The sequence below is a fragment of the Panthera leo genome, chromosome D1 (genome assembly GCF_018350215.1).
Source record: "Panthera leo isolate Ple1 chromosome D1, P.leo_Ple1_pat1.1, whole genome shotgun sequence".
Lineage (NCBI taxonomy): Eukaryota > Metazoa > Chordata > Mammalia > Carnivora > Felidae > Panthera > Panthera leo.
In genome coordinates this window covers 56,362,857-56,432,808 of record NC_056688.1, presented here as the reverse complement: position 1 = coordinate 56,432,808, position 69,952 = coordinate 56,362,857, and the positions used below count along the sequence as shown (strand labels likewise).

The 69,952-nt window shown below is 53.3% G+C and overlaps 2 protein-coding genes and 1 long non-coding RNA gene across 3 annotated transcripts in view; 1 reads left to right on the top strand and 2 right to left on the bottom strand.

The window, feature by feature from the left end:
* Nucleotides 1–20,780, bottom strand: part of GDPD5 (glycerophosphodiester phosphodiesterase domain containing 5) — an 86,604-nt gene extending 65,824 nt beyond the window's left edge. Inside the window, exon 1 of the mRNA XM_042905252.1 lies at nt 20,011–20,780. The gene's annotated coding sequence lies outside the window, so the exon portion shown is untranslated. The remainder of the gene's footprint in view (nt 1–20,010) is intronic.
* A 30,110-nt stretch (nt 20,781–50,890) lies between these two features.
* On the bottom strand, nt 50,891–51,840 carry LOC122200698. Its single transcript, XR_006193898.1, has 3 exons — nt 51,812–51,840; nt 51,213–51,273; nt 50,891–51,056 (listed from the first exon to the last, which is right to left on the bottom strand). It is a non-coding gene; the product is annotated as an uncharacterized LOC122200698 (long non-coding RNA).
* A 197-nt stretch (nt 51,841–52,037) lies between these two features.
* SERPINH1 (serpin family H member 1) lies at nt 52,038–61,425 on the top strand. Its single transcript, XM_042906419.1, has 5 exons — nt 52,038–52,197; nt 56,213–56,868; nt 57,285–57,383; nt 57,490–57,722; nt 60,406–61,425. The coding sequence occupies exons 2-5, from the start codon at nt 56,247–56,249 to the stop codon at nt 60,706–60,708; spliced, it is 1,257 nt and encodes a 418-aa protein (XP_042762353.1). The 5' UTR covers nt 52,038–52,197; nt 56,213–56,246; the 3' UTR covers nt 60,709–61,425.
* The last annotated feature ends 8,527 nt before the right edge of the window (nt 61,426–69,952 follow it).

The following is a 69,952-nucleotide window of genomic DNA, read 5'->3' as shown; positions in this document are numbered from 1 at the left end:
CAGGCACAGCAGTAAGGGGCGAAGGACTCAGACCCACAGCTCAAGTGATGCTAGAAGCCAGGGTCCAAACCAGGCCGGCTCACCTCCCAAACCCCCACTCTTCATAGTAGCAAGAGGTGACACAACCCACATGTCCAGTGGCAAATGGATAAACGTGTGGTATGCATGCACCCTGTAATATTATTCAGCCGCTAAAAAGGGAAGGAAACCTTGTCCCATGCTACAACATGGACAAACCATAAGGACATTATGCCGAGTGAAATAAGCCACTTGCAAAAAGACAAACACAGTGTGATCTCACGTATATGAGGTATTTAGAGTAGTCAAATTCCTAGTGGGATGGAGGTTGCCAGGGGCTAGGGGCTGGGGGCTGGGGGCTGGGGGCTGGGGACTGGGGGGCGGGGGCAGAATGGAGAGTGGCAGTTTCCTGGGTATTTCAGTCTTGCTAGTTGAAAAGTTCTGGAGATCTGTTGTGCAACAACGTGAATAAAGTGAACACTACTAAGCTGTACCCTTAAAAGTTATTAAGACTCTGGGGCGCCTGGGTGGTTTAGCTGGTGAAGTGTCCAAGCCTTGATTTTGGTTCAGGTCATGATCTCACGGTTTATGGGTTTGAGCCCCATGTCGGGCTCTGCACTGGCAGCATGGAGCCTGCTTGGGATTCTCTCTCTCTCCTTCTCTGTCTGCCCCTCCCCTGCTCGCTCACTCTCTCTCTCTCTCAAAATAAACTTAAAAAAAAAATTATTAAGATGGTAAATTTTAAGTCATGTGTATTTTAGCACAGTTAAAAAAAAAATCCCCCACTCTTGGGGTAGAGAGGGAGGTTACAAGGGCTTTAGGGAGGGGAGTCCAGGCAGGCTCCACAGAAGTGGGGGGCTTTGAGTTGGGCAGGATTTGGGTAAGTGCAGATGGTTCTGGGGCACTACAGGCTCGCACCTTGGGCCCCTGCTTCCCTCCTTCTCTCCTACGACCTGGCTGACTCCGTCCCCCAGCCCACAACAGCCCTTCAGATCTGCACACCAAAGCAGTGCCCAAAGGGGAGCAGGCACTGGAAGAAAGAAGGGATTTCTTAAATACCTACTATGTGCTCCCAGCCCACTTGCTTCATGACCCCTATCCTTCTGGGACACGGTCTTCCCATCTGTACAACCGAAGGGTGACCCAGGATTCCTCCCAGTTCTCACACTGGCAATAATCTCTGAGGGGAGAGGGAGGTGGGAGGCACCAAGGACCTGCAGAGAGGGGGACCAGGACACTCACTGTTCAAAAGTCCAGGAATCTGGTGCTGTGGCCTCGTGATCCTGCCCCAAGCAGCTTCTGTCCACTTCACAGAAGGGGAATCTGAGCCCCAATGGGATCTGGTTTTGTTCCAACTCAACAAACAGGTGCCTGCACCTACTCTGTTTGTGACAGGATCACAATTCCTCTTCCCAATCCAGTCCTGGAGTAACATAAAGGAAAGCACAATTCGCGGCACCTGGGCGGCTCAGTCAGTTAAGCATCTGACTTCAGCTCAGACTATGGTCTCACAGTTCATGAGTTCGAGCCCCGCGACGGGGCTCTGTGCTGACAGCTCAGAGCCTGGAGCCTGCTTGGGATTCTGTGTCTCCGTTTCTCTCTGCCCCTTCCCTGCTTGTGCTCTGTCTCTCTTTCTCTCTCTCTCTCTCTCAAAAATAATCATTAAAATAAAAATGAAAAAAAAAAAAGTAAAGCACAATTCATTGCACCAAGACAAGTCCTCCATGCCTAGGGCTTTCTCCAGGAATTGAGACTCTCACCTCTCCCCCGACTCAGGAATCTTTTGCCCCCAGAAGGAACGAGGTGGGACAGTCCTTGGTTCCAATCTCAGCTCTGCCAAGTACTAGCTGGACATCATCCCTATGATGTCCATGAGGACACCTCCCAGCTGCACCCCTCTGAGGGTTGATGAGGCACAGGCACAAACACAGAGCCCAGCAGGGTCTGGCATACAGTAGGCACTCAGTAAATGGCCACCATCGACAGCTCTCTCCTTGAAGACAAAGCCATTTTCGTGGATCTGTTTGCTCCTCTCAGAGGCCAGTTTGTTTGTTTGAACACTTCCCAGAGAGCTTTTTCCCCCAGGAACACTGGGTGATGCTCCCTAGCCAGCCCCAGGGACGAGACGGAAGGAGCAATGAGCCTCACTGATGGAAAAAAAATCAAATCATCATCACGTGGAAACAAGAGAGAAGTCCTGGGGAAGCCCGTGGTGGCCCCAGCACCCTTCACCCACCTTCTCCCTCCTCCACCCAGGAGGACCCACAATGGCCCCAGATCCCGCTTAATAAGCCCCCTGGGCCAGGCTGGGAGGCCTGATGCGATCGGCTGCTACTTAAATCACACAAAGCCTTCTATTCTTAGCTGAGCAGGGGCCTAGTTCCTTGCCAGCTGCCGGTCAGCTCTGTCAGCCCCGTGGTGCAGGCCTGGGGGGTCAATCGTGACCACAAGGAGGTGTCAGGAGGCCCTTGACCTTCCCGAAGCCTGAGGCCTGTGTGAGGGGGCTGCAGAGCACAGCCCTGAGGCCGGAAAGGAAGGTGAGGCTGGGTTCTCTGCCCTGGGCCACTGGCCTGCACCCCGGGCCACCCTCCTGCAGAGCCCCCAAGCACCCACTATGTGTCACTCGTGCTTTTATTCCCCAGTAGAGTTTTATAGGGCATTTCTCACCGGAGTCTCACAACCCTGAGAGTTAGGTATCCATGACCTCCCTTTTATGGGGACGGGGAGACTGGGGACTCACCCTGGGCCACTGGCAAATATGCAGAATCACACCTCACACCCAGGGCTGCCTGGCTGCAGAGCGTCGCCTGTCCCAACAGGAAGGTCCACCACACCTGCTGACCCAGAAGCTCCTCTGCTGGGGTCATCGGTGTGAGAACACGTCTAAGCTGCACTGACCTTTTCAAGGAGCTGAAGAGAAGTTTTCTTTCTCCTGCTTAGACACCACATCATGCCTCCAAAGTCCTGATTTCTTTGCTCTGGGCTATAATTAGATCCTCCCTGAAAATCGGTGGCCTACTATGTGCCCGGCACCTTCCTGGATGTCCCACCTGCTGGGTGTTTTGATCTGACCTTACGGTAGCCTCGTGAGGTTGGCCTTGTCGTCAGCATTTTACAGACGAGGCCGTGTCACAGATCTAAGGTTGCAGGGCACTGCACGGAGCTGGACAGAAACCGGGGTATGTCAGGCCTTTTTAAGATGGGGGAGAACTGCTGCTTATGTTTACTGGCTCTTCTTTCAATAAACTGCTTATGTTTACGTTCCCGTTCCATGATATCCTTCCCCCTGCCGGCCCCCTCTGCCCTGCCCCCGTGCCAGCCCAAGCAGAGCCAGCATCTGTGATCCCTCTGGGTGCTGGCTGAGTCCAACTGTCTGCCGGGAGCCCCCCTGCTGGGGCCGGGACACCATCTGGGAGCCTCTCAGGAACAAGGGCATTGAGAGGGACCCTCAGAACTCTGGGAGAAGAGATGCTGGGCAGAGCCCAGTCCTGTCCCCCTGAGCCTCATCATGGGCACAGTGGCTGTGACCAAGGATTCTGCGTGACAAGGTGTAGACCCCCCAAGAGCAAGCAACTAAGCCCTGCTGAAATAAAGCAGCATCCACACCACCAGAGATCTGAGTCGTCCCGACTGACACGTCCTGGCACCAACTGGGAAGTGGAAGGGATGGGCGGGGGTGGGGGGAGGGTGACTGTCTTGTTCTGCCCACGGGCCCCAACCACTCCCCTCCCCACCAGCTACCCAAGGACACAGGCCTGTAGGTGGGCAGGCCCTGTTGGACCCCAGCCCTGTGAACAGGACAGGTAAGCTGGGGAGGGGGGAGTTCCTCACATGCGTTCCCCACCCTTCCCTAGAGACCAGGACCCAAAGCCCTGCAGGCGTCTGGGAAGCAGCTGGGGAGGGGGCGGTATCTGATCCAGCCCCCAGCAGACAGGACGGGCGGTGCTGTCTCTCCTCCTATTGGAATGCACGCAGACACTGGAGTGTAAACACAGCCCTGGCCTGCATGTGCTCCTTGTACATAATTCATGGGCTCCTATGGCTTTGGCCTGGATAAAATGTACTCAGCAGGAGAAACCTGCATGGAAAATGGTATGCGGGGCCCAGGGAGCACTTCCAGGAAAGGAATGAGTGGGCCAGAGGCCTGGGAGATTATAGTGGGCAAGTAAACGTTATTTACAAGACTGGTTTACACATGTGTGGGATAAGTTAGTTTCCTACACGCTTTCACAGACTACAGCTCATTGAATCTTCACAAAAGGTCAGTGTGGAAATTACTATGATTCCCATTTTACAGATGAGGAAACTGAGGCTCAGGGGTTAAGTAACTTATCCATTTTCCCAAAGAAGGAAGAAGCAGAACTTCCTACCCTGCACCAAACAGCTTCAGGTACACAACCCTCAACCATAGGCTGGCTCGACTCCCCTTACCCCCCAGTTACAGCCTGGAGCCTCAGAAGAGCCAGCAAGCAATGAGGACACAGAGGCACTTCATCCTGAGCCCAGTGCCCAACTGCTAAAGAAAGACAGCGAGGAGTGAATTCCAGCAGCAGAGCCAGCTTGACCTCTGCCCCGGCCAACGGGCTGCCCCCTGTCCAGGGAGCCACTGGCCCCTGCCCAGCTAGGGCAGCCCAGCGGACCTCGGGCTAGAGGGGAAATGCTCTGGGTCTTGCCCTACACACACATCAAGAATCCCTGAGAGTCCTTCAAGGCTGGAGGGGAAGTGCTAGGTGACCTTGACTGACATGAGCACGAGCCACTCAAGGTCCAGAGAGGGGGAACCACTTGTTCAAGGTCCCGCAGAAGAGTCTGGCCAGTCCACAAACTGGGCACCGCCAGGTGCCAGACACACTGGGATGAATGCGACATGGTCTGGCCCTCCAGATGCTCCCTGTCAGGTGGGCACATACTCTGCTGGTGTTTGGACCCTCATGATCTGCCTCAGGTAGCTTCTCCAGCCCCATCTCCAACAAACCGCCTTTCCTCCCTCTTCCCCCACCACCCTGGCTCCTTACAGCACCCCGAAGACGTAACCCACCCGTTGCCACCTTTATACCTTTGCTCAGGCTCCTGTCTTCCCAGGATGCTTGCCCACCCCCTCACCTCCCACTATAACCTCTGTGCTTCTTTGCAGAGCCTCACTCAAGATCCCCCAGCTGCCCTTGCCCACTCCCTCCCTCCTTGCCTCCTCTGAGCCTCCCCACACTCCTGACCTCCCTGACAACATCTGTTCACTATGCCCAGGGTAACTGTTCCTGGAACTGGCTCACTCACACCCCTCAGGACCTGGGACTAAAGCCCCCGACGAAATGAACTTCACACACCCACCCACCACAAAGACCCTGAACAGTTTAGAAGAACCACTTATTCCTTTTAAGGCTTGTATTTGTCTTTCTTTAAAAACCCTTCGTGGGCACGGGGAAATGAAATGGAAGGTTCTTAGTCAGACGCATCTTGGCATTTCCAAATGCTGGCTCTGTGCCTGGCACACAGTAGATGTCTGAGATATGGTCGCATGGTGGACGAAAGAATAAAAATATCTCCACCTTGCACTTCCTCCCGCTGCCTGAACCTCCGCCATTATTATCAATTCTGTCCTGGGGCTAAACCATGTTCCCTGTGATCCTCTTTCAAAATGCAAACAGCCGTGGGCAAGAAAGAAGCTCTAGCTGGAGGCTTCCGGTACAAAATGAGAAAGTACGGGTTTGCTGATCTGGCTCTTCCCAAAGTGTTCTCTCTAGGCTATTAGTCCCAGACCCTGCTTGGTGACAAAGGAGTTGCATGCTGAAGCAAGCCTGGGAATTGGGAAAGGCTGGCGGCGTACCGCACCACCTGTTGGGAGACTAATTTACATCAACACATTAAAAGCCCTGAGAAGTCCTGTTTCGATTTATGTGACCTAGCATGTCTCGAATTTGTATGCTCATGCGTCCCGGGACCCTTACCCTTGCCGGGAACTAGGGCTCCTCAGAGCAGTTTGGGAAGTGTGGACTGGATGGTGTGAGCAGGTCCACTGCAGGCCGAGGTATGCGCGCTGAAAGGGTGCTTGTGTCTGGCATACAGCCAAGGCCACATTTCCTCGTGCTGACCATTGTACAGAGGCACAGGTCTGGCCTAAGCCATCACCAGTGATCTTTTGTGACAGAAGCAGAAAATGAATGGGGCATCATACAGCTTACAGATGGAGGACAGAGGAGAGGGAACAGGTGACAGGCCAGGCTGGAGACCTGAGTTCCCATTGCAATTCTGTGCTCACTGCTGGCTACTGGGCAGGAGACCTCATCTTGCTGAGCTTTGCTTTAATCATCCACAGAACCGGGCTAAAGCCATTCTCAGGGCTGTTGTAAAGACTCGGTGTGGTAATGCACTCAGAGGCAGATCATAAACTGTAGGTCCCGTACTGGCATTTGCTATGTACACATCATTATTTCCCTGCGTGCACTGCCAGGAGGGTGTGGTCATGTCTTGACTGATCACAAGCCACTGCAGAAGTCCTCCATCAGGACGGACGGACGGACGGATGGATGGAATCCCTAGCAAGACCCAGAATCAACAATGGCTGTTGAATGACTGAATGAATGAACGAACGAACAAACCAATTCCAATAAGTTCGGTTGTCCCATTTCTTAGCCCCTACCCTAACTGGTAGAAGCCGTAAATCAGGAAAGACACATGGCGCGCGAGGGAAGAAAGGTGGTGGACTGCTGGAGGTAGCAGAATGAAGGTCAAGGTGAGAAGAGCCAGAAACCTGCAAAAGCAGACCCTACGGCAGTCAAGCAGGCGCAGCAGCCCAGGGTCACTCGGCTCAGGGCCAGCAGGGTTGAGTGCTCCCAGCACCACAGTGAGTGCTCGCAAGGCCCTTCCCGGAGAGGTTAACCATGTCGGCATTGTGCAGGGAAAGGAAGTGATCAATCCTTTTCACAAGGTTTCCAACCCAAACTATGAAAGGGTTGTTTTTAAAGGGGATGAGGGAGAAGGAAGCTTTAGGGACACAAGCCTTGGCTGCCTGGAAAAACACATTTTTACACAAACTTATCAACATAGTCATGCACAGGACAAACATTTTTAAAGTGCCCGCTGCGTGCCAGGCAAGTGCTGGTAGGCACTTGGGCGGGGGAGGGTATACTCAGGGCCTCATCAGACAGCAGCAGACAGCATCACACGTTGAAGACTGGATAAACGAGGTGTCGGGTCACTTGAGGACAGAAAGGGAAGTGCTGGAGGAAAAAGCCACACACAGGAAGTCTGGAGGACCAAGCTAGATCACCGTGTGACCTCAGGCAAATCACCTTCCTTCTCTGAGTCTCCATTTTCCCATCTATAAAGTGGGGCTGATGATAAATATCACGAAAACTACTATATTGCACCAGGCACTGGGCCAGTGGTCATAGACTTTATCTCACCCAGTGTGCACAGCCAGCAAGACAGCCGTTGCTATTTGTTGTGGGGAATGACTGTCCCTTCCACAGATAAGCAAACTGAGGCTCAGCTGGTTACTCACTTGCTCAAAGGCAGAGAGTTGGTGGGAGCTGGAATTTAAACCTGGGTTTGTCAGATTCCAGAGCTCACCCTCTCCTGCCCTCCCAGACGAGTCCCACGCTGCCTCTCACTGATTGCCATGAGGATTCAGTGACATTGTGGATATCAAAGTGCTTTATAAAGGTAAACTATTAGGTATCCAAAGCCAACAAGAAATGAGTCTTGATTCCTCTGTAAAACCAAACGCTGAAGTTCACAGGGGCATTCAGAACTCAGGGCTCCCGGGCTCCTAACCCCTCTGCCTCCTCCGTTCCTTGGCCAACTTCTTCCCAGAACCCCATCCCAGGCTGCAAACAGCCTTGCTCAGACCACCTGGCTCCCCTGCGCTCCACCCTGCCGAGGACCTAGAGGGCACATGAGGCCTAGAGGGCACATTCTGCCACGGGGGCCCCGCAGAATCAGGAGCTCCAGGCTCCTTCACCACTCCCCGCGGACAGGCTGGGGGGCCTCGGGGCCAGTCTCCTCATCTCTCTGAGCCTCGGGTTCCCCCTACACCATGAGGGATTAAAGCAGACTTCATGTGGGAAAAGATATTCTCCACAGTGGGACTCAAGAAACGTGACTGACCTTTAGCTGGGTGAGTGCAGCAGGGTGGGTAGGAAGAGATTCAGGCTCTCAGAATCCCCGAAGAGGAGGGTACTTACCCCATCCACCAGAAATCCCCCATCTAACCTTGAAATCACTGCCTGCCCTTGGGAGCCCTGGTCGGAGAGTGGACTCGGCTCTTACCACCACCGGCCACCAGCAGGACCCTAATCTGCTGGCTTCCCGGGTTGGCTGGGGCCCAGGTCGGGGAGAGGGAGGAAAATGGTCTTTAGGCAGAACCGCATACATCTTCACCGGAGAGAGCTGAGCCCCAGGCACAGACATCCTCACTGTGGCCCAGAGAGGCTGCTAACTGGCTTCAGGCCACACAGCAAGACAGGCCAAGTGGGTACCAGGACCCAGGCCTTCTAGGCCCAGCTCAGGGCTCTCTCCACTGCCCCAGAGTCATCCCTTTGGGAACATGGATTGAGCACAGAAAGGAAGAGTAGTGTGAACAGTCAGGATGATGCACCCACCCCCACTGCACGGTGGTCAGGAGGCGCTGGCCATTGACAGCTCGGCCCCCAAGCCACAGGGTGAAAACCAACACGCGGCCTCAGTGCAGGTACTGACGGGGCACATTTGTATAGAGCACGGACTCGGGCCTCTGCAGAGCCCTCAACAGGGAGGAGGTTCTAGTTACAGCACAATGGATCTCAGTTGAACACAAGAAAGAACTTCCTGAGGCAGCATTAAAAAGGGACAAAGACAGCAGGATGAGGATGACTGTGGAGTCTCCTCTAAAGCAGAAGATGCGATCTCGTCTGTCACGTCATTTTCGCTTCGAAACAGATCTGGAAGGGAAGTGCTACTGCCCTCATTTTACAGGTGAGCAACTGAGGCTCAGAGAGGTTAAGTGACCTGCCCAGTGTCTTCAAAGTTCTGGTCAAGAGAGGCAGAGCTGGGCTTCAAAGCCAGGACTGACCTGGAAACCTGCACACCTCCCCTCATTGCCACACCCACCTTGGGCCTCTATGCCCGAGCCTCCTCAGACGCCCAGGGGTGTGTTACGGGTGATGCACAGCATTCCGGTCAGGGAGGCGAGGGAGTGCTCAGCGGCGGCCAGCTGCAAAGAAAGGGCTCTGCGTTCTAGGTCTGCCCAGCTGCCCCCAAGACACCATCGCTGGGGGCCTCATGGGTGCTTTCCATGCAATGGACCCCGACAGATTTTCCATCTGACCATGCCTCCAGCACCCTGCTTGGCAGGAACCTCACGCTCTCCCCAGATCCCACACCTGGGCACCCCTTCACAGGGCCTTGTAGTGTTGGCCCAGCACCCCCTGCATCATCTGTCCCAGGCCTGCCTGGCCCCACACTCCTCTCACCTGGTCTACATAGGCTCTCTAGAGCCACCTGAGCTCCGGGTGGTGTGGCTCATTCCGGGTATTAAAGGCTGATGTCAGAGCCACTATTGGCTGCCCAGCTCTAAGGACAGCATGTAAAGTGGCTACCCCAGAGCCACCTGAGCTCACCTGACACCAACCTACCCATAACCTTTGCCTCACTCCACAGATTAGGCTCTCCCTGGCAAGGCCACTCTGGAAGCTACCCACAGCCTGATTTGTGGGATGAGATGTGGACCAAGGCAGGCCTCTTGGGTCCCTGACTTCTCTGCGGCAACAGGGTAGAGGAGAAGCCTGACTCCTCCAGCCACACTCAGCACTTTGCATGTCACGGCCCCAGCCCTGTGAGTACTTACCCCAGTCCACAGATGGGGAAACTGAGGCTTGATAGAACGAGAAGCCATTCCTCCCAGGACATGGTTTGCAGCAGAGGACTGCGGGGGGGGGGGGGGGGGGGGGGCAGATGGCTGACAGGTGAAGGTCCGCAGTGTGGCAAGGCTACACGACACTCTGTTCCTTGTCACTGGAACAGAGTCTAGACTGAGGGTGGTGACAGTCCCTGCCCCATACTGATGGTCCAGCCACACTGTGAGTTCTGGGCTCCCACTATATTATTTGTGATCACGGTAAAGGCTGTCATTTGCTGGCTGCTCCCTGCTCGCCAGGGACTATTCCTGGTACTTCACATTTGTTCGTTCATTTGCTCATCACAACAACCCTCTGAGTACTCTCTGTTATCCCCATTTCATAGATGAGGAAATCAAGGCCCAAGAGACTAGGGGCACATTGTCTAGTTCCCCCGCCTCTATGGCAGAGTCAGGATTTTAGGAGAAAGTCTGGTTTTGGAGCCTGTGTTCTAACCACTACCCCACACTGCCTGACAAAGAGGGACAGAGACACAGGTCGTTCAGGTGATCGGGCTGGAGAAAACTCAGAGCCGGGTCCTCTCAGGACCCGTGGGGATGGAACTGGACACAATGGCAGGCTCGGTGGGCAGGGGCCTGGGCACCAATCTCAGAGGGGTACTAAGGCACTGGAATGCTTTGGTTTGTCTCTGGTGTAGGGGCCAACACCCCCTTCATAAGGGATATGCCCAAGTAACAAGAGATGATCCTTCAACTGAATCCTAAGGCGGGTGGCTACCAGACTCCACGGCTGTTGATTGATGGAGTGAGGAATACGTCCTGTTTGCCACTCTGGGTCCACTCCCCGCCCTGCTGGGGGCCCGGAAGGCTGATCTTAGTGGACTGCCTTGGGCTCCGTGCCACGGGATTCTGGGTAGGTTCACCCAGTGGGAAGCCCCAGTGGGAGACTGGAGGAAGGAAGAGAGAGAGTTGAGGTTTCTTCCCCCTGGGTCTCCTGAGCTGACCGGTTCCCTTTACTGCAGGCCGCGGCCCTGGTCCATATCACTGACCACTTCCTCCCCTTGCAACTTCAGCCCCCTTTAGCCCTGAATGGCTCCCAGGGGCTGTGAGCTCTGGGTGCTGCACACTCCTTTGTTGGTTTGCCACACCCCTATTTATTGCCGGAGCAGTTCATCTTGGGCTGATACTCTCTCTCTGGCTGGGCCAGAGCAGGGGAGATCAAGCACTACCACCACCAATGACCCCCTTTCTGCAGTCTTCTCCCCAAACAGCCCTCGGAATCTCTTCTAAATAACCATGGAACAAATGATTAAAGCAGAGCAGTTTACAGGGGTGCCGTTACTGTTACTCTATACACAGGCCTCCGTTGTCTCGGCCTGGGCCTGGCCCAGCACACGGAGCAGGCTGGAGGCCAGGGCAGGACCAGACCAGGGAAGGAAGGAAGGAGCAGGAGGCAGAGTTCGGCTCTTATGGAGGACAATCGATGACGGTTCCTGAGTGTATACAGCAGGCACTAAGCTTTATACACTAAGCACTTCATTTACTTCTCACAACAGCCCATGAAGTGCATCCTATTCATGCATTTTACAGAAGAGAAAACTGGGGCTCAAAAAGCTGAAATGACTCACCCAGGGTCATACTGCCGGGGAGTGACAAAGACAGGACTCAAATGCAAGCTTTTCCGCCAGCAAAACCCATGCTGGTAACTGCCTTGAAATAATTTCATTGAACTGGCTTCCAACAGAGGCAGCTGACTTAAATGGGGTCAGTTATTGGTGAGGGCCAGACAGAGGCCTTCAATGTCTCCCCCATACCCTCCCCTAGATGGAAGGGAAAAAAAAAATCTGACATTCTTCCGTTCTCCCAGGTGGGACGGGGCCCCAAGCGGGCGGTGCCATCGGGTGTCCAGGTTGGAAAAACAAGCAGATTCAGACAAAGCTTCATTGTGAGGAGGGCTCGATGCTTTGGCCATTAAAACAAATCCCAGCAAAACAAAATGCCTGCTGCCTTATCTTATCTCTTACAGAAGGGGGGCAGGAAAGGGCTCCAAGACAGGGTGTGGATCCCTCCCCATACCAGCCTCCATCTAAGAGACCCGGTCTCCGTGGTTGCAGCAGGAGGAAAGAGCACCACCGGGAGGGGGGGGGGGTAGAGTCCAGAGTCTAGGTGTAGCCCTGCTCTGCCACTGTCTGTGACCTTCTGCTGCACCAGTGCTGACGCTTTCTGTGCATGGCCTCGTGTGGTCTCCACAGCCATTTCAGAGAAAGATGATTGCTATTCCTATTTTCAAATGAGGACACCGAGGCTCAGAGAAGACACCCAGCTAGGCAGCAGAGGAGGGTTGGAACCCAGGCTTCTCAGACTGCAAAGTCTTTCCACTCCCTTGTTTCTCCAGGCAGGGAGGTCCCGGGAAGAGCGGTACCCCAAAGGAGGGAGCAGCCTGGAAGCAATGCGCTCCTTATCATGGGGCTGTGCAGGTATCATCCTGAGGACACTGAAGATGCATCCCACAGAGGGTGGTGGGTGGTTGTCAATCCTGGGGAGCTGACATCACCTAGGAAGCTTTAAAAACTGCTGAGGCCTTGGTTGTCGGCCCAGGCAGGACTATTAAAAGTTCCCTAACGATTCTTGGGGCGCCTGGGTGGCTCAGTCGGTTGAGCGTCCGACTTCGGCTCAGGTCATGATCTCGCGGTCCGTGAGTTCGAGCCCCGTGTCGGGCTCTGTGCTGACAGCTCAGAGCCCGGAGCCTGTTTCGGATTCTGGGTCTCCCTCTCTCTCTGACCCTCCCCAATTCATGCTCTGTCTCTCTCTGTCTCAAAAATAAATAAATGTTAAAAAAAAAATTAAGGGGCACCTGGGTGGTTCAGTCGGGTGAGCGTCTGACTTCGGCTCAGGTCATGATCTCACAGTTTGTGGGTTCGAGCCCCACATCGGGCCCTGTGCTGACAGCTCAGAGCCTGGAGCCTGCTTCGGATTCTGTGTCTCCCTCCCTCTGCCCCTTCCCCACTCATGCTTTCTCTCTCTGTCTCCCAAAAATGAATGTTAAAAAAATTAAAAAAAAAAATTAAAAAAGAAAAGTTCCCTAACGATTCTAGTGTGCAGAAAAATTTGAGAGTCATGGGCCCAGATGTGCCCACTAGAGAGTCTTCTACCCTAAAGGCTCCCTACCCGCCTCTTGGAGAAAGGTTTATTACTCTGAGTCTATTTTACAAGAGGGACACAAAAATGGGCAAAACACAACGGATGAGGTCACGTCCCCAAGGCCCCACAGCCAACCACAAGTGCAGGCAGCAAGGGATCTCTGACTTCAGGGTGTCTCAGAGGCAAACTCCTTCAAGATACTTGGGGATCCTGGCTCTTGTCAGTGGAAGAAAACTTTCTCTTGGAGCCTCTTGGGTGCGAGGATGAGACAAATTCTTCACGGCATTTTTTTTTTTAACCGAGTCCACTTATTTAAAAACCTAAAAGCTACGGGATCAATGCTGGAAGACACCTCTACTGGGTGCGAGCAAGGCCTGGTTGTTCTTTTCTCTAGGAGATTTGGTCCCAGGCCTGGGAAGGGCTGAGACTCTCAGACCTCAGCCCACATTTCCTCCCTACCTGCCTCCCTCGTGCCCTCACAGCACAATGTCACAGATGGTGAGACAGCGTGTGGTTGGGGGGGGGGGGGGGGAGAGGGAAACCTGTGGGGTCCAGCAGACGCACATGTGTGTGTTAAATGATATCTTCACACTCAGCTCTGGGAACACCACCTGCAGGAAGCCTTTCCTGACACCCTCCTCACCCAGCACTGGACAACCCCGCCCCCCTCCCCCCCCCCTCCCGCGCCTTCCCTGCCACATTCTGTCACACGCGGTGTTGTCGCTGCTTCTGAGCCCTCCCCTCCCTACCAGGCCATCCATTCATTACACGAAGCAGCTGCCCTTAGCCTGGGACTCATTCCATAGGCCCTTCCTGAGCACCGGATCTCTGCCAAACTCCGTGCTAGGTGCTGGAGACAGAGCTAATGACAGCTGGCATGCATCGAGTGCTTATTGTGTGCTAGGTATTTTCTGAGTGCTTTGCATGTATAATTCATTTACTCCTCACTACAACCTTATGCACCAGATGCTGTAATTGTCACCATTTTACAGACGGGGAAACTGTGGCCCAGAGAGATTAAATCACTTGCCCAAGTCACATGTCTAATAAGTATGTGCACTCGGCTGTGGTCTCAGCATGACTCTATATCACCATCCCTAAACGTTGATGGGACTGGCCCCACCCCAGGAGGTCACTCTTCACAATCTGGAAGTTTTGTATCTGTGTGCTTACTTGTTTAATGTCTGTTTTCCCCGCCATAGACCAAAATCTCCAATCAAACTACATTTTGGGTTTTTTTGTTTATTTGTTTGAAAATATTTATTTATTTTGAGAGTGAGAGAATGGGAGAGGGTGAAGGGGGAGGGAGAGAGAGGGAGGGAGAGAGGGAGGGAGACAGAGGGAGAGAGGGAGGCAGAGAGAGGGGGGAGGGGGAGGGAGAGAAATGGAGAGAGGGAGGGGGAGAGACGGAGAGGGGAAAGAGAGAGGCGGGGGGAGAGAGGGGGAGAGAGGGGGAGAGAGGGAGAGAGAGGGGGAGAGAGAGAGAGAGAGAGAGAGAGAGAGAGAGAGAGAATCCTGAGCAGGCTCCACGGTGTCAGTGCAGAGCCCAACTTGGGACGCAACCTCACGAACCATGAGATCATGACCTGAGCCAAAATTAACAGTTGGGCGCTCAACCAACTGAGCCACCAGGCGCCCCTCAAACTACATTTCGCATGTGTCTGTACGAGATTGAGAGAGAAACATACACATGGACAACCAGACAGAGAGACAGGAAAACAGAGAGACCAAATGAACACTGCTTCCCTTTAAGAAGGACTCACTCTCTGCCGGGCATCTCCTACCTGGACTCAGACGGCCCCTCCCAATTGGGCCATTCCTGCTGCTGGAGCCTGAGAAGAATCAGGTCCCCAGATACCCTGGTGCTGCCCCGTGCCCGGAACTTAGCTCCGAGCCTTCCGTGTCTGACAGCTGCCTGCTCCCTGGGAAGGTGTGGGAATCTCAGCTCTCTGACAGAGTCCTCCTCAGGCAGCAAAGTGTCCTCCTCCGGCAAGTCCCCCGCCACCTGGCACACCCTCCCGCCTGGCACCACTGGCTGGACCCTTTAATCAGCTTCTTCCCGAGCCACTCCCTCACGGGGCTGCCGAGGGGACAGGCAAGTGGTCTCAGGCCGACAGAGTACCTGCCTGTGTGCCGGGTCTGGCCGGGCACCTCACCCCTCTCATCTCACTGAATCCCCACAACACTATTATTATCAGCCCCACGTTACAGGGAAGGACGCAGAGGTACAAAGGTTGAGCGGCTTGCCCAAGGGGCAGCTTGAACTGCCAACCAGGGGAATGCTGCTTTGTGCCAGGCACTCGGTCAGGAGGGGAGGACCGGGGTGGCCGAGAATCTAGTTCTGACAGGCTGGCGAGGGAAGCAGGCCCACACAACCGCTCTCCACAGACCACAGTCAACGAGTGAGCGTGCGGATCTGCCCAGAAGGAGGCTTAGATTCTGCCTGCTTGGGAGGAGTCGTGGAAGCTTCTAGGAGGAGGCATCTTCAGGCGTGGCTAGAATCCTCACTGCTCTACCCCCATGACCACCACAACAGGAAGAAGGGCCGGCCTCGGCCTACAAAGTTCTGGTGCCCAGTGAGGACTTGCCACCACCTGGGAGGCTGCGAAGGAAGGAGAGAAGGAGGTGCCCTGCCAATGACCCCACTGTGGCTGGGCCAGCCGGGCCCCAGCCCTGCCAACCTGGCCTGGCCCGGTCGGCTCCCAATCACAGGGTCTTCTCTGCCCAGCTAATGACCATGCTGCCAGCAGCTCAGGCCGCCACCCCCTTCAGTGGAGGCAGCAGCTAACTACAGAGCCTGCTGGCCCAGACGGTGGCCAGGCCAAAAATCACAGCTGCCCGTCATACCACATCCTCTGGCCCTGATTACTGTGGTCTCCTCCTCCACCTTCTAGAGTCACAGAGGACACTGCAGAAGGCTGCGGCTCCGGGGGCTCGGACACCACCCCACTCACTACAGACGGGAAAACAGGACCACCGAAGGGGGGCTGATTCACCTCAAGTCGCATAGCCAGGGTCTGGATACCTGGTCCTTCCTTAGCTTTGAGAAGAAAGTTTCTTTCCAGGCTTTTTATATGCAAAGTATGCTCTTGAGGTACTCAGGTAGAGCGGAGGAGACAGGCGGCCTGTTCAGCCACTGATAGGAGCTTGATTCCTCACTCCCCACTGTCTAGCTGTGCGACCTTGAGACCTTGAACAAGACCACGACGTACCTCTCTGAGCCCCAGTTTCTGGGTGATAACAGGAGCTACTTCCCAGAGTTGTGAATGAGAGTATCTACAAAGTACTTGGCACAGCGGTTCAGAAGTACTCAAGGGCATTAGCTACTGTTCATATTACCAGCATAGCGTTATTAAGTGCGTATGCAGGCACATTTCACGGACTGTAAAATGTGATGCCGCGGTAGGTATTATTTATTACTATTACTGTGAAGTGTTACAAATTCAGAGGAGATGTGACCGGAGGGTTAGGTAATCCAGGAATGTTTCTGGGGGGAATTTGTGACCTGAGTTAGGCCTACACAAACGGGGAGGTGAGCAGAGAAGCAGGGAGGTCGGGATGCTGAGAGGAACCCCATAAGCAGAGGGCAGCACGTGACTGGTTTGGGAGACTGTGAGAAACAACAAGCCAGAGGTCTGTGCAGTGGCTGCGGTGGGCAAGGCCTGGAATGCACAACAAAGGGGACTGGTCTGCCTTTTACAGTCAAGAAAGAGCCACAGAGGGTTCTCAGTGAGGACTCCATATGCTTTCTGAAGTGTGAAGTTTGTCGGGCATTCAAGGCCTTGTACCATCTGGCCACCCATCCCTTTTTTTCCCACATGCCTCACTGACCCCACAAACCCCAGTATTACTACTCCAGAGTTCTCCCCACCTCTCTGCCTTCTACACCATCCCATCCACCCTGCTACTAGCCCACCCCATGCTTCATGTTCACGATGAAGCACCCTTCTACCAAGTACCCATCACACCATGTGCTTTACATATATGACCTCACAGTCACCCATAACGTCTCTGGTCTCTGATTTTACCGAGGACGAAACAGAAGCCTGGCAGGATGGTGTCTCACTCGCTGTCTCACAGTAGGTGGCACAGCCAGGATTCAATTTTGAACTGATGTCAAGACCCCTACTCACTATAGCAAACTGCCTCTTGTCCCAGCCCACAGAGCCTTCTGAAGCCTTCTGGGTTACTCCAGCCTCAAAGCCTCTCCCTGCCAGCCCCTAGCACTCATTTGGAATCACAGGCCCACGACTGGATCCTAGCACACCTAGCTTGCTTTTCATTGTTTCCTGCAGGTCTATGTTGCTCCCACCCCCAACAGGAAAAGAGCCATGGTTGATGATAGGTCACTTGCTTCCCATGCTGTCCCCTCCCTCCATATCCAAGACTAAGTCTAATAGCACTGATAGGAACCACCCACCTGCTCTGGTAGGATTCAGAGGTTCAGCTGAGCACAGAGCAATTTCCCTGAGCCTGCCTCCCATTTCATGAGGGGAGCCATAAATTATTCACTGCACCTTTGTGCCTAGGAAGGCCAGACAAGGGGCCAGGGGGAATGAACACCAGCTCCTCCCAACCCCAGAAGCCAACAGCCCTGGGGTGGGGGTGGGAGGTCAGAATCCGGAGCCCCTAGCCAGGGTCTCGAAGCAGATTCCAGAGGGCTGTGGAACAGGGAAGCAGCCAGGGGAGCATGACCCATACAGGAGTCCCAGCTGAGCAAACCCCAGTCTGTGAGCCTGCAACGGTAGCCTACCTTCTAATCTAAGGCAGATCTGAGAATTTTCCTGGTCAAAATTCAAGCTTTCTTTCTTTATAGAGAAGGAAATAGATATCTGGCCAAGCACTATATATTTGCATCTTATTTAATTCTCACAACAACCTTGTAAAAGCGAAATTCCAATTTACAGGGAAGCCAGTGCTCTTGAGTAAAGTGCATGTGGCCCAGAGTAAAGTGCCCAGCGGGAAGCAGAGCAGATTCAGCCCACCTGGTCTGACTTAGCTGTCTGCCTGCGCTGTTTAGTCCACCCAACTGGGAGCTAGTCGTCCCACTGCCTTTTCCATCTGGGTAACTTCCAGAGCACCTGGTATGAATTGACGCTCAGTTCCTGAATTAAACTCCAAGGCCCTGGGCAAGTAAGTGGCTTCAACTCTCTGGGCCTCCGTTTCCCCCACATGGCAGCCATTAGTAACAAGCCCAGTCCTGGCAAACACAGAAATCTCTTTAGCACTTGACAGTTTGCCAGATGTGATGGCCCCATTATCTGAGCAGGTAACACACAGCCTGCCTTGACCCCATTTTACAGGTGAGGCCTGGAGACATGCATGCATCTGAGAGGTCCCAGGTGGCCCCCCAACCCCCATCCTGCCTCACACTCCAGGTTCCAGGTTCTTTCCACCACACCATGAAATGAGATCACAGGTGTGAAATTATCTCATCAAAGGGGAGCTTTGTTTAGATGTAGGGATTATAATGAGAATTTGAATCCCCATGGATGGCAGTTGGGGGGGGATGCCAAGCCCCTCTGTGACCCTCTCTTTCGGTGCCCCCCAACCCCTCCACCCCCAGGGACTGAGCTTCCAGCCTTCATCTGACCTCTCCACCCTCCTCCACCTCTCAGGGGCTTTCCAAGGGGGTTTCCCCAGACACCAGGAAGCTGGGCACAGCAGGGGTTAACTACTCCCAGCCAAGGCCACAGGGCTCAGACCAAGGCCACGTCCCCTCCCCCTCCCCACTCAGAACAAGAACCTACAGAGCTCAGCCAAGCTATCTTTCACAACACCCCTCTTTCTGCATGGCCCCAGGGGGCAACAGAAGGAGCCCCTGCCTGGGAATCCAGACACCTGGGACTGTGCCCCTAGCCCTGGCAGCCCCAGCCTAGAGACCCTAAGCAAGCCCCTCCCCTCCCCTCCCCTTCTGGGCCAGAGGTGTCTGGCAGGTTCCCTTGCCTAGGGGAAGCTGGGGTCAGACCTTCAGTCTGGGCCAAAGGCTATGGGACTACTGGCTCGTCTTGGGCCCCAGCAACCACCACACAGACTCTCAAAGCAGCCTCATAAGTGGTCACCCTGACCTCTCATCAGGGGTGAGAAAACCCCAGCCACCCACCCAGAAGATGCTAACAGGGAGCAGATACCTTGAAAGATCTTTGGGAAGATTTTCTCAAGTGTACTGCTGCCTCAACCACGTACTTACTTTAGCCCCTAGGACAACTGGCACCCCCCCCCCCAGGCCCCCAGCCTCCTGTGTCCCATTACTAATGTGAAGGAGGGGAGCTGGTGAGTGCTGAGAGCACTCACCTCTTCCAGCTCTGATGGGCTCTGACTTGGGGACCTCTAGAGTGAGTTTTCCCAACAAGCAAGCAGCATCTCAGGATGCCATGGTGTCCTAGAGACCCCAGAGCCTGGCACACAGGGGCCAGGGGCCACTGCTCCCTGGTGTGGGGTCCACAGGGAGGGAAGCTGTGGAATTGGGAAGCTTCCCATCTCTACCCTCAACTCTGGGTCACCTTTCCTGGGACGTGACCTGGCCGTGGAGTGGGAGGGAAGGCGGCCAGAGGCAGCCACCTCCCCAGCCTCAGGATCAGCTCTTGGATGCCCCAGTGGCCCTGCTTTGACCCCTCCCCGCCACCTCCTGCCTGGCGGCTGTCCACTTCCTTTCTTCGTTTTCCACTTCTTTCCCTCTCCACCCTAACCCTCCAACCCAGTCTCATCCCCCGGAGTGAAAACATCAGGGTCACTCAACCCCGCTGAGCCTCAGCGTCCCCATCTGTAAGAGCCCATAACAATGCACAACACCTTTTATCTCATGGAATAGTAGTGAGCCTTAAACGAGGGACCATTTGCGCAAGGGTGGGGCGCGGACCCGCACACAATGGGCGCTCAATAAGTGCCCGTTTTCTCCCTTCCAGGCGCCCTCTCCTAGCTCCAGCCCCAGCTAGTGCCCGGTACACGCCCGCAGCTGGCCCCGCGCTGCCCGGTAGGGGTCGAAGGCCGCCCTTGCCTGGCATCCGGGGCTCTCTCACCTGCAGCTCTCGGCTCTCGCCGGCCGCCGGGCAGGGGTGGTGGTGGTGGGGTGGCCTGTGATCCCTTCTTCGGGGCAAACGCTGAGCCCTCGCCTGGGGCGGCAGAAAGGTGACGGCTTCGGCTCGCAGCACCAGCTCGGTCCGGCTCAGTCCAACTGCCCAGCAGGCTTGGGACCCCTCACGGGGTGCTTGGACCCGGCCGGGGTTTTCTGGGCGTTCGCACGGTCCCAAGTCCGAAGCACCGGGCGGAAGGCAGCTGAAGGTTTGGGTCTCGGGAGCCAGAGTCTGGGGGCTTCTGGGCTCCGTTGCACTCGGTCGGGAGGCTGTGGGCACCCGCCTTAAACCGGGTCCGGGGGCTCCGACACACACTACAGAAAGGCAGGGTACAAGCCCGCAACCATAGACCAGTATGGTGGGCCAGGGGCTTCCCGCCCCAGGGCACTGGATCGGGTCGGGAGCTCAGGGTGTCCCTCAGGGCGTCCCAGCCACGACGCCCCGGATCGCGGGGCTGGGAGCGTCCCGGCACAGAACCCCGGGCTGGGGCAGGCGGGGCAGGGCGCAGGCAAGGACGCGCAGAGCCGCGGCGGCCGAAGCCCGGCGGAGAAGTCTTCCCAGGTCCGGACTCGGCTCGCTCTGCAAAATGGGGCGGACCTCGGCGCGTCGGCTGACTCCGGAGCTCGGGGCCGCGGCTCCACTTCCTCCTCTTCCCCGGCTCGCTCGCGGCTCGCTCAGCCCTGCGCGGCAGCCGCAGCCACCCCCGCTGCTGTCATCCCCGCCGCCCACCCCCACAAGAGCTGCAGCCGGAGCCGGAGCCGGAGCCGGAGCCGAGCCCAGCCGAGGCAGCGCCGCCCAGCGCCAGAGCGCCAGCTGGCGCGGCTCCGTCCGAGTGGGGCGGGGTCAGGCGAGGCCACGCCCCCGCCGGGCCTTTGGCAAGGGGCGGGGCGCGCCCCAGAGACCCTCCTCCGGCCCCGCTCAGTCGGACAGCGGGAGCCAATGGGAAGATGGGAAAAGAGCGGAGCTCTGCGGAACGTGTACTCTACCCCGAAGAGGGCGGGGCAGACAGTGGAGACTTTGCGGCTGGGGAGAGGACAATGGAGGGGTGGGGGGTTTTAAAGAGTGGAACGGGGTACAGAGTCGCCTGGGGACCCAGATGGAGGGAGAGGTGATGACTGCTGTGTGTGGGATGGGGGCGCGGAGGCTGCCGTGTGTTGGGGAGTGGGGGGTCAGGAGGTAGGAAAAGAAGCAGGGTGGAGGTGAGGTAGGGTATTCGGGGATAGCGGAGTCCCCAGGGATAGGGGAGCTCTCCGGGGTGGTGGGACACCGCCTCCACAGTACTCTTCCCCCTTCCCCAGTTCAAGGGCTCAGCGCGCGGAGGTGAGCGTTGGAAGCTGTGAAACATTCAGATTTCACGAAGCGGTGAAAAATGTTTTTGAAAATAAAGATCGTATCTACCTACCTACCTATCGTCCTTCCTTCCTTCCTCCCTTCCATCCTCCCTCCCTCCCTTCTTTCTTTCCTTCCTTCCTTCAACATTTCCCCCTTCCCAGCGCCCATCTTCGAGGAGGAGCGTCCTTGCCAGTTTTAGATACACTAAATCAAGAGCAGTGTGTGAGGATCACACACACGCACTCCCTCTCTCTCAATCCCTCTCTCTCTCCATCTCTCTCTCTCTCAATGTCTCTGTCTCTTTCTCTCTCTCCCTCCCCTCGAGTAAGGCAGCATCTGCCCTCGGCTCCCTGCCCTCCCCTCCCCCAGCGCCTTGGGTCGGGGGAAGCTGTGTCTGATTATCTGATTATTTCCAAGAGTCCCCCGCCAACTGCACAGGGCAGGGCACAGGGCAGACGTTAGAGGGTTTTGATGTATGAATGAATGAGTGTTGATGTGCTGCTGGGTCATGTAAAAGTCACTAATTGGCCTGGGGAGCAAAGGAATGGCGGCTGCACAGTAAGGCTTTTCAGTAAGCCTCACACAATAGGTGCCCCATTTCCCTGATGACACCAAAGCACAGAGAGGCCAAGTGATATTCTCAAGATCATATAGCTGGCACAGGATTTTATCCACTCATCACTATCGCTTTCTAGGGCATAGCTGTGTAGCTGTGACCAGGGTCCTTGACCTTGCTGAGCCTCTGGTTCCTCATCTGTAAAAGGGAAATAAAGATGCTGCTACTTGGCGGGGACTGGCAGGCACCAGACTTCAAAAAATGGAGGGAAGGGTATTCCTGGCAGTTTTTAAGCCAGGCATTGATAGGGGAAAGAGAGCTTTGTAGGGAAACCAGGTAGCACGAAAACAGTTAAAAGCCACAGGAGGCAAATGCCATGGGCCTGCACAGTGAAGGTTGGAGTCTTCAATGAGGTCTGGACCCTGAGGCTCTGGCCCATCCCCTCTTGAGAGTGCAGCAGCCTTAGGGTCTGGTTGGAAGAACAAGGAAGAGGGTGAGCTTGAGGCTGAAGTCCAGGGGAGCACCCTCTCTTGCACTGGCATTCCAGGCCACCCCTCTGACAACCAGTGAGTCCAGGCTGGGGCCTCAGAATAACCCTACTGGGTTCAGGGTCATGAGCAAGACCCCAACAGAGTTCTTGGTCCTCAGAATAAAGTCTGAACTCCCTCCTGTCTGGCTCTATCATGCTCTTCTCTTCCCATCAGTTCTGTTGTTCCTTCCCTGGGAGCTGTCCAACCACTCTGAACTTGTCTTCAACAAAAGAATGTCCTCCCTAACCTCCACAGTTTTGCCCAGGCTGGCCTCTCTGCCCAGAGCACTGTCCATTCCCTGAGGTTCCCTCCTAATCTAGCTACCCCCTACTTCTGGCCTGAGCCTGCCTTTTACTCCCTCAGGGAAGCCTTGCCTAACCCTCCAGAATAGACCAGGGGTCCCCAGGAGTGTTCTTTCAGACTCCATGCCTTTACATATGCAGTTTCCTCTGCCCTCTTTACTGCTATATCTTCAGAGCCCAGCACATAGCAGGTGCTCAGTGAGTAACCGTTGAATGAATGTTCCATCTCGCAAATCAAGTGTCTCCTCACTGAGAAGCCGTCCTGGACTCTCCCAGGAAGTCTGCCTTCTGTACGAGATCTCTTGGCTTGAAGGCTCTGTAATTATGTATTTGGCGTCTAGCTGGCCCCACTGGGCTGTGGGAGCATGTCTGTGGCAGTGCGCCCCCACCCACCAGCACCCCACGGAGCGTAGAGCCGGGCCTTGTAAGACCTCAACATAGAGCAATGAATGAGGCTCTCAGAGAGCAGTTCTCTGGCCGCCCCTGCTGAGAGCCTCCTAGGCGGTTCAGATGAGCAGAATGCCAGAATGAAAAGGAGGCTTTCAGAACAGACCCCCATCACCTCTGAGGCCTGGGGGAAGAGCGCCCAAGGTCACCAGGAGGTGACCAGCAAATAGTTCTCAGACACCCACATTCGCCCTCTGGCTACCCTCCCCGGGGCTGGGGGGGGGGGGGGCAGGGGGAGGCGGGGAGGAAGTCTCCCGACCTGGGAGAATCCAGCCTTTTTGCCACCAGAGAGGCCCACAAAGTGTGACAGATTCATGGTCATGGCAGTTTGCCTGGGAGGGTGACCGAGGGCTCAGGGGAAGGCTCTGAACCTCGGCCTCTGGGGCTGACAGAGAAGGCTGAACTTGTCGGTCTCGTGCCCACCCTCCCAGAGCCTGGCATCCTCCTTATATCCTCCTTATATGACCAGAGGAGGTCATATCCTCCTTATATGACCAGAGGAGGATTAACAGTGGGCCTGTTGCAGCTTCAGCTCTGTCACACGGTTCCTTTTTATTCTTGTGGCAAATATTCACTTTTGTGCCTCCATGTACAGTGGGAATTTTGCATTCCTTTTCTTTTTCTTTTTTATGTTTATTTTTGAGAGGGGGGAGGGCCAGAGAGAGGGAGACACAGAATCCAAAGCAGGATCCAAGCTCTGGGATGACAGCACAGGGCCCGACGCAGGGCTCGAACCCGTGACCCGTGAGATCACGACCTGAGCCGAAGTAGGACGCTTAACCGACTGAACCACCTAGGTGCCCCTGCATTCTTTTCCTTAAACAGGAACTCCAAATTGTATAAGGCTGCATGCCCTGCGAGATCTGCTTCCAACAAATCATTAGGGTGCACCCATGATGTGCAGGCACTGTGCTAGGTGCCGGCAGGGGACAGCAGGGAGAACGAGGCAGCTTCTGCACTAACCTCCTGCTGGTGGGGCTGATGGGCTCAAGTCAGCTCACAGTATGTGCTGCTTTCCTACCTGTCTGCCTCTCCAGCCTGGAATCCATCCCCAACTCGTGCTGCCTGCATGCCCCCCCTCCCCCCGGCTTCAAGGACCCTCTGAGAAGCCTGCCCGACCCTCCAGGTGGGAAGCACAGCATTGTCCATCGAAGCAGCTGACAATGCAAGCTTTTTGTGCCTTTCTGGGGACACTGATCCCCTTGGCTCTTGGGCTACTTGTGGGTCAGTTTTTAGAGGGCAAGGGATGGAGTCTTGTCTGTACCCCTAGCCCATCCCACATTTACCAATAATTCCTGAGCTGGATGAAGTCCTAGACTACACATTGGGCATCCAGGGATGGGACTACTGGGGAGGAGACAGCCCTTGACATCAAGGCACTCCAGTCCCAGGGCTGTGTGCAGCAGCTATATGTACAGAGTGCTCTGTGAACACAGAGGAGGGTGCCTGCTTTGGCAAGGGGGAGGGGGCAGGGCGGGGTCAAGGGCAGTTTCGCAGAAAGATGACATTTGAGTTGGCTATCTAAGGCTAAGTGGAAGTTGTCAGATAAGGAGAGAAGTCTAGGCAGATGGAACCCAGAGTACAAAGGCCCAGAAGTGGGAACAGGCAGGTGACAGGTGAGAACTGTGGTGTGTTTGAGGGAAGGGCAATGATGAGGGGAGGGAGAGCTTGAGGACACACAATGGCACAGCTAGAGCACAGACTCTGAACCAACACGGCCTGGGTTCGCATACTGGCTCTGCCTTTACGAGCTCTGTCATGGCCCTGTGCCTGTCTCCTCTATAAAGTGTGGATACTACCAGTACCTATCTCACGGGGTATTATTTATAAGGATTAAATGAAGTCCATTTTCTAAGAGTTTAGGGTAATGTTGGCGCATGGTAAGCCCACTGCGAGTGATAAATAAGGTGGAGCTGGAGGGGCGGGCAGAGGCCATATTAGGCAAGGTTTTGACTTTGGGCTTTTACTTGGAGGCACCAGAACTTTAACAAGGAGGAAGGGATCCAGCCTCCCTCCTCCCACCCAGGAACTGCAGGCCCCCTCCCCCTCCCCCTCCCCAGCCCTTGGTGCCTCTAGTGGCATCAGTCAATACATAGTGGGACTGCAGGGGCTGGGGCCACATCCCCCCCCCCCCACCGCCCCGGCATACCCAAGGCAAGTGTATGGCCTGATTTGTTGCCAGAGGAGGTCAGGGAGGGGCCCTGAGGGGGTCTGGGCATCTGGGCAGGAAGAGCATCTGAACCCTGGCCGGCCCTGAAGGATGGTGGGACGGGGTAAGAGTTTGTGTTGAGTGGGGAGTGGATGGGGGTGTTGGAAAGGCAGCAAAGTCACTTACCTGACCTGGAGACAAAGTAGGATGTGGGACGCTTGGGGCGTGATGTTTGGGCTGGGGAGCCAGAGGCGCATCCTGGCCTAGTCACCTCCCTTCTCTCTGCCTCAGTTTCCTCGTGAGTAAAATGGAGACGAAAATGGCCCCTCAAAGGTGGTAAGGACTAAAGCGCTTGGTCAGCCAGGCCTGAGGCAGCATGGTGTGTGTGGGGGGGGTGGGTGGAGATCTACTCGGTTCCATGGTACCAAGGCGGGAAGGTCGAGAAAGCCTGTGCCTGAAGAGGTAGGCAGGAGGCCCTGTCCCTCAGGTCTTTGTCACAGAGTTTGGTTTCTGTGCTGCCAGCAGAGGGGAGTCTGGGGAGAGTTTAAGCAGGAGACGATGTCAGATCTGCTTTTCAGAGCTTGTTCCGGTCAGTCTTTGGAGAAGACTGAGGCAGAGAGGGCAGCTCGGGCCTGTTTTGAGAATCCAGAGGACAAGGAAAGGTAAGGTTCTGAACCTGGGCTCCAGGGGTGGGCGTGGGGGGTCAAGGACATTTAGGGGGAAAGAGACAAGCTACTGATTGTGTCTATGTGGGGTAAGGGAGATAGAGAATCTGAGATGTTTGGGCCTGCGACAGTCTTTAGGGTGAGAGGGGACCATTCCCAGGGAGGGAGTGTGTGGTTCACAGGGATGCAGCAGGAAAGAGATAAAGCAGGAGAGGGGGTGGGCCAGGAGCATTGGGACTGAATGCTTGGGGTCAGCATCTGGGTTCTTTTTTTTTTTTTTTTTTTTAATTTTTTTTTTTTAACGTTTATTTATTTTTGAGACAGAGAGAGACAGAGCATGAACAGGGGAGGGGCAGAGAGAGAGGGAGACACAGATTCTGAAACAGGCTCCAGGCTCCGAGCTGTCAGCACAGAGCCCGACGTGGGGCTCGAACTCACGGACTGTGAGATCATGACCTGAGCCGAAGTCGGTCGCTTAACCGACCAAGCCACCAAGGCGCCCCCAGCATCTGGGTTCTGATGGTGGTTCTCAGGAGAGGTGGAGGCAGGAACAGGGGTGCGTGCGTGTGGACTTTGTGGGTAGCCTTTCCCAGGTCGATGGCAAAGGGTGCACGCTTGAGTGGCAGCTGGGGGAGGAGGCAGAGTTGGAGGCTTTGGGTTTTTATTTTTGGAGGGGAACGTAAAGCCTACAGCCCTGTGCAGGAGAGGAGGTAGCCAATCAGTGGGCTGGAGAGACAAGGTGCCGACCAGAGACTGAGGGGAGGCAGCACTTCCGGCTTCTGGGTGGTGAGGGGACCGGAGTGGGGACAGGGCAGGTGAGGGAGATCAGGCCTGAAGGCCTCCGTGAAGCAGGAGCCAAGGTGTCTGCCCTCCAAGGAGAGGGTCAAGTGGAGCAGGCCTCAAGGCAGGAAGCTTGGAGGCGTGGCCGTGGAAAGTGGAAGGGAGACCAAGGTGAGAGCCATAAATCTGTGTTGGCTCCTTTCATATGGTGGAGGGATTGGGGATGGCTTCGGGAAACGTCTGTATTAAGTAAATAAGAATTTATACCTGGCCTGCTTCTCATTCTGCTGGATCCTTGGCTCCAGTCTTGAAAGGATGGGCAGCTTCAGGATCCTCCCTGACCCCCGATCCTGCGACTCCCTCCCCTCCACCAAGCCTTGCTACCCCGTCAGTGGGAATAACAGCGATCATTATCAGCTTACCGGCACTTCCTGATGTTTGTAAGAGGGGGAATCTTGGACCCACCATTGTCAATTGCATTCCCCCCCGGGACCTTGAACTCCTTGTTGGATTTCTTCCCTGTCTTCAGCAGCACGGGGGCGCGGGTCACACCCAGTAGGTGCCTAATACCTTTAAAGCGAAGCAAAGGGGAGAACTTTATTTGACCGCCTCTGCTGCCCCCTGCTGTCTGATATGGGTTGGTGCAGAATAATGGTTGTAAGTGCTAACGCTACAGCTCTGACTCCAATTTGTGGGTCTCCAGTCACTGTTTCACGCCTAAAAATTATTGAAGACGCCACAGAACTTTTGCTTATATGGTTTATATTGGCCTTTACAGTGTTATAAATTAAAACAGACTCTTAAAAATGTTCATGTAATTAATTTAAAATAACAACCTTCCTACGTTTAAACATCTTTATGAAAAATATCTTTTCCTAAAGAAAAAAACGAGGATGAAGAGTGGCATTGTTTCACAGATTTACAAGTTTCTTAATGCCTGGCTTAACAAAAGACGGCTGGATTCTCCTATCTGTTTCTGCATTCGATCAAGCACAATATGCTGTTTTGTTTGAAGCTGACAAAGAAAATGGAGGCTTATGCTGATATGTAGTTAGAAAAGAAGGGGTATTTTAATGGCCTTTTCAAATAATTGTGGACACAGCAACAGTCAGTTGCTATTAGAATCTGAAATCACATCAGTGAAATTTTCTTACTCAGTTCCATTAACGTCCATTGGTCTCCTTTGCACTGTTAAATACATCTTTTACCCGTGCCTGATTTTGTAACAGCATGCAGTGGCCATTAGGGAAAAAATTAATTCTCCAAGTTACCTTTCAAATGCTGATAAATTTTGGCATACACTAGCTAAAAAAATCAAATTCACTAATATCACTACTGATCTCATCAGAGAAATCTTTCAGTATTGAGAAGCTGTCAAGCTTACAGTGGTGAACACGAGTCTTCCAAAATTCTAATTTTCACTTGAAAGCTTGAATTTTTATCATTAGCCACAAATCCTGTCAGTCTACCCTGAAATGACAGCCTCATTTCTTCAGTTTTGAGAAAATGCCTGCCAGATATTCAAGTCTGCATAAGCATAATTTGCCTGTCAATTTTTCTTTTGAGCAAAAATAGCGTTCCATGAAAACAGTGGCTAGGGTAGCTCACAGTTCAAGCAGTTGCACAAATGCTTTTCCTGGAGGCAACCACGATGCTTCTGTCTACAGCAGAAGTGCTTCAGGATACTTTCCGTTTCATCACAAGGAATATTAAAAAGGTGTGTATTCAAGGGTCAATAAAGAATGAATTGAATACGTTTTCTTGTTTCATCAATAAGATAATTTTATTGCTTTCTTGAGTGATATTGGCAGTGTTTTCCTGCGAGGGCATGGCAGCAAAGAATATGATTATTTCTAGGACAGTTTGGAGCTCCAATTGGTATGGAGGCACCAGTGGTTGCATCATCTGTGAAACATCACCCCAGTGGAAAAGGCAAGGGATGCTTAGTATCGTTATGCAAAGAGTTTGGACCTAAAAGGGTCTAGTGTCTGCTCTGGAATGTGTATTTTGTACTAGGCACTGGTTCGAGCATTTTACTCTTTAAAAAAAAAAATTGTGGTAAAATATACATGACATAAAATTTATATTTTCACCATTTTTTAAAGTTTATTTATTTCGAGAGAGAGGGAGAGAGAGAACGCACACAAGTGGGGGAGGGGCAGAGAGAGGAAGGGAGAGAGAGAGAATCCCAAGCAGGCTCTGCACCATCAGTGTGGCGCCCAATGTGGGGCTCAAACTCACAAACCTTGAGATCATGACCTGAGTCCAAATCAAGAGTTGGTCACTCAACTGAGCCACCCATGTGGCCATGTTTTCACCACTGTTTAATTTTTAATTTTTTGTGTTTATTTATTTTTGAGAGAGAGAGAGAGAGAGAGAGAGAGAGAGAGTGTGTGTGTGTGTGTGTGTGAGTGGGGGAGGGGTGGAGAGAGGGGGAGACACAGAATGCGAAGCAGGCTCCAGGCTCTGAGCTGGCAGCACAGAGCCCAACGCGGGGCTCGAACTCAGGAACCGCGAGATCATGACCTGAGCCGAAGACAGATGCCCAACCGATGGAGCCACCCAGGCGCCCCTCACCATTTTTAGTGTAGAGTTCAGTGGCATAAAGCCCATGCACACTGTTATGCAACCATCAGCACTGCTCATCTCCAGGACTTTTTTCATCTTATGAAACTGAAAGGCACGCCCATTACACAATAACTTCCTATTCCCTCATCCCCCAGCCCCCGGCAACCACCATTCTACTTTCCGTCTTCATGAATTTGTTACCTCATACAAGCGAAACCATACAGACTTATTCACTCAGCATAATGTCTTCAAGGTTTGTCCATGTTGTAGCATGTGCCAGGATTTCCTTCCTTTTCGAGGCCGGATAATAGTCCGTTGTATGGATATGTCACATATTTTGTTTCTCCATCCGTCAATGGGCCGTGGAGTTGCTTCCATCTCTTGGCTGCCATGAAAAGTGCTGCTGTGGACTTGGGCGTGCGAGTATCAATTCTGTTGGGTAGATCCCCATTAGTGGAATTGCGGGGTTATATGTTCGTTCTATTTTCAATATGTTTTAATTAAAATTTTAAAAATGAAAAATTTTAAGTGTTAAATACTGTTCGCCATAGTGGCTGCAACATTTTACCTTCCCACCAGCAGTGCACAAGGGTTCCAGTGTTTCCACATCCTCTCCAACACTTGTTATTTTTATGTTTTTTGATAATAGCCATCCCAGTGGGTACGAAGTATTATCTTCTTTTTTTTTTAAGTTTATTTATTTATTTTGAGAGAGAGAGAAAGAGAACTAGCAGGGGAGGGGCAGAGAGAGAGAGTGGGGGAGATAGGATCGGAAGTGGGCTCTGTACTGATAGCAGAGAGCTCGATGTGGGGTGTGAACTCAAAACCCGCGAGATCATGACCTGAGCAGAAGTCAGACACTTAACTGACTGAGCCACCCAGGCGCCCCAGCTTTGTGGTTTCGATTTGCAATTTCCTAATGGTTAGTGATGTTAAGCATCTTTCCATGTGCTTATTGGTCATCTGTTTATCTTCTTTGAAGAAATGTCTACTCTAGTTCTTTGCTTGTTTTTGAATCAGGTTGTTTTTGCTTGTTGACAAGATTTTGCTCTTAAGCTTCATCACAGCCCTAGAGGGTAAGCTGTTATGGTTGTCACTTACCGACGTGAGAAAACCAACCTGGAGGTTAAGTAGCACGCCCACAGTCACACAGCTAGGAAGGGGTAAATCCGGGGTAAAGATAATCTGGTGTTCTTTTTCACCATGCCTTTCTCTTGTGCAGAGAACAGAAGGGCATCCTTTATCTCCAGGAGCAGCAGGGATGGGGGAAGAAACAGGAGAGTCACTCAGTTGATGTCCTGTCTCGAGCATCATGCACCTAAGAGGCAATCATGGGTGCTCTTCTTCAGGGTAGAAAATTGGAAATACCCCAACCAGCCAACACCTCAGGAAAGGTGATACTAATTGTGGCTTCCTATAATAACTCAATTCAAGGAAACTTTGCTGAGCACCCAGCCCATGCCAGAACCCACAGACTTCTCTTCTTATTCAGTTTCTGTAACAGAACAAGTTTCAGCATAAAGGGGAATTCAGTGAAAGGATATGGGGGAGTCCCCCAACTTCTAAGGGCAGGGGTAGGGTCACGCCTCTGGATGAGGCAAAAAACAGGGCCATCCAACAGGTCCCAAATGAATATTATGGTCCATCCACCCAAAGAGAAACTGAGTTTGCTATCTCTGTCCTAGTTGCAAAATTCTTGGAAAGAAGGCATTCGGCCTAGAATGACCATGGTCCTCAGTCTTCATCATGGAAGTTGAGAGCAAAGGAATGTGGTAACCGTGTTTGCAAACATGGATGGTGGGGCAGGGACAATTCTTGGGGGAAAAAAAGGTGCTTGGCAGACAATCTTCCCAGCTTCTCCCACATTGATCAATACACAAACATGCCTTTTCAGTCTCAATGATGTTTGTTTGTAATATTTTGAACTTTTGTTTTACTGAGCAATTCTGCATGGATAGCAACGAGAGGATTCACACATTGTGACTTCTAGTGTGACTTTTGGTGATGATTTCTCTTACCTTGGTGCACTGGTCAGCTACTGCCATAATGATGCTGCGTAACAAACAACTAAAAATCTTGACGACTTATAAACAGTATCTCTCTGTGTTGCTCACAGTCTGCAGGTAGGCGTGGCAGGAAATGCTCTGCTTCAGGCTTTCAGGCTCAGGTCTGTTCCACCTGCCTCTCATTCTGAGATCAATGGCTGCCCAACTCATGCTTTCTTCACGCAACTGTCAGGGTGCAAGCAGAAACACGTGATGCCTCTTAAGGCCTGGGCTCAGAACAATCACACAGTCTCTTCTGACCACATTCCACTGGCCAAAGCGGGACACAAGACCAAGTCCAAAGTCAACAGACCAAGGAAGTACACTCTACCCTCAGTGGACCATGGCAATGATAGGAGGGAGAATGGAGAACAAAATGGCATAGGCGGAGAGAGAGCGGCGAGGTAGGACTTCGGGCAGGGCTCACCTCCTCACAGAAGCGTCCCTGGGTCAATGCTCCTCTGGGCTGCCACAGGCCCTTGGGCTTCCCTCTGTCCTCTCATTTACCAGTCACTTCTGTGAACATCAGCTTATGCGTCTGCTTCTACCAGGCCACACACACCCCAGCACCCAGCATGGGTCATTGTTGCCCCCTGTTCTACTGCCCCCTGTGGGCAGCCCAGTCCTCCTGGGCAGGGAGAGCAATTCCTTCACGCAGTCATTGCTTCTTTCCTTTCTTCATTCTTTAAATACATGTATACTGAGAGATTGCTTTGTGCTCAGCATTGTTTTAGTGCTGGGGATACAGCAGCGAAAATCTCTGCCATCATGAAATTTAGCTTCTAGTGGAGGGAGGTAGACAATAAACAAACAAACAAACAAACAAGAACAAGATATTAGTTGAGATACATGCTGCAGAGAAAAGAAAGAGCGCCACAGACGGAGGAGAACATAGAGTGTCAGCAGGGGAGTTACTATATTAAATGGAGTGGTCAAGAAAGGGGACATCTGAGTGAAAAAAAAAAAAAAACCTGAAGCAGACCACAGGTGCAAAGGCCCTGAGGTGGAGCACACCTAGTATGTTCAAGCCAGGAGGCCAATGTGGCTTGAGTGAAGGGGGTGATGGAGGGGGTGGGGTGGAGGAGGAAGGTAAAAGATGGATCCATGAGGTCACAGAGAGCGGATCGGTGGGCCCAGAGCCCAGGGTAAGGAATTGAATTTTTGCTCCCGTCGAAATGGGGAAGCACCTCCGAGCTCAAAGCAGAGGGGTTCAGTGTTTGCCTCAGGAGTTAAATAGACCAGGGGCGGGGGGTGGGTTCAAAGCAGGGACAGTGGAATGCAGCAACCAGAGGGGAGGTGGTGGCAGCCCAGGGGAGGGCAACAGCAGGGCGGTGTGAGAGGTGGTCAGATTCCATAAGTCTTTGGAAGGTGGAGCCACAGGATTTCCTGATGAACTGAATGTAGGTTGTGAGAGAGAGGAGTCAAGGCTGGCCCCGCCTGAGCACCTAGAGGGATGGCAGTGCCCTGATCTGTCACGAGGAAGGTGACAGGAGCGAGAGGTTTTGGGGGGCAGATCAGAATTTGGGATTGGATGTGCTGATTCTCAGCTGTCTCTCAGACATCCAAGCAGACATGGCGGGCCAACAGTTGGGTGTCTGAATCTGGGGTCTGAGAGACGTCCAGAAACGTGGGCGTTGGGGCACAGGGACGGTGTTTAAAGTCTCGTGCTTGGATGAGACCAATAAAGAAATGGTTGCTGAAGAAGACAAGACCAGGACTGAGCCTCAGCCTCCTGCATCCGGGAAGAGGAGGACTGGGCAAGAGAGACAGAGGGGGAGTCCGGGAGAAGAGCAGGCCGAAACCCAGGGGTAGGGCGGGCTAAGGAACCACAGGAGGCTGGACCTGGGGGCAGAGATCAGCCTCGATCCTCTGAGGGGTTCTGATGTAAAAGAAGGGAAGACAAGGGACAGAGAGGGAAACTGAGGTTTTCGTGACATAGAGCACGTGAGACATGTGTATACCCAAGGGAAGAAGAGAGGACAGAAGAGCTGAATGCGTGGGAGAGAGCAGACTGCCTGGGGCAGGGGTGGGGGCACACCGGAGGAGGGGCTGGCTTGAGCTTGAGGACTTGTATTACCCACAAGATATGGAGGGAGCCTGAGGTGGGGCGCTCTTTTCCTTTTGCTTTCATTTTCTCAGTGACTCAGGAGGCAAGATCATGAGCTGGGATGGAGGTGGGAAGGGGTCTTGGAGATGGGAGGGCAGAGGAGAAGCTATGCAGCTGTCGCCTAGGCGGGCAGGACAAGAGACCCTGGTATGCTTGCGTGGAAGCCTTCAGGCCCCCCGCCGTCAGCATCAGGCAGCCTGGAGGGCCCAGACCCCTGGCGCTTACACTGAAGCTCCTTTCCTTCCACACCGGTTGGTGGGCCAGGCAATGCAGTGTGGACGTGCAACTAAGGGACTTAATTGCATGCCACAGATCAGGGACTGGGAGAAGAAACATGCCTGGCAAATCTCAAGGCTCCAAGACCAGGTTTACATATTTAGGCAAGTTCCCCTGCTTCCAAATTTAAACAGTGGGAGGTGGGAGGTGGGGGATGGGGGTGGGTAGCGGGACGTTCAGCAGCATCCCTCTGGGGTGGTCTTACAAGGTCCCCTATGCCACCGACCCTAATGTACCCATAAAGCAGATCCTGTCACTGTCATGTCCTTAGGAATGAGAACCCCATCTCCCTGACAAGAGCTGGTGCTTGGCCGCCCTGTCTGGTTTCATTGTTTCATATTTTTGGGTCTGTTTTTTGGCAGAGGCTGCTTTTCCTAGATTACTTAACATCTGTTAGCTTGCTTCTAAAATAAAAGCGGGCAAGTCTGACTTCGATGTTTTCTCTTCCTCTGCGGTGGCCGTCAGTACAGGCCCGGCTGTCCGGGATCCTGCCCGGTGCTTTTCCACCTTGATGTCATGCCCGCTCGCGGGTGGGCTTTGGTGTCCCGCCTATACCGGTCAAGCCCTTTCCCCTTCCTGGAGCGTCTTCTGCCTCCAGCTTCTGGCCTGGCTCCCGAGGACTCCTTGCCACCCAGGACCCCACTCCTGGGTTCTTGGGGTGCTGGCCTTCGGGTGTGGGCTGGCACACGCTGAGCCTTGTGGTGCTGTGACCAGCTGGCCAGGCCCGTCCAGGGATGTCACTGCCTCTTACATCCCAGCCGGTCCCAACTCCGTCCTCTTCCTGCCTGTCCCATCAAGGCACCCCGGGAGGCCCTGTGCCAGCCCAGGAGCCAGGGCCATACATAACCTTGCTCAGGCCGGGAAGAAGGTGCTCACATTTGCTGAATGCTTCTGATGCACGTCAGGCACTGTGCCAGGCATGTGTGGCCGGCACTTCTGCTAATTCCCCAATATCTGTGCCCTCAGTCTTCCACAGTAGTAGCACTCCTGATTTTCACCTGGACGGTGGCCCTTTGGTATCAAAAGCGCATTTCACGGACTCTCTTGCTGGGGCCCTGGGACTAAAGTTACAGCCAACAGAATGTAAGCAAAATTGCTGCCTAGGACTTCTGGGAAGCACCCTTAAAGGGAGTGCCATGCACTTCTTTGGTCCATCTCTTATCTGCCACCTGGAACATGTAATGTGATGGCTAGGGCTCTAGCTGCCATCTTGGTCTTTGAAGACAAGGGCCACACCCTAGGGTTGGAGGAGCCATGAGCTAGAAGCAGCCTGAATGCCCAAGGACTTAACAAAGCAGAGCCTCCCCACCACCCCTGGACCATCGATTTCCAACCGTGCAACTGGGAGAGAAACAAAGTCTCATTTAAGCCAGAACAACTCTGGGGATTTGTTACTCATGGCTGAACCTAATCCTGCAGTGATGCCTTCCTTCTGCTGACTCACCTCATTTTCACTCTCACAAGAGCCTGTCAAGCGGGTGTTACTCCCCTCATTGTAGAGAAGAGAAAGGAGGTTTAGGGATCTTATTTAGGCAAGTGGCCTGGGGCCCCCCAGCCAGTATAAGACTGAAGTGAAGTGAAGTGCTCGCTCTGACTCCTGGCCCTGCTCTTGCCAGCAGCCCTCGGGGCCACACCCGGGCTGACCCACCTGTGTGCCCTGATACCACCTGGTCTTCCCAAGAGTACTTCACACAGGGCCCAGAAGCATCTAATGACGTGGGTGACACTAGATGACAACTGCTTCCGGGGCAGCTTTACCACTGGCAGCCCCACATCCCTCAGCGGTGGGCACACCCGGACCGGTGGTCACCACAGACCCGTGGCCGAGCCAGGACCCGTCGCTGCCCTGGGGACACCCAGACACTGAGCCGTTGAGACCTGCCAAATTTCCCGGGATTTGTTTCCTCCCTTCCCGGAGCCCTGGGAGCTTTCTGAGCCGGGGCCTTGGCTGCCAGCCCCTGGGGTCTGGTGAAAGGCTGGAGCAGGGCTAAGAGATTAAGGAAATGAGGCCCGTCAACGCTGGCAAGAAGTGATAGCCCAAATTGTGTCTTGGCCTGACCTTGCCCTGGCCTCACAAGTCAGGACCTCCCACTCCTGTCTTGACCCTTCTGTCTCCCCTGACTCTCTGAACATCCTACGACCCCAAGAAATCGCAGAGTCCTAGCTTGCTGGGGCCAGAGCAATCAGGCTCAGGCTGACCTAAGGGTGCCCACCCACCCCTGCCCCCACCCAGGTACCTGTCAGACATGGTGAGCTCCGAATCAGTACAGGCCAAGGGGTTCCATACTCAGGGGGACTTGTGTCATACCCTGGCTCTCCTGCTTTCTACCCGTGTGAGCTTGGCCAGTGATTTCACCTTTGGAGCCTCAGTTTTCCCATCTGACAAATAGGGAGAACGGTACCTACCACATAAGACTGTAGCAGGATTAATGTGACAATGCACCATGAAGCCTGGCACAGGGCCTGGCACACAGGTAACACTCAGCGAAGGTTGTCATCGCTGCTGTTCTTGCATTACCCCTCGTTTGTGTCAGGCAGCCTTTGTGCTGGACCCAGTGATAAACTCGGGACACAGTGACCCAGGGACCCAGGGTCCCAGGGTCCCAGGGACCCAGTGATAAACTCGAAGAACAGGGGTTCTTCAAGGAACTCACAATCTGATGAGGAACCATGGCAACAGACAGCTTTCAAAAGCAAAAAAAAAAAAAAAAAAAACGTTCTAATGGAGGAGAGAACAAGATACAGTGGGAGCACCAGGGAAATACAGTGGGAGCACTCAGGGCGCTCCATGGGGCAATCAGGGAGGTCATCCCGGAGCCGGCAGAGCTTGAGTGGAGGCTTGCCGAGGAGCAAGTTTTTACCAGGCAAATCCAGGTGATGAAGGAGCAGCTCTCTGTCTGCGGTTCTCTAGTCCTGTGATATGGTGGGGGTGGGAACGAGGCTCGTCCTGTGGCCAGTGTCTCACCAGGGCTCCAAAAGCTGTGGACGAGAGGGTCCCGGTACCCAGATTCCTCAATGGAGGGTCAGCCCACCCTGCAGGACCAGCAGAGGGTGTGCTCCCAGACGTGTCCTGCCAGCCTCTGGCCCCCACCCACCCACAAGAGAGACTTGTCATTCCGCTCTGCTTCTCTTCTCTCCTCGAAGTCAAGTGAGGAGGGTTTCTGGAGCACTGTTCAGAGAGCTTGACACATGAGCCTTGACTTTGGGAGACACAGGGACCGGAAGGGCTCTCACACACAGTCTCTCACAGCAAGGGGCTGTGCGTGGCGGCAGAGCGGGGAGGGCCGGGGCCCCGCTGGGAACGGCTCGCTGCCTGGGTAGACTGGACAGAGGATGCCTGATTATCCGGGGGACCTGATGGGGGCCTGCCTGTCTGAGCTGGTGTCCCTCTGCCCGAGGACCACTTTGGGGGCGGTGAGGAGATCCCAACAGAGCGGGGACAGCTGGAAAGCAACAGGGAAGTTGCAAACCAGAAGAGGCCCTGCCTCATCGGGGGAAATCCAGGTGAGAGATCCCCAGAGGAGGAGGTTTCCTGAAAAATCTCCCGGAGAATCCCATGAATTAAGATCAACTTGGGACATCCGCCATGGCCAGAGTGTCCCCAGGCTGGGTTACAACCGTATCAGGCAAGGAGGGCCTTTTCTGCCCTCTTTCCTGCTCTGCACTCCACTCTGGAGGGGCCACAGCCAGCAGCGGGTGATGGTCATGGAGGGAGAGCAGCGCCCTCTTCAGGTTTCCATTTTCTGAGGCAGGACTAGCTTGAAAGAAGGGTCTCCTTCTAGACTGGGAAGATTTCAGAGTTTTAATATTACTTTGAGCTGTGTTAAAAAAAAAAAAAATGTGTGTGGGGCGCCTGGGTGGCTCAGTCAGTTAAGCGTCCGACTTCGGCTCAGGTCACGATCTCGCGGTCCGTTAGTTCGAGCCCCGCGTCGGGCTCTGGGCAGATGGCTCAGAGCCTGGACCCTGTTTCCAATTCTGTGTCTCCCTCTCTCTCTGCCCCTCCCCCGTTCATGCTCTGTCTCTCTCTGTCTCAAAAATAAATAAACGTTAAAAGAAAAATTTAATAAAAAAAAAATAAATGTGTGGATGACGTACATAAAATTAGACAGATTAGTATAAGCAGCCCCCATTACCCATCATCCACTGCAACGATAATCAGGTCATACCAATCTTGTTTCATCTCCACCCTCAGCCCACCGCCTCTAATGTAATTTTGCATCAAATCTATGAGGAAGAGTAGAACGACTTCCTGCTTGCCTCTGAAAAATGAAAAATAAAAAAAGTCAACCTCCTCTACTGATTGATTAGGGCTCTCAATTTAGGGTGTAAACCTGGAATCAAAGCCGGCAGGACCCATGGAGTCCTTACACTGAAGGTAGGGTTCGTATCTGCTTCTTTTGTCATCGTGCCCACTACTCAGGTTGTGGAATCAAGGTAATGCTGGCTTCATAAGTTTTCCTTCCATTTCTATTTTTTGGATATCGTGCCCACTACTCAGGTCAGTGCCAGGCACGTAGTAGGTGCTCAATAAATCATTCTGGAGCCTCTCATTCTATCTGTTCCTCTGTTGCTATTCCAGGCAGCGGCTCTCCTGTGTGCATCAGCTGCACAACAAATGATGTTTTAGTCTAAACGTGTGTGGCGAAATATTTGTAATAAAAATCTTTTGTTGTTTGTCTGAAATTCACCTTTGACTGGGACTCCTGTGTTTTAGCTAGCAACCCTAGGTGGGTCTTGCTGTCTCCTTGATTACCTGGGGCTCCTGGAGAAGCATTCTCAAACCAGCTTACATCAGAATTACCTGGAGAGCTTGTTAAAACAGATTTCTGGGCCTCACACCCACAGTGTCTGATTCATAAGTCTGGGGTAGAGTCCAAGAATCAATCTTTCTTTCTTTCTTTCTTTCTTTCTTTCTTTCTTTCTTTCTTTCTTTCTTTCTTTCTTCTTTCCTTCATTCCTCCCTTCCTTCCTTCCTTCCTTCCTTCCTTCCTTCCTGTCTTTCCTTCTTTCTTTCTTTAAACTTTATGCCCAACATGGGGATCAAGAGTCTCATGCTTCACTGACTGAGACATCCAGGCACCCCAGTTAAAAACTTTCATTTCTAACAAGTTCCAGGGTGATACTGATGCTGTGGTCTTGGGGCCACATTCTGAAAACCACTGTTCGTGGACTCAGTGCATTACCCTAGAGAAACTCATGAACAGGATACAGTAAAGCACAGTGATCCAAAATGGCCACAAGAGGGCAGAAACGCCCCGCTAGTTTGGCCTCAGGCCCCTCACTGTCTTGGGTCTGAGTTTACTCTGAGTTTGCTGAGCATTTGCTCTGGCCTGACCACGTCCAGGGCTCTTGCTATGACAAAAACATGGGTCAGACTCAGTGCCTGCTTTTGAGGAGCTCAAGGTCTGGAGAAGGAGACAGGTGTGAACGGGCAAACACAATTGGTGCTGAGGTGGTGAGAAGCGTGGAGTGGAGTGGGGAGGCTCTGGGAGCCCAGAGGAGGCTGGGGGTAGTCAGGCAGGCTTCCTGGAGGAGCTTGTCTCCTGAACCATGAATAGAAGTCACCCAGTTGGGGAGAAGAGGAGAAAGGACAATCTGGGCTTAGGAACCCTCGATGCAAGGGCACACAGGCTGGGAGGTATTTGGTATGTTCAAGGGGGTAGTGCAGGAGCAGGGAAGAGAATGGGTGGGTGAATGCCTAATGAGGCTGGCAGCAGCTTGGCTGGATCCTGAGAGTCTCAGGGAGCTTCTGGAGGGTTTTAACTAGATGCTAGGGGAGGGTGTGGTGGAGGGACCAGAGGCAGGGAAACTAGTGAGGAAGCCGGTGCGAGGGTCTGGGGAAAAGGTGACCAGATGAAGCAAGAATGGCAACAGTCTCTCATTTATTCATTCGTTTCTTCATTCATTCATTCATTCCACGCAATTATGGAACAACTTCTCTGAGCCGAGCCCTGGGCTGGGTTCTGGGCCTTGGTGGTGCTCAAGACAGACAGCTTCTGGCCTTCTCAGAGCTTAAATTCTAACAGGACAGGCCACCATCCAACAGCCAATGGCACAGTGAGGCAGCTGTGGTCTCTGGAGACAGTACAAGGGATGCTAAGGAAGCCAAACGTACAGGCAGAGGTGAGGGTGGGAGGTATGACCCAGGAGAGTCCCTGACCCAGAGATCACAGATGCTTCATTCAGCCAGACCCTGGCACCTTCCCCACTGCAGTTCAGAGCTAACAATATGGTCTTTGAAGGCTGCTGCCACTGCTGGAGGTCCAGCCTTTCCTGCCCCCGGCCTCCCTTAGCCACACAACCCTGGCCTTTAGCAAGCAAGAAAGAAGGATTATATGCAGGTGCCAGGAGCTGGGCCCACTCCTCGACCAGAGTCAGTCTGGCCTCCAGCTCCAGGCGACTGCCCAGGCAGGCACCTTCTCCAAACATCCGGGGCTCTCTTCCTAAGCATGTGAAGTGTGGGCCAGCTCGAAGTTGAGGAGATGGAGGAGATGACCTTAAGTGCCAAGGAGATGCTCTGTGAGGCTGTCCCGGAGCGTACCACATTCATCCGCAGAGGTGGGATTGGCCCCATGAGTAGAGTTCGTTAAAATCAAGCTAACTGGAGCATTACTTTCTAGAAAGGTGGCCTTCTTGCTCCTCCGAGAACATGCCGAGTTCATTCTAGCCTTGAGGGCTTTGCACATGCAATTCTTTCTGCTTGCTCTCCTCCACTCTAAGGACTTCACAGGGTTGGCTTCTGTGGTAGGAGAATAACGGCCCTCCAAAGATGTCTGTGTCCTAATCCTGGATGTGTTCATTCACAAGGTAAAGGAGATTAAATTACGAATATGAAGATGGGGAGATGACCCTTGTGGCCCAATGGAATCACAAGAGTCCTTGTAAGAGGGAGGTGGGGAGAGGGGTTCAGAGTCAGAGAAAGAGACATGATGGTACAACAGGGGTCAGAGGAAGGGGGAGATATGATGATACCTTTGAAGATGGAGGAAGGGGCCACAGGTCAAGCAATGCAGGCGGCTTCCAGAAGCTCCAAAGGGCAAGGAAACAGATTTGCGCCTCGAGGCCCCAGAAGATACACAGCCCCGCGGACCCATTTTAGTCTTCTGACATCTAGAACTGTAAGATAATACACTTACATTATTTTAAGCCACTAAGTTCATAGTAACTTGTTATAGCAGCAACAGGAAACAAATACAGCTTATCATTCGGGTCTCGGGCCACCCCATGTAAAGTAGCTGGCCCCCCCCCTCCACCCACCTGTTTTCATTTCTGCATAGGCCTTATCGTGACCCGAAGTTATCATACTTGGCTCTTAGTTTATAGCCTGTCTCCCCCAGCCTGTGCTGTGAGGCTCCTTGAGAGCAAAGGCCTTGCTGTGGTCACATAGTGAACACAGGTGCATAGAGGATTCTCCATAAATATTTGTTCCACAAGAGAAAGAAGGAAGGAATACAAAGAATATGGTCTTTGTCCCATGCACACAGAAGGCAAGGGAAGGGAGAGGCTTTGGTGGGCTAGGGGAGGCCTCCAGGCCAGGAGAAAGCAGAATAGAGGGACAGAGGCGTGGGGGGTGAGGGAGATGGCCGCGTGGGGGGTGAGGGAGATGGCCACGTGCGTGCCTGTGGGAGCAGATGGCACCTAACACAGACGCTGTGCACGTACGTTCCCATTTATAGGGCTTTCCAGTTTCAAACTCAGCAACTTTTTTTTCTTTTGTCCCTCAGAACAGAAACCCTTGTTCTCACTTCACAGATAGGGCACTGAGGCTCTGGACAGTGATCAGAAGGTGGAGAGACACCCAGGCACCTCTCTTGCAAGGACTCCGTGGGACGTGGGAGGTGCCTGAAGGTTCACCTGCCCCCAGCCTTGCCAATACCTCCTCGCAAGCTAGTTCTGCTGGCCAGGCCATCTTCCAGCCATTGCCCTGCCGTTCCCTCTTCCCCCGCTGCCTCGCCTCGCCTCTCTTCTCCTCTCCTCTCCTCTCCTCTCCTCTCCTCTCCTCTCCTCTCCTCCCCTCCCCTCCCCTCCCCTCCCCTCTCCTCCCCAGGCTGGGTCTAGGGTGAGGCCAGGGAGGCATTCACTTGGGTGCAAATTAAAAGGGGCATCAAAACCTCAGTAACCAAGAGAAATAACATCTGCAATATTTTAATAACCATTTTTAACGTTTATTTATTTATTTTGAGAGAGAAAGAGAGACAGCGTGAGTGGGGGAGGGGCAGAAAGACGGAGAGAGAGAGAATCCCAAGCAGGTTCCACACTGTGAATGCAGAGCCCAAGGCAGGGCTCAAATTCACAAACCGTAAGATCATGACCCGAGTTGAAATCAAGAGTCAGATGCTTAACAGACTGAGCCACCTGGGTGTCCCAATTTTTTTTTTTTTTTTTTTGAATCAAAGGTAATGCAAAAAGAAATCCACAATGAGCAAAATACCAAAATCTCAACTATATATATATTTCTCTTTTGGCTCAGGCTCCAATATGGCTTGACACAGTACTGTTTTACTGATCTTGCCCAGATCGGCTACGTGATGCATGGGGCTCCTTCCTCAAAAATTATTCAGAATTTCAAGATGGCAACAGCAGGACATTTACCCAAGTGTGGGGCCCTTGGGAGGCCACACAGGTTATACACCCATGAAGTGAGCCTGGATCCTGACTTTATTTAAAATATTTATACTTGGTTCGTCTTGGGTTTTTCCTTTTGCATTGGTTTTGATTTTTGAAAAATTACTTCTCTTGATTACTGTGGGTTTGAGGGTTGCCATTGATTGTGCACCTGAGGAGAGCACCCTCACCCTCTCCACGTCTTCTCTACTTGGCGTTAGCTCCTTATCAACCCCAGGCAGTCTCCTCCAAGAAGTCTTCCCTACCCACCCCTTCACACTGGCAAGGTGTCAGGCACTTTTGGGCTCTGCAGCCCTCTTCCTCCTCCCCTGGTCACACCTCCAAGCATCTCCTGTGAGACCCGTTGCTTAAGAACAGAAAGGGGACTATGTAGGGGTAGTGCCCAAGATTTGGGCAACTCTGAGTTCTGGCCATCAGTGATGCCAGCGTCAGCCTCCTGATGCCCTCAGGTATGGCCTGTTTGCTGCAATGGACAGAACCCCAGACCCTAAGCGGGGAAACCTGGCTTCATTCAAATCCAGGCTCTGTCATTCCTGGGCTGTTTGAGGCTCAGTTTTCCCATTGCAAAATGGGAATTAAAATACCTACCTCCAGGAGAGTTATGGGACTTAACAAAGAATGCACAGGGTGGGCATCATAAATACTAGTTCCTTTCCTCTGTGCTTGGTCTGGGGGCTCAGACTGGTCAGCTGTGCCGCTTCCCGCGCCAGTCCCCAATCTCTGAGCTCTTTCCCGCAAGTCTCTGTCCCAGATTAAGAGACGGATAAACAGGCTCAGAGGGATCAGGGATTTGCCCAGAGTCGCGTACAGAGTCAGAGGCTAAGCACAGCGGGGAACCCAGGACCAGATGCTCAGCCCCGGCTCTGCAGGTGCTCAACTCCTCCCCTCCTGCTTCCCCGGCCTGGCCTCCGGCAGGCTGGGCTTGAGGGGAACCGCTGAGCCGGCGCAGCATTCGCGGGCCCCTCCCCCGCCTCGCGCCCACACACACATGCACAGAGTGGAGGGCTCTGGGTGCTTCCATGAAAGGCGTGTTTCCCTCCTGAGTCAGAACAGACAGCTTTGGGGCGTGGCTGGGCTGCAGTCCCAGGGCTCGAGCCTGCGCGGGTCCTCCCTCCCTGCTGGAACCTCTGGGCAGCGGCCTGCACAGCTGCAGCCCCTCAGCCGGGCCTGCAACGATAGGCCCACGTTGCATCAGCGTGGCCTGTCTCTGCGCCGGCCCCCGCCTGCCAGCCAATGGGGCCTGGCCGAGTGTACAGATCCCGGCTCGGACCCACCCCACCCACCACGGAATCAGGGCAGCCTGGTCCTCCCTCCGCGTTCTCAGCGAGGGAGGAGGGGGCCCTCTCTGCACAGCATCCAGCATGGCCTTCTTCCTCTGCCCCCAGCCCCACCTGCCAGCTCCACCCTGATTCTCCTTCCTGGCAGTGGCAGAGATGCCCCCTCCGCCTGGACGGGGCCTGATTCTCCCCAGCCTGTTTTTCTCACGCTCTGTATCTGCTATCACCCACACCTTCCAGCCCACCTTGTCCCTTACTCTACTGTGCTCCCAAGTCGTCCTCTCTGGCCTGGCCTTCTCTCTCTGAGTGCCAGGCTAAGGGATGCTGCCTCCTCCTGGATGTCTCCAAGCTACAACCACCTTCCCTCCCAGGGTCCATCTCAGGAAGAGGACAAAGTGCCATCACCCAGGCCCGACATCCCAGAGTCCTCCTTCCCCCTGTTCCTGGGCCCTTCATGCTCAGTCCACCCCTAGGACCTCTCTAGCCCCATGGTTCCTGCCTGGGTCCAGGCGCTAGCATCTTGCTCTGGGTTATTGTGACAGTCTCCTCTCTGGCTTCTATCACTCTCCACTCAGCAGGCAGAGAACTACTTGAAAAACACCAATGTGACCTTGTCCGTTCCCTGCTAAATTGTCATCAGGGAGAAGCTCCAAGCTTCCCAGCCCTCAGAGCTCCTGGGAGACCCCTGGCTGGCCATCCTCTGCAGCTTTACCCACACATACTCCTACCCCCTCATGTGGTGACCTTTGTTGGGACCCTCCCTGCCTGCCCTGGCGGCTTCCCATGAAATGCTGTCAGGACCTAACTCATTTTAGCCTGAGGCCTAAAGCCAGCAGGCTTGTGGTAGTGGAAAATGACAGGCCTGGCCAGATGCGATCGAGCCCCAGCCTCCCAACCTCCCCAGAGCTGCAGTGAGGGCCTCTCAGCCCCAGGCCCCATTGGCTTGCCCTTCCCTACCCCCCACTCAGACAAAGGTCCTTCAGACCTGGCTTGACCTCCCATTGGATGTTCTTTTCCCATTCACTTCATTGATTTTAAAAAACTGATTATAAAAGTAATATATGCTATTGAAAAATTTCAGAGAAGCAGAGAGGAGAAAATAGAAATAACACGAATTTCTCTCTCCAAAGATAGTGTTAAACCACTTAAGAATATTTCCTTCTGGCCTTTTTCTATGAATATTATACACATTTCTCTATGTCTGTTATTAGTACACATTCATTGAAAAAATAAAACAATTTCAGGGGCACCTGGCTGGCTCAGTTGGTAAAGCAGATGACTCTTGATCTCGGGTCGTGAGTTTGACCCCACGCTGGATATAGAGACTACTTAAAAAAATAAAATCTTTAGGGGCGCCTGGGTGACTCAGTCGGTTAAGCGTCCGACTTCGGCTCAGGTCATGATCTCGCGGTCCGTGGGTTCAAGCCCCGTGTCGGGCTCTGTGCTGACAGCTCAGAGCCTGGAGCCTGTTTCGGATTCTGTGTCTCCCTCTTTCTCTGACCCTCCCCTGTTCATGCTCTCTCTCTCTCTCTGTCTCAAAAATAAATAAATGTTAAAAAAAAATTTAAAAAAATAAAAATAAAAATAAAATCTTTAAAAATAAAGAATAAAAAATAAATAAAACAACTTCAAACAGCAGACATGTTTTAAAAATTAAGTGGAAAATCATCTAATAACAAGAGTGGGCTTTTTGGTGAGGTATGAACATACTTCCATTCATCTGTGCCTCTGCACATAGCATTTTCATAGATATGCTGTTTTATAAGCTGCTCTGTTTGAAAAAAAATTTTTTTAATGCTTATTTATTTTTGAGAGACAGAGACAGAGTGTGAGCAGGCAAGGGGCATAGAAAGAGACACAGAATCAGAAACAGGCTCCAGGCTCTGAGCTGTCAGCACAGAGCCCAACGTGGGGCACAAACTCACAAACCATGAGATCATGACCTGAGCTGAAGTCAGACGCTTAACCGACTGAGCCACCCAGGTACCCCTATAAACTGCTCTATTTTTTATTCACCAATCCATTGAGCTGTCTTTCACTGAGGACTGAAACAACTTCCTCCTTTATGATGGCTGCCCATGGTCCCTCCTTTACTGACATTCTCCAATTTTCAGCCCTTACAAACGAGGCTGTAATGACTATCCTTGTACCTGTACCTATGCTCATATTTTCAAAAATAATTTCCTTCAGCTAAATTAAAAAAAAAAACTGATCTTTTTTTTTCAAAAAGAACACAAATAACTTAAAATATAAAAAATGTGTGAATACGTAATGCATTCATATACAGTTGACCCTAAAACAACACAGGGATTAGGGGTGCTGACCCCCCCACCCCCACAGAGTCCCGAAATCCACATATAACTTTTGACTTCCTCGGAACTTAACTGTTAATAGTCTCCTGTTGACCAAGAGCCTTACTGATAACATAAAGTCAATTAACACATATTTGTATGATATATGTATTATATACTGTATCCTTACAGTAAAGTAAGCTAAAGTAAAGAAAATGTTTTTAAGAACATGGTAAGGAAGAAAAAATACACTTATAGTATTGTACCGTATTTATCAAAAAAAAAGTCTGCATATAAGTGCACCCACGCAGTTCAAACCCACGTCATTCTGGGTCAGCTGTAGTCCAAAAATAAGTCTCACCCCTCCCCCTTTCTCCTGTCCCTCCAGTCCTTCCCCTGAATGGAAGGAATGTTACCTTCCTTCCTCACCCACCTGCAGGGATGGTCTGTGTGTGCATCTAACAGCAGTGAATCGTCACATTATCCGTCACTTTGCCCTTCCATATCAGTATCAGGACATAAAGAACTTCCTACTTTTTGTTTTTTCCAGCTTCTTGGTATTCCTACTCCCTACCAATAGATAGGTTGTTTCCAATTTTTGCTATTACAAACAATGTTGCAGGGAATTACTCAGTAACAGGTCTTTAAAGCTCCCAATGCAAACTGCCTTCTAGAAAGGGTGTGCCTCTCTCTCTCTCTCTTTCAAAAATTAATAAATATTAAAACAATTTAGAAAGGGTGTGCCAATTTCTCCTCCTGCAAGAACACGTCTTCCTGTTTAAAATGAAATCCCTCAGAGCCTTCTAGATCCTGCTCATATCCGCATGTTACAGATGAGGAAAGTGAGGCACAGAGAGGTGACTTTCCAAGATCACTCAATGAGAGGTAGCACCCAGACTTCCTAACAACTCCCAGGTTGGGCTCCTGCCCCTCTACGGGCTGCCGTCCTCTGCCTGGGCCTCCCCAGGCAAGCCGCCATGCCACTCACAACGCTTTGCTATCCTCTTGTGTGTGTGCAAGGCCAGGTGTGAGTGAAAACAACAGGATGGCCCTCAGAGGACACAGCAGGAGTGGCCCGGAAGGACTGGACCAGGCCGAGAAGAGGCAAGCAGAGTGTGGAGTGGAGAGCCCAATGTCATTCGGAGTTCTCAGAGTGCTCTCCAAGTCCTTGTTTCATCGGTGCTTCTCATTATCTTCGAGATTATCATTGCCAGTTTACAGAGGGGGCTCTAGATCACGGGCACAAAGCTAAAACGTAGCAGAGCTGGGATAGGATCCAAGCCAGGGCTTCCTGTATTCATAACACAGAGGAGGCTGCACTGGGCTGAAGTAGGTTAGGGCTGGGGTGTGGTTGGGTGGTCAGGATTCAGGGGTCCCTTTTCCGAGTGTCAGAGATGGTAAGACAGGGAGGTCAGCCCTGTGGGTGAGGTGGGCATCACCACCATTACAGCTGCTGGTGTCACCTAGAGGAGAGGAAGAGAGCTGGGAGCTGGGTGAGGGGGTGAGGGAGACGGTGGGGGTGGGGAAAGGGCCAGGCAGTATTTAACAAGCCTCTACCATCCTACCAGCCCCCCAGCCTTGCAGGCAGCTGGAGCTATTTCCATGGGGCTGCCAGAGGAGGCCTGGGAGGGAGAGGCTGGGGGAAGGGAGGGACCTACTGATCCACTCAAAATAAAATGTGCTCCCCCACTCCCAAAGCTGAGCTTTCTTAAGAGCATCCTTCCTTGCTCTGGCCCTGAAAAGGCAGAGCATCTCTGCCCAGGGGCACCAAGGACCTGTCTTTGCAACCTGGCACTCCTGATGCAAGGTGACGAGGGCAAAGAAGGGGCTTGGACTTTCTCCAGGGACCAGTGGGAGCCACGGAAGAGCTGGTACAATGGACGGAGCCCCCCGCTGGGGTCAGGAGCTCTGTGCCTGTGTTTGTCAACTGGCAGGGAGTAGGGTGGCAAGAAGTCGCACCCTGTCATTTGACAAATGGAAACTGAAACTCAGAGACTAAGAAGTAACTTCGCCAAGGCGTGAAGGGGTGGAGAGGTGAGAGTAGAATCCCAGACTTCCTGGCTGTGCCCTTTCGCCTGTGCCTGTACACGGGCTCCTATTAGGCATGTGTGCTATGTGTGGTGCATCCGTGTTGCTGGAGAATATGCAGACACGTGCGCATAGGTGCTACGGGTGTACGCGGATTGCACGAAGGGGCCGCAGTAGGCGGGTGGACACACGTGCATCCGCGGTGTCGTGTCGGTGGGCGTGTTGTGTCTCCTGGGTGTTGTGTCAGGCATGTGAGCGAGGGCATTGGACTTCCCGTGTGACTTCCCTCCACGCCAGGACGGCAGAGGGGTGGGGGGTGGGGCAGGCCTGCTTTGGGAGGAGGAGGGGAGAGATCCCATGCCCGCCCTCCTCACCCCCACACGGGCCTCCCACCCTTCGACGTGGCAGCTGGCAGGAACGCCCTTTCAGTCGCAAGGCCCCACACTCCACTGAGAGAACCCGAGATTGCAGAAATTGCGTTTCCCTGACTCATGCTTTGGGCTGCGAGCATATTCTTGGCTCCTGGACAGCATCTCAAAGAACTGCCTGTGGTGGCCCTGGCCCTCTGAGGGAAAGGGCCCACAACGGATTGGTTTCCAGAGCCTTCTTTGGCTCCAGTTTTATCCCATGTAAAAAGGAAAAAAGCATTGCACTTCCTTCCAATTAATGTCCTATAATTAAGAGTGAGATACCAGTTGGGTGCCCAGCGAGGCCAGCCGTAGCAAAGTGCCCCATAAACGTCATTTTTCTGTCCTCCCCTTTCCCTACCTTCCCTTGGACAAATAGACTTAGTTTAAGTCTCAGGGCTGAATGCAACTCATTGTGTGCTCCTACATACTCCACTTAGCCTCCCTGAGTCTCAGTTTCCTCAGTTTTAAGATGGTGACATTCCTACTTACCCTGAAACAGTTAAATATGATATGAGTACGGTGAACACTTAAATGATCTTTTATTTTTTGTCCTAGGATGCTGTGGGGCAAGGACGTGTGAATCTAGCCACTGGGGCCAGAGCAAGCTGTTCCTGTAACCCCTGGTGAACCGGGGCCTGCCCATCTGGCTGGGTCAATTAGAAGCTGGTTTGGGGGAAGGAGGACTGGGGGTCCAATGTCTGGGCTCTGGCCCAGCTCCATCTCAGACTTGCTGTGTGATCTTGGGCAAATTTCCACCCCTCCCTGGGATGGGATAGATGTGGGGGGCAGGAACAGCTCCTGCAGGCAGCCGAAGGCACTGAAGGAATCCAGATCTGAAATGCTGGAAAGTCTCTCTGCAATGCAAGAGTGTTTCCTCCCTCCAAAAAGAGTGCTTTTTCCAGAAAGTGCAGCCCGGGAGTGTGGGGGAAGGGCCACAGCCAGGCCTGGGCTAGGCTCAGAGCTAAGAATAATGTGGCAAAGTCTCTCAACATTTTTTTTTGCTGATCTTGGAAATTTAAAGGAGCCGTTGTCTTTCTTCACGGAGGCGGTGCTTGGAGCTCCAACGACTCAGGCAGCCACCTCCCATCACTCACTCACTGTGCTTACCAAGTTCCTCTTCTGGGCATGTGCTATGCTGGGTACCGGGGACCCTGAGTAGGAGGCCGGGGTCTCCAGTGACACTCAGTGACAATACAGGGTGATGACACGTCAATCCTGCCATAGAGGAGGCTTCTGACCCAGTTTGAGCTACAGTAGCGATCTGGTAAGACTGCCAGAGGGTCTTCCAGACCCAGCCTTTTCCTTAGGCATCAGGAGATTCTCTCTCTGTGAATGGGGGTATTAGTCCTTTCTACTCTGACCTTCTAGGATTCTAGGTTTATCTAAGGGCAGGAGCCTCGGCTTACTCTTCCCCCTCAGGGCAGTCACTGAGAGTCACAGCATTCAGCTTACCCCTAAAAGTGTTGGTGAGGCCTCAGAGAGCTAAGAGATGGAACAGTGAGGAAGAAAGGGAATCTGTTCGATTTTGACAATCTAGACCTACTGGAAACCAAGACCAACCTTTCGTTTATTCCACCAGCTTTGACGGACTCTTAGTGCATGGGCTGATTGCCATCTGAGGACCAAGCTGGGCGTGGGGGTGGGGTGGAGGGCGGGGTATGGCGTGTGACCCAGGCAGTTTCCTTGGATAGCAAAGACTTATCCTTAAAAGCAATACACAATTAAGGCAGGAAAGCACGTGAGAACCATGACAGCCACTCCAAGGAAACAGACACCCCTCTATAGAGGAGCAATTTTGTTAATGATCAGACCTATCCTAAGAAAGAATACTGAGCTGCCTCTGTGGGACTCCCTGTTCCTGGAGGTGCTGTGTGCTTGCCTTTGGGATACTGTTGAGAGGCTTCTGCCTGGGGCTGTGCCCAGGAATCCACGACCTCTGAGATGCCTTGCAGCCCAGAGCCCCTGCTTCTTTTCTTCTAAGATTCTCTGACTATGAGATTTAACACTCTAAGATTCCTTAGATGGATTCAAAGATTCCATGGGGGTTCAAGTAAGATATCACCTTCTATGATGGTCACTTCAGGATTCAAGTTCTCTCCAATTCTGACCCTGATTCACAGAGTCTGAACCTCTTCTAATCTAAGATTTCTCACAGTCTGTGTAATCAGACTTTGAGCAGCAGCCCCTAACCCAGACTTCCAAGTTAGTCACCAGCAGCAGACTGGGGTGGCCAGAAAGGGCCCTCCCCCCACCCCTCTGCCAGGGACCCAGATGATTCATCCACTGGGTGCTGGGATTCATTTGTTCCCCACGATCCAAGGATGCACCAGGAAGAAAGAAGATACTCAGGATAGTTTATTGATTGAATGAATGAATGAATGAGTGAACGAATGAAGGGTCTCTCTACCCTGTCCCTTCCTCTCCACATTGTGCCCATTTGTTATCTATCCCTTCACTATTAGAAGACTTGCAGGAGGTATGGGCATGTCCTAAATAATCTTCTGCTGCCTTCTTGAGTTCCCTACTAACCTGCATGTTTCCTTCTCATCATGTACATCCTTGAGGGCAGGGACTTTGTCCTTTTCTCAGCTCTATCTGTAGCACCTAGAAGAGAATTGAATATCCAGCTTAGCTCAGAGCTCAAGGGACTATCAGTTGTGGGAGGGTGGGGTAAGAGGGGTTGATAGACCTGGAGCCATGGGAGGAAACCCGGACAGGGAGGGGGCAGGGATAACCAAGGAGAGAGGGAGCCAGACTTACAGATGGGAAGGAAGCAACGAATGACAGCACCACATTTCACAGCCAAAGAAGGAACTGTGGCCTAGAAAAAGAAAGTAACTTGCTTAGGGTCACACAACATATTACTTAGTGGACAGTCAGGGTTCTCCTTCCTGCACACCCCTCCAGACCCGGCCACACTACGACGTTCCCCCGGAGTCCCCGCCTCTATCACTTCAAGACTTTCCAGGGTGAGGGTCCGCTATTGGGCCCCTCAGGACCCCTCTTCCCCTCAGGGCAGTCACTAAGGTCGAGCTCCGGTGATCAGGAGAAGCTGGGAATGGAGAAAGATGCTGCTTCTCAGTTTCTGACCACCTCCCCTGAGACAAAGCAGAGGGGTCCTGACTGAGGAGGGGGCGTGTCGGAGAACCCAATTAAGTTTCAGCTCTAAAACGGGGGAACGGATCCCCTTGGGGCAGAGACCTTGCAAGGGAAAGGGCTGCTGGAAGGAAGTGCGATCCGGGGTAAGATTGTGGGGATTGGGGATGCTCCTCTCTGGGGAGCTGGACCCTGAAACTCAGTGTCCCCTCCAGCTCAGTGATTCCAACTACCCCCCTCCCCACCCCCCGCCCGCTCCCCACCTCCAGAACCGGAAAAGTCCGGAGTCTCCACAGTGTCCACGCGCAGCGCAGGTCGTGCGGTCCGGTGCCCGGCCTCTCTGCTGGGGGTTCCCAGCGCGCCCCCCCCCCCCCATTGGGGGGCAGTAGGACCCAGGGGCCGGGTGAGAGCGCGCAGGGGGAGGGGCGGCAGCCAGGGCGGTCTGGGGGAGGTCTTTGGCTGTTTTTTTTTTTTTTTTGGCTGAGCCGGGGCGCCCTCCGGAAGCGTTTCCAACTTTCCAGAAGTTTCTCGGGACGGGCGGGAGGAGGGGAACGCCATATATAGATCTGGGGAGCCGGGAGCGGCGGAGAGTGGAATCCGTCCGCGGCTTGAGTGGGACGACTGTCCGGCGCCAGCCCACCCGGCCCAGGTGAGGGAGGGGGCCGGTCTGCGTGCGGCGGGCGCTTTGGGGGTGCTCCGGAGACTGAGACAGGGCGGGAGGCCGCCGGGAGGGATTGGGGGCCAACCCAGAGCCCGCAAACCGGAGTCCTTGGCACTTAGGGAGCAGCTGGGGCGTTCGGGGTCGGGAGCCGGGGGCCAGATGGTGACGGCTGAGTGAGCCTGTAGGACTAGGGCGAGATCAGGGCAAGGGTGGGGAGTCGGGGCGCTCAGAGGCTCGGAAAAAGTGCAGGCTTCCATGGGAGTTTGGGGCAGGGGTGCTGACGGCAGGGAGGAAACAGTGGGGCTGGGAGCCAGGATGCTGAGACTGCCTTGTGCAGGAACCAGAAGGGAGGAGGTGGGGTCTGGGGGCCTCTCCAGCAGGGGTGGGAGGCCAGGCCAGCTTTGCAGTTCGGGGCGCCTCCACCTCTAGGGCTGAGGCCCGGGGGCCGGCGGAGGTAGGTGGACCAACCTCCTGACGGGCAGGGGGGCATCTGCGCCTCCTGAAAGTAGGGTGGTAGGAAAGGAGATGAAGTAGTCTTGGCTTTTCCTGGGAGGGGTTCTTGGGACCCCCACCGTTTGGGAAGAGTCACAAACGGTGGCTCATTTCTGATCAGCAGCCTGCATGTGTCCATGTTGGCAGCTAAAGGAGCAGCTTGACCAGTGTCCCCCACCTCCCTTGGGAAGCGGGTGAGGAATCAGCAGGCTCCATATCCTCCCACCCAAGAGGGGAGGGTTAGCTGATTAGAAGGCTTTGAGTCGCCCACTCTCAACTCTGTCCACTGCCACCTGGTTCTTGGAGTGGCTGCAGGGTTAAGGCTACTTCCAAAGGCCAGGGTTCCCTGCCCCCAGCCTAGGGACATTCCTGAGGCGGCCAGAGTGGAGGAAGAATGAAACCACTTCCAGCATGGCCCGGAGGCCCTGCCCCTCCTCTTCTCCGTTTCCGGCAGGTCCCTCTGGGCTGTAGGGCCCGGATGGAGGGGAAGGAGGCTGGAGGGAAACTGGGGGCCTTGGTTCCCTGGAAACCTCTGGCTGGCACCACACCCTCCTGTCTTCAGATGGTTCACCTGCCCATCCCCCCCTCCTGAGGCCTCCGGATCCAGTCCTTTTGTTTCTGGTCACCGGGATTGCCAGCAGAAATGGTTTTGTTTTGTTTTGTTTTAACCTCACTGTGTAACAGGATACCACATCCAGGCTTCCTCCGGGGGCTCTGCGGGGGCTCTGCGGGTGCTTCCCGGAGGAAGAAGCCCTGCGCTGGGAGGCCTGCCCCCCCACTGATCCTGTGGGACCTGGGGTGGCTCCCTGCCCCACTCTGGCCTCAGTGGCTCCCGCTGTACAGTGAGGTGGACAACCTCCAAGGTCCCTGTGGAGCTGGGACTAGCTGTGCCTTCCTTTGTGCCAGGGGCAGTGTAGATGGGGTCCCATGTTGGGGTTGGGCCTTCCAGGCCCCGCCTCACCACCGCTCCAGCTCTGCCCTAGCCCATCCTCCTCACTCTTCTGTTTTCTTTCAGAATGAAAAAGGCAGGCACTGACCTCCCCCTGAGGCAGTTTCCAGGTACTTTAGACTCCCTCAAAGTGTTTGAGATCCTCTCTGGTGACCCCTAGCATTTGCTTCTCTTCCCTCTTACTTACAAAAACCCAGAATCCAGTCCCAACTCAGTCTGGCTAGCTGTGGGCACAGCCCTTGGCTCTCTGATCGAACAGTTTTCTTTGTGGGACTGTAAAGTCGTCTAACCTCGGCCTCAGGGCTGGGATTTCTCTGTGGCAACGCGGGCTGGGCTGTGGGAGGCTGGCTTGCTTGCAGTGACTTGCCTCCCTCTGTTGCCGCTGCTGGGTCAACGTTAAGGGCGGCCCTTCTCCGCAGCCACGCATCTCCCTGCACCTCCCTGCAGAGACCCTGTGCAGACTCAAGGAGGCTCTGGGCCACCCCCTGGGACCTGCACCCAGGCCTCCTGCTTCCCAGGCTGGAAGCCCCCCTCTGCCGGCGGCGGATGGAGATAATTCAGTTTCCAAGCCTGCCACGTCACCTAGAGTGGGAGCTAGAGCAGGAGGAGCAGGAGCGCGGCTGTGTGGCTGCCTGAGGAATCCCAAACTAGTCATTTGGAGCTTTCTTGGAAAGCCCCTCCCAGCCCTTTGAGGTTCTGGTTGGCTGGGGGTGGGGGCTGTCAAGATGGTGTCTGCCACGTGGCAGGGCTGGGAGCTGGGCTCCTTGACTCTCTCCCAGTGGGATGCTAGTGGCCTTTTCCCCCCCGGGTCTGTGCTCTGGCATCAGTTGTATGGACTAGAGGTGGCCTTCGAGTTGAGTGACCAAATGCCTGTTGTCCAGGCAGAATAATCAGTAGTGCCCCATTTTACTCTCTTAGGCATCCTTTTGTGTGCGGTAATTCTTTGGTCTTTCTGCTTTTGAGGCTCCAGTCCTGATGGGGAAGGAGCTAGGGCTGGGAGGAAGGTGGGCCCTGAGATCCCCCCTCTTGTCTGCGCTCTAGGGTACAAGCCTCTCTTGGGCCTTGCGCCGTGCCCCCCCCCCCCCCCCCCCCCGCTTTCTCCGCGCGTCCTTTGCTTCCCCTTTACGCTGCACCTTCTGAGAGGTGGCCGCCCAGGGAGGGGGGACCCGCCTCGGTTCACAGGTTGGCTACAGCAGTGGAGTCTTTCCAGAGACCCAGTGCTCTTGCAGGCAGGCCGAAGTCCTGAGGGTCCTCTGCTAGGATTCTCAATTTGGAGGTCCTTAAGGACCCCAGGATGGGATCCGCTGGAGCAGTGGGACCCCAGCCTCCACCAGAGTTCCTACCAACCCTTCCCTTCCCCCTATCCATCTTGCCTGAAAGTAACGGGGAAGTATCCCATGTGGAGAGACTGTCCTGATTGGAGGCCCCGGGAGGAGAGTGAGGCTTGTTTTGGGGACCAGTGCTATTGCTGTGGTTTGGAAGGGATCCTGAGGAGAACCCTGAAGCCACAGAGCGGAGGGCCTGTGTGATAGCCAGGCCCTGTCAGATTGGAGGGCAGAATGGAATCTGAGGTGGACCCAGCTTCCTGTGAACACGCTTCTGGTTAGCCTCTGGTGAACGGGAGGGGGTGTCATTGCTCCATTCAACTGTGACTTACTCCTCCTCCAGTATCCTTCCTCTCAGGAAACCTACCCCTCCACCCCACTTTTGTCCTGGGGATTTCCCATCCATTCTCGGGACTGTGGACAGATGGACAGGCATGTCCCTGCTAGGATAGAGGCCTTGGGCATGGAGACCTAGACCTTTATGGCTTGGCAAATGGAGACTGAAGCTGAGAGAGGAGTGGACACACACTCAAGGTCACCCTTGGGGCTGCAGAGTTTAGCATCTGGGTTCCCCCATTTAATGAGTGAGCCAATCGGTGACTCATTAACATCCCAGGGCAGGGTAAAAGGCACAGGGGGAGGGGCAGTCCTTCATCCTGTCCCAACAGGACATCCTTTGTCCAGGCACCTGAGCTTCATGCAGACCCTCAGTCCATCCGCCACATGTTTCCACTGGAAAAGCGTCCCGGGGTCATATGAGATCAGAGCTAATCTGTATACAAAATGAGGACCCTAAGTCTGGCCAAGTGACCCTGATTTTTGTTCATTGAGGAACAGCTGAGGCCCACTGTGTGCTAGGCACTGGAGATGTAGAGGATAACCAGACTGGCTCGATTTCTTGTCCACTCGGAGTTCATAGACTAGTTAGGGATGGAGATCACGTATAATAAACACACAAGACTGACTGTTGTAAGTTCTGTGTAAGAAATCAATAGGGTGGAGCTGTTGCCTTGCTAGAAACCCTGCTCCGGATTAGGAGCTCAGAGAAGGCCCCAGAGAGACTGGGCAGACTGAGACCTCTGATCTGGGCAACTCTTGAGTTAGGTCTGGGTTCCCCAGAACTCTGAGCTCTCTTGATCCCATCTGCAGGGGACTTGGTGGCTGCCAGAAGGCTGGGGATGGTTCTTGGGGAGGAACATCTAGGGTTTCAGAGCCACCCTCTCTCCAACCCTCACAGGTCCCCCGTGGTGTGTACAACCCGCCTCCCAGCCATGCGCCTCCTCGCGCTCATCGGCGCCTGCTGCCTCCTGGCCGTGGCTCTGGCCGCCGAGGTGAAGAAGCCCGCGGCTGCTGCAGCACCGGGCACGGCAGAGAAGCTGAGCCCCAAAGCGGCCACGCTGGCCGAGCGCAGCGCCGGCCTGGCCTTCAGCCTGTACCAGGCCATGGCCAAGGACCAGGCGGTGGAGAACATCCTGCTGTCGCCGGTGGTGGTGGCCTCGTCCCTGGGGCTCGTGTCGCTGGGAGGCAAGGCGGCCACGGCCTCCCAGGCCAAGGCGGTGCTGAGCGCGGAGCAGCTGCGGGACGAGGAGGTGCACGCGGGCCTGGGTGAGCTGCTGCGAGCGCTCAGCAACAGCACGGCGCGCAACGTGACCTGGAAGCTGGGCAGCCGCCTGTACGGGCCCAGCTCGGTGAGCTTCGCAGAGGACTTCGTGCGCAGCAGCAAGCAGCACTACAACTGCGAGCACTCCAAGATCAACTTCCGCGACAAGCGCAGCGCCCTGCAGTCCATCAATGAATGGGCGGCGCAAACCACCGACGGCAAGCTGCCCGAGGTCACCAAGGACGTGGAGCGCACGGACGGTGCCCTGCTGGTCAATGCCATGTTCTTCAAGCGTGAGTCCAGAGGGGTGGGGCGGCCGGGCACAGAGCCCTCAGCAGCTGGGGTGGGGAGCCAGCTCGGCACGTGTTGCCCAAATGCCTGACAGGTGCCAGGGCAGAGGGCGGACGTGGCGGTGGCTGAGCCGAGGGTCCTCCTGAAAGAGTTCTCTGTCCGGTGGAATCAGCCGGACCCTGACTGTAGACAGCTGTTTCTCATAGCTTCAGGCAGCATGTCGCGGGGCCAACGCCCATGTCCCCCAACGCGGGGAGCATGTACTCTGTGGACTGGGCGCTGGGGTGGGGGGGAAGGTGAGCCCCAAAGACTAGAACGGAAGCCTGTGGCCGAGAGAGATCCAGGGTGTGCAGTTGGGGGGCTGTGTTCTGAGTGGGGGCCGTCTATTTCTGACCTTGCGTTCTGCTTCCCACTCCAGCGCATTGGGACGAGAGGTTTCACCACAAGATGGTGGACAACCGAGGCTTCATGGTGACCCGATCCTATACTGTGGGTGTTACCATGATGCACCGCACAGGTGGGTGACCTGTGGAGCCGGGGGCCGAGGTGGGGGGGTGAGGGTGCTCGGGGCCTAGCCTGCCCCCAGCCCTGCGTGCCCAGTGCCCTCTCGGCTCTCCTCCCAGGCCTCTACAACTACTACGATGACGAGAAGGAGAAGCTGCAGATTGTGGAGATGCCCCTGGCGCACAAGCTCTCCAGCCTCATCATCCTCATGCCGCACCACGTGGAGCCCCTCGAGCGCCTTGAGAAGCTGCTGACCAAGGAGCAGCTGAAGATCTGGATGGGGAAGATGCAGAAGAAGGCTGTCGCCATCTCCCTGCCCAAGGGTGTGGTGGAGGTGACCCACGACCTGCAGGTGAGGGATGGCCCAACTTGGGGTCTGCAGGGCCTGGAGGAGAGGGGTGCTTGGGGCACCCATTCGTCAGCTCAGCCGGTCTGTCCTGAGCCTCCGTGGGTGTCCAGGTAGTACTGGGCGCTGCTGCGGGGAGAGGCCTGGGACCTGCCTTTGGGAACATAATGGTGACATCCGTAGTTAAATGCGATAGAGCGCCTGCTGTATGCCAGACACTCTTCAGAGCACTTCGTAGATGTTAACCTTTTAATCCTCGAAACAACTTCATTAGGTAGGACTAATAAGCTTCTTAGAGATGAGGAAACCGAGGCTCAGGAAGGTTAAACAACTTACCCACAGTCACGCAGACGGTAACTCAGACATCTGGCACCAAGCTGTGCCTTAGTCCCGTACCGTACTGCCTCTGAGCCTGAGGTGCCCCCAGTTCTAGACTGTTCCAGCCGAAGGGTCGTCCCCCGTGCAGCAGTAAGACGAACAATGGCTGTCAGCAGTGAGGCACTCGGGGTGGCTGGAAACTGAACCCATGCATTCAACGTTATCTTCTCCTCATGACCACCCTGGGTGTTGGGCAGTGGCTTGAAGGGAGGCAGTGACTTGCTGAGGTCACCTTGGTTAGTGAGTGGTAGAGCTGTGATGAGTCCTCAGGGTGAAAATTCAAGGTGGCCTTTTTGTCAGTCAGGAGAGATTTTTTTTTTTTTTTTTTTTTTTTTTTTAACCTACTCAAAAGGGAAAACTTTTATCTCATTCGTGCCTTGGATGCCAGAAATGGCTCCTTGGTAAGCTTCTCACTCACGGGATTGATTCAGATTCACTGCTGACACTGTGGAGAGAAAGCTTGTGATGAAATGGGGCTTCGGCTCCAGACCACGGACTAGTGGCCCTTGCGTGGCCTGTGCTGTGGGTCATGCTGAGGTGTCCAGAGAGGAGCCATCACCACGTCCTGGATCCGTCCAGGTTCTTCCCCAGCTGCTCCTTCTGCGGTGGCTGCTCTGACGCCATCCTCCCTTTTTTTCTCCCGTGTCTTCCTGGAACCCCGGGTGGACACACAAGTCCATGGGGTACATGGAGTTGAGAAATTTGACGTGTGTGACTTGTGTAAGGTCATTGGGACTGGAGTCGCTGGGCTTAGAACACCTGTCTCAGGACCCCCTGACCCTCAGGACCCCAGCTCAAGTGCCTGTTTGGCCTCACCAGGGAGGTGGCCTGTCCTGCAGAAACCTGGGCCCGGAAGCTGCTGGTGACTCGGCCAGTAGTCCTTCTCTGCAGCGTCTTCCTCACTGAGCCGCAGGGAGACCAGGCTCCGGTCGTGGGGGATAAGGAAGGCTTCCTGGAAAACGGGGTGGTTAAAGCATTCTACAGGGATGGGGGTGGCCATTGAGACACCATTGAGGGTGCCGGCTGTTCAGTGAGACTGTCGAATAAAGTGCTGGGAGAGGTATGCTAAGGGATAAGGCCACAGCACAAGGCACAGTTGACATACGAAAGCACTTGTACTTGGCTTCCGGCGGCTCTGCAGAGCCATGGCAAGTGTGTGTGTTGGGAGTGGGGTGCATGTTTGTGGGGGTGCGTTTTAATTTTGTACTATGGGAATACGTAAAAACGTATATTGGGGCGCCTGGGTGGCTCAGTCGGTTGAGCGTCCCACTTCAGCTCAGGTCAGGATCTCATGGTTTGTGAGTTCAGGTCCCACATTGGGTTCACTGCTGTCAGCGCAAAGCCCGCTTCAGATCCTCTGTCCCCCTCTCTCTACCCCTCCCCTGCTTGCAGTCTCTCAAAAATAAACAAACATTTAAAAAAAGATGTATCATGTATACATTAAAACTTGATCAGTGTAATGAACTCTCCTGTATCCATCACCCAGCTTCAATCATCAGCAGCTCATGACCGATAAGGAGTCATCTACACACAGCCATTTCTCCCCCAACAGATTATTTTTTGTTAATTGTTTGTTTAGTTTTGAAAGAGGGAGAGAGAGCATGATGGGGAGAGGGGTAGAAATAGAGGGAGACAGAGGATCCAAAGCAGGCTCTGTGCTGACAACAGAGAGCCCCCTGTGGGGCTTGAACTCAGACCTGAGCCAAAGTTGGACACTCAGCCTAACCAGCCAGGTGCCCCACCCCCATCAGATTATTCTGAAGCAATTCCCAGGCAGAAAGCACCCTGGACAGGTTTTAAAGCCCCAGGATTATATGGTCATAGTTATCCTTAGAGTAGTTTTCCTTACATTTGAGTGTGCCAAGAATTACCTAGAGATTTTGTTAAAGAAGCTTCCTGGGTCCTCCCCCAGAGATTCTGATAGGTGGCTCTGGGAGAGAGGGGGTCAGGAGACGTGTGTTCCATATAAGCTCCCAGGTGGTACCCGTACTGGCAGTCCGTGACCCGTGCTTTGAGAAGCACTGATCAAGATTTCTCAGCAGGACCGGGGATAAATTCTGCCTTTCTCCCGAGTCTCCGTGTCCTTATCTGTTATGTGGCAATTAGAGGTTCTTGCAGGGTTGTCGTGAGAGTTAAGAAAGCAGTGGTTCGAAGTGCCTACATCATGTCTGGCATACAGGAGGTGACGGGGAGGTGGTAATCTCTGCTCTGAGGAACGGGGTAGGAGGTGATGGGTGGTGAGGGTGGAGGGTGCGGGTCTAGGAGCCTTGCCCATCTCATGGCCTCACCCGGCACCTGCCTCATCCCGCAGAAACACCTGGCCGGGCTGGGTCTGACTGAGGCCATCGACAAGAACAAGGCAGATTTATCACGCATGTCGGGCAAGAAGGACCTGTACTTGGCCAGTGTGTTCCACGCCACTGCCTTCGAGTGGGACACAGAGGGCAACCCCTTTGACCAGGACATCTATGGGCGCGAGGAGCTGCGAAGCCCCAAGCTCTTCTATGCTGACCACCCCTTCATCTTCCTGGTTCGAGACACCCAGAGTGGCTCCCTGCTGTTCATTGGGCGCCTGGTTCGGCCCAAGGGTGACAAGATGCGAGACGAGCTGTAGGGCCCCAGGGTCATGGGATGGCAGGAGGCAGCCGAAGGCTCCTGAGACACATGGGTGCTATGGGAGGGAGGGAGTTGAGGTACTGACCTTGGATAGTCCATGGGGTAGGGGTGGGCAAACAGAGCAGGCTTCCTGTGTGTCTGAGCAGACTTCCCAGCCATCTGCTTGGACGTGGGCTCCCAGATACCATGATGCTGAGCCCAGGAACCCCAGGGACCCCACATTCTGTGGGACCTGGGCAGTAGTCATGTCCTGCCCTCAGAGCCCTGGGTTTAAGCCTGCCTCAATCAGTGTTCATATTTATAGCCAAGTGCTTTCTCATCTGTGAGACGGAATCGAGCTAGTGGGGGCTCACCCCAGGCCCCGTGGAACGGGGGCCCTCTTTCCCTGACCCGACCATCACCTCAGCCCTCTCTCCAGCTCTATTCCAATCCTCTCCCAACTTCCCTCAACTATAAAATGAGGTGCTGCACCCCCTGGGACAAGTACCCCCATGATGGCCCTGGCCCCAGTTGAGGGGGGGATCGGGAAATAGCTCGTGGGGGTGGGGGTGGGGGCTCATGGACAGATTCTGGTCAGGCATCATGGGGATGAACTTTTTTTCTCCGTTTGTAGATTTTCAAAGATGGGGAGGGAAGGGGGAAAATGAGCCTTTGTTGCTGTCACATCAAGAACTTATTTGTACAATTTTTTTTTCAATAAAACTTTTCCAGTGAAGTTTTGTTGGAGCCTGGAGGGTGACTGGATCAGAGATTCCCATGTCATTTTTCCCGGGAGACAAGGGCTTCTTGTGTTAAGCCAGGGCCCATATCATTATGGTGCTGAAATGCTGGCAGATAACCGCAGGCCCCCTACATGCCGACTCGGGAAATGGTTTTGGCTTTGGCCGCCCTGGAGAGGTGGCTTTGGGGCTGGGGTGACAGTGCTGGACCTGGAGCCCAGGGCATTCTACACTGGAACTTTGGCTCTCCAGTCTTCAGTTTCCTAGCTTTTCACTTCAAACTGATCTCATCCATAGCCAGGTTAGATAGGCTGCCTGACTGAGCCCGGCTTTGGCAGGAAGGAGCTTCTGGGATCCTTGTCCCATTTGGGTGTGCAGCAGGAAAGGAGGAGGGACCTGACACAGCCCTCCTCACATGGTCCTTGGGGCTCTTGACCCCATAGCTCAGTAGGAGAGAGGGTGAGTGGGGCAGAGGAAACTGGATTCGACACTGCTTGCTGGCAGTGTAGTCTCGGGCAGGTCACTTCCTCTCTCCGGGCGCCTCTCTGGCTTCCCTCTTCCACCAACTTTGCCCTGGGGGTTGTTGGTCCAAGGAGCGGAGCCCCTGCCTGGCTGGGCAACCCAGTTGGAGTCTTCCATGATGTGAATGGGGCTGCAGAAAGGCCAGCTGACTGACTCCTGTTAGTACCAAAACAGCATTTAGAATACCGCTGCCAGAGCTCCGGGTCTGTCCCGTGCAATGGACCCAGTAAATCAGATGTCTGCCCTCAGGGGCTTCATCTGAAAGTGGAAGCCTATAGTGACAAGCATGCTCACTCCTCACCGTGTTCCAGTCCCCTGGATCATTCTGTTCCAGACTTGCTGTACTCGTTCCCTGCCTCAGGGCCTTTGCACTAGCGCTTCTTTCTGCCTGACAAGCGGTTCTTTGTCAAGGGTACTTTTTTTTTTTTTTTTTTTTTTGTCATCCGGAGCTCAGCTTGAATGTCATTTGCTCCACAAGGCCTTCCCTGATAACCCAATGTAACTAGCGACTCCCCTGCCTCAGTGTCTATACTGTGTTTTCTCTTTTTACTGACTCCTTAATGCTGTGAAATTTTCCACCTATTGACACATTCACTGGCTGTCCCCACTATTAGAATGGAAGCCCCATGAAAGTAGGGGCCACATTTTGTTAATCGCTGTATGTCCTGCACCTAGATTCAACATCATCCCCACATAAGACACTGAAAATATATTTGCTGAGTTAGGAAGTGAAGCAGCTGTGCTAGAAGGGTAAAAGGGCTGTGGGAGTACAGAGGGGGAAGCCGTGACTGCCAAGGGGAGATACAGAGGGCTCCCAGGAGGAGGTGACATGTAGGCTGCCTTGAAGGGGTGAGTAGGTATTCTTTTTTTCTTTTTTTTTAAATCAGAATAATAATTTAAATATCAGCTGGTACTACCTTTGCGTTTTGCTTCTAACACCATGTTTGTGCAAAACACCATGTCAGTCTCTTGGTGTCCCGTGCTATGGACATGGATATAATTTTTTCCAAATTCTCCACATTTGGATATAATTTTATCCAAACCTCTTAGCAGCTTGGCTAAGTAGGAATTCTCTCCGTTTTAGTGGTGGGATCACCAAGGCCGAGGGAGTTATTAAATAACTTGCCTGAGGCCCCACAGCACAGCCAGTGGGGCTGAGCTGGGAGCTGCTTCTAGAACGTTGGCTAGTTCTCCCTCCATGCCACGTGGGAAGGGCCGGAGAGGAACTGGCCAGATTCTAATAGCCTGCTCGTAGTCTATACATGTCACCCCACGTCTTCCCCACGACAGCCCAGTTAGGTGGGAAGTCCTCCTAATCACACTAGTGTGGCTCAGAGATGGGCAGAGCCTGCACAAGAATCCAGGCCTCCTGGACCCAAAGTTCAGCCTGCAATAGCGCCCTCAGCAGGTGGGAGTGCCCCACCAGAGGGGAGCTCACAGTGAAAGAAGCCAGGCCTGGGGGTGGGGGCCACCCAGATGACCCAAAGGGGGCCCTGAGGCTACCTGAGGCCATCTGGGTGCCTGTGGGGAGGGTGGTGAGAGGTCTGAGCTCCCTCCTCATCATGAAAGGTGGAGTTGCTAATGTGGAAGGTGACAGGGCAGGAGGCAGAGGTGGTCAGGTCAAGGTTGGGTTGGGGTCAGACACCAGGTCAGTGCCACCAATGGCCCATCCTGCCCTGTGTGGAGCTTTCCTGTCGCCTGGAGGCCATTGGAGGGCTGTCCTATTATTCCCACCATGCTGCTTGCTAAAGCCGCAGAGATGATGATGATGACTGCTGGATTGTGAGGGTCCTGGATGTAGTGCAAGGGCGGGAAGGTGGGGATGAACTCTCTACTGGGCACCGACTCGGGGCCTGGCACCGGCCTATATGCAGGAATCCAAGCATCCTGGCTGTGGAGGAGACAAGTTGTGGACAGGCATGAGTGCCGCACTCTACAGTTCATAGTGGGTAGTCACCAGTGGGTTTCCATGTAATCTTAACCCCAGTCCCTGCAGCACGGAGCTCGTTGCCCTGCATCTATGGAAGAGTACCCCAGCTGAGATCTTGAGAGCAGGCCCTGGTCTGCCTGTATCCTGCCACACCCCATACCTAGCACAAGGCCTGGGACACAGGAGGTGCCTAATAAATGCTCACTCAAAGAAATCGTCCAGTGGGTGCTCTGGTGCTTAGCAGCAGAGGCCCTGGAGCCTGACAGACCTGACCTGACCTGTGGTCCTGCATCCCGGCTTTTCCCTGGCATGGTGACCTCAAGCTTCTGAGAAGATGAAGGCAGGAGCTGAGGCCCTGGGGCCTGGGTTCTGCAACTTGCATCATGTCACCTCCATCACACTCTGTTGGTCGAAGCAAGTCGTGAGGTGTGCTGAGATTCCAGGGGCAAGGAATAGACTCCATCTCTCGATGGAAGGAGCAGCAAAATGGCGTGGGCATGTTTCAATCCACCACCCGGGGGGTGGCTGGTTCTCTTCATGCCTCACTCCCATTGTTTCCAGTCCCAGAACTGGAGTTCTGTGCTTGCCTGACTCGGGGGTGTAGTTCTGGAGTCAGATCTGGAAGGAGGAAGCATACACATCAAAAGGATCACAAGGTTTTGCTAATTTACCTTAGCACAAAATCTGGAAAACATGGGAATGTTTACCGTGGGTGCTAGTCCACAGAGAGAGGAACATAATTTCATTGGCCTAAATTTGTTTGTTTATGTATTTATGTATGCATGTGTGTGTTTATTTATTTGGTGGGAGGGGCAGAGAGAGAGGGAGAGCAAGAATCCGGAGCAGGCTCCACACTGTCAGCACAGAGCCAGACCCAAGGCTCAAACCCACGAACCGTGATATGACCTGAGCCGAAATCCTGTTGGATGCCCAACCAACTGAACCACTCAGGCGCCCCCTGAATTTACTTATAACACAGAATACATTTACCTGAGATCCTAGATTTAGTGTGCCACTTTGCGCAGTGAGGGGCAGTTTTCGTTGTTGGCTTAGCTTTTGGGTTGACCGAACCTCGGATTCAACAGGGAACTATGAACTATGCCTCATTGATGTTGAAATGCCAGGACCTTCTTGCTTTAAAATAGGGGAAAGAACCCGGACACTAAGGGAGGGAGGAATATTGAGGTGGGTTTACCCTGCGTGACTCACTCACCTGCCCCCTAGCCAAGTTCCACCCTCCCCAACTTCCTTTTCTAGAACCTCTAGGAAACTCCGTTCACCAAGATATTGCGAACTCCATTAGTGACGGGAATGTCTTTGAAATAGGATGTACTACTCGTTCTCTGCAGGCTAGGGATGCCAGTGGAAGAGGCTGCCACAGAAATGGGCTCTATAATTTTAGTGGAAGTGCTGGGATCCCAGAGGAGCAGAGCACACACGGCAGCACTTGGCCTGGGACATCAGACATCAGGTGGTAATCAGAATGGTTTAACTTACATCTTTTATCTTTATCTTTAGCAGAGGCTAATTGTTCAAAGACCAAATAGGACCAACAGGCAGCCTCTAAACCCTCCTTAATCTGTATAACAGAAACAGCAAAGCAATAAGCGAACAAAACCTTCCACGTTGGGCAATGGAAGCCCCACTTGAGCCACTATGAAAGAGAACCTCAGTTCCCTCACCCAAAGCCCCTTGAATGGAAGAGAGGCCAGTACACTTCGGAGCAAACCCTTCAATAGCACCCCAGACGCATACTGTAAATCTTTCCTGGGCCATTTGCCAGAGAACTGTGCTCTGTGAAGGGAAAATACACAGACTTTTCAGGGATTAGCAGACCTTGAGTCTATTTAATGCTAATTTCTGAGGACACAGAGAACCACTGTGCAGAGGCTCCGGCGGATCAGGTGATAATTGGAGTTTTGACCTGAGTCCAGGCATGCTGCACCCCAGGCATGAGACTCTGGACTCATCCTGAAATGATTTCCTCAGTTTCAGGGTGTATAGTTGAAATTTACAGGCGGAATTCACACATACCTCTCCAGGCCTACGGGATGAGGGCCATTACAGTAGAAGGGGACACGTGGAAGCCCCTGGAACTTCACCTTCTTACCAGTCAATAAACCGAAAGAGTGGTTCAGCTCTGAAAGAATCACAGAAATTCGTGCCCTCCTCAAAGACCTGAAAGCTGCAGGGGTGGCTTCTACCCCGGGCCGCGTAGCTCACCTCTCTGGCCTGTGCAGAAGGCACAGGTCTCTGAGAATGACAGGGAGCGATCACGGGCTTACTCGGATGAGGATGCCCCTTGCAGTCGCTATTCTAGGCGTGGCTTTTGTTGTGGGAGCAAATGTGCATGTTTTATGCCACTTGATGTGAAACTATGTATCGGCAAGTAACTTCTTTCCTCTTCCTGTATGGAGAATGGCGGAAGCAGTGTGCTTTCTCTTGGCGGACAGAGAGCAGTAGAGACTGCTCTGGCAACTTCTCTTGAAGCCTGTGAAGTTGCTGGTTCTCTGCTACGAGTTAGTCGACGGGGATATTTTTTTTACCTGACAGAAGCCTTTTTTTAATTTTTTATTTCTTAAAAGTGTATTTATTGCTTTTGAGAGAAGAGAGGGAGAGAGCACGAGCGGGGGGTGGGCAGAGAGAGGGAGAGAAAATCCCAAACAGGCTCCGTGCTGTCAGTGCAGAGCCCGATGCCGGGCTTGAACCTACGGGGCTTGAATCCGTGGGTGCTTAACCGACTAAGCCACCCAGGTACCCCAGAAGAATTTTTTTCTCTCTTTCTTTTTTAATTTAAATCCAAGTTAGTTAACGTATAGTGTAGTAATGATTTTAGGAGTAGAATTTAGTGATCCATTACTTAGGGACAACACCCAGTGCTCTCCCCAGGTGCCCTCCCTAATGCCCATCCCCCCAGTATCCCTCCAGCAACCCTCAGTTTGTTCTCTGTATTTAAGAGTCTCTTATGGTCTGCCTCCCTCTCTGCTTTTATCTTACTTTAGCTTCCCTTCCCCTGTGTTCATCTGTTTTGTTTCTTAAATTCCACATATGAGTGAAACCATACGATATCTCTCTATGACTGACTTATTTCGCTTAGCATAATACCCTCTAGTTCCATCCGCATTGTTGCAAATGGCAAGATTTCATTCTTTTTGATTGCCGAGTAATATTCCAATCAATGGATTTGATCATCCTCTCAAATTACAGGGCATCATACTTGTCCACTGCATCGAGGACAACGTGTTCCTAGGATTTGGAGAGTGGAAAGTAGCAGGTACTTTAGATGCATTGAAAAGATACAAATATGCTGAGTGTGGGAGATAAATCCCATATGAACATAGAGGCCTGCCACCTGAGGAAGTTTCTGGGTGTTCAGTGGTCAGGATTGGTATTAGGATTCTCCATAGAAACAAGAATTAATAGAAATACAGATATGCATGATATAGATATACATGTATATAGATAGATATAGATATAAGGAGATTTGTTATAAGGAGTTGGCTCACACAGTTATGGATATCTGCCCAAGACCTGGAGTTGGCAAGCTGCAGATCTAGGAAAGTCAGTGATGTAGTTCCAGTCCAAGGTCAAAGGCCTGAGAAGAAAGCGAGCTGATGGTGTAAGTTCTAGTCGGGAGGCAGGAGAAGACCGATGCCCCAGCTCAAAGACAGGCAGGGAGCAAATTCTCCTTCACTCGGCCTTTTGTTCTGTTCAAGCCTTCGATGGATTAGATGAGGCCCACCCGCATCAGGGAGGCGGTCTGCTTTGCTCAGTCCATGGATTCAATTGTTAACCTCATCCCTCACAGACACACCCAGAATCGTGTGTGACCAAGGATCCTGGCATCCTGTGGCCCCGTCGGCTGGCACATATAATTAACCATCACATCCTGCCAAGTGAAAGAACTTGCTGTGCTCTTGTCCCCTTAGTAGCAGTAAGAAAGGACCCTTGTTGGGCTTCTGTGTATAGGGGAGGCAATCTACATCGCAGTTAGGTATGCTGCTCTGATGCATGTCCTGAGCAGCCTGTGAGGCTCTCTGCTTTGAGAGGAGCCCAGAGCAAGAGAAGGGTTCCAGGTGGTCCAGGCCGAAGGGCAGGCAGCTCTTCCCATATAGCCGATGACCCCAAAGGGATTCACGTGTCTGCAGTGGTTGAGGGTGACGTTTGAGCTCATGGCCAACCCTGAGAGAAGAACCACAATGGAGCATCTAGGATTTAGGAGCCAATCCGGGCACTCCTTGGTGAGCAATTTTCTTCCTTTTGAGGAAGAGCTCTTGGCTTGTTGCTGGGCCTCGCTGAGAATGGTCCCTGTGTGGGAGGCGCCAGCAACTATAAAGTAATTAATGACTCTCACCCATAATCATCTCGTTTCTCGGATTGGGGTATATATGCTCGGTGAATGCTAACTGGGATGTCAGTGAGTCATGCATCAGGTGTGAAAACACTCCATTTCTCTCCTTTTTCCGCCCTCATTTTCTAGAATCAGGCTCCTGTCTCCTCTACTCCGCAGATTCTGCAATTGTCAAGTTCACCAGTGACCTCTTTATGGCTAGTGCAATGGGGCTTTTAAACAATTATTTTGGGGGCACCTGGGTACCTGGGTCAGCCGGTTAAGCGTCCGACTCTTCATCTTGGCTCGGGTCACGATCTCACAGTTTGCGAGTTCGAGCCCCGCATTGGGCTCTGTTCTGACAATGTGGAGCCTGCTTGGGATTCTTTGTCACCCTCTCTCTGCCCCTCCCCGCTCTCAGTCTCTCTCAAAAATAAAATAAACATTTAAAAAAATAAATAACTAGTTTGGAAATATGGAAAATTTCAAACACACATGGAAGCTGAGAAAATAGTATAATGAACTCCCATCACAAAACTTCAACATGTATTGACTTTTTACCCATTGCCCCTGCACCCTCCCTTGTGAACTCACATATCTTCCCAGGGCTGGTGAGATCTAAATTTCAGTGAGGTCCCCATCTCTGCTTTCATTCCAGACCCCTGTCCAAGGCGGAGACCACTATATCCAGAATTCTCCTAGACACCCCTCCGTGGCTGTCCCACAGGTGTCTCCCACTCAACACGTACCAAACTGAGTTCCTCCTCCTGCCCAAACCCGCTGTTTCCTGGATTCCTACATATCCGCTCAACACATAGTCCTTAAGTTATCTATTGGGCGTGCAAGAAAAAATGGTGGATTTGCAAAAAGCAAAGACATCACTGCTCTACTAAAAACAAGAAAAAAAGGACGATAATAAGGGTTGACAAGAATGTGGAGAAATTGGAAGCCTCATGCATTGCTGGTAGGAGTGTAAGATGCCCTCCAAGAGTCAGGTCTAAGCCCACTGAGGATTTAAAGTGACCGGCTTTCAGAGGAGAGGGGAATAAAGCACAGGTGTTTTGATGGATGAGAAGGTAGAGTGGCCTGACTTGGGAAATTGCGGTGGTGGGGGGGGTTGCGTAGAAAGATCAAGGAACTGGGGAGCTGGATTTTGGGGCCTCTGAGGGATGGGTTACAGGGGTGCCTGGAGAAATGGCATAAACACCACCCAACCTGGGCAGACTTTGGGAGCTCCCCACTAAGCATGGTGTAGGGGCCCTGGGGCCACCAAGTGCCCCCCTGGCTTGGGCTCCGGGAAGCTGTCGTGGTGATTTGTGTGTCTTCTTCTCAGGATGGCCTGAGCCTCGTGGAACTGTGACTAGCCCCAGGGACAGGGGGAGGCTCCTGGTAAATGACCAACATTAGAGTTCCTGCCAACCCTGGCAGTGAGTGGAGGGGACTCCGACTAGATTTCATGTGATTTATCAAAATAAAGAAATGCACATTTCTCACGCCCTGAGCGTCATGATGTAATATGGGATTACAAATTGGGATACGTGTGAGGTAAAAAGGGGATGGCCATAGAGAAAGAGGGCAGATTCCCTATTTATTTAGCAGGTTGAGTGGACAGGTCTTAATGGTGGATTGGAAGTGGAAGGTTGGAAATTGGTGCAAAAAACCCCGAAGATTTCCACGTTTCTGACTGAGACGTGGGTCCGTTGGGGTCCATTCCCCATCCCCTTCCTCTAGATGACCAGTT

Excerpts from the sequence above, each read along its gene's own strand:
- SERPINH1 (XM_042906419.1), top strand. The coding sequence starts at position 56,247 with ATGCGCCTCCTCGCGCTCATCGGCGCCTGCTGCCTCCTGGCCGTGGCT. Across the intron at positions 56,869-57,284 it reads CAATGCCATGTTCTTCAAGC|CGCATTGGGACGAGAGGTTT; the intron begins GTGAGTCCAGAG and ends TTCCCACTCCAG. Across the intron at positions 57,384-57,489 it reads TACCATGATGCACCGCACAG|GCCTCTACAACTACTACGAT; the intron begins GTGGGTGACCTG and ends CTCTCCTCCCAG.